The 72,089-nt window shown below is 46.9% G+C and overlaps 1 protein-coding gene across 1 annotated transcript; it reads right to left on the bottom strand.

The window, feature by feature from the left end:
- Positions 1 to 42,893: 42,893 nt before the first annotated feature.
- LOC123136146 (protein BRANCHLESS TRICHOME) lies at positions 42,894 to 44,517 on the bottom strand. The gene has a single exon (XM_044555483.1). The coding sequence runs from the start codon at positions 44,275 to 44,277 to the stop codon at positions 43,342 to 43,344; it is 936 nt and encodes a 311-aa protein (XP_044411418.1). The 5' UTR covers positions 44,278 to 44,517; the 3' UTR covers positions 42,894 to 43,341.
- Positions 44,518 to 72,089: the final 27,572 nt, after the last annotated feature.

The raw sequence follows: 72,089 nt of genomic DNA, 5'->3' as shown, positions 1-72,089 counted from the left end.
CCTCTCCTCCTTCTCCTCACATCGAGACCTCCTCGATCTTCAAACACTTCATCCACACAAAACTCAACAAAAAGCTCGGTAAGATCCGTTAGTATAATAAAGCGAATCACTACACTAAGTACTGTTGCAAACCAATTCATATTTTGTTTTTGCATTTTAGCTACTGTAATATAACTTTTCCATGGCTTAATCCACTAATAGAAATAGATAGTTTCATCAAAACAAGCAATCGATGCATCAAAAACAGAATATGTCTTAAATAGGACAGTCTGTAGTAATCTGAACATTCACCATAGTTCTGGTACTCCAAAATTTCTGAAAAAATAGGAAAATAAACAATTTGTACAGAAAGACAGTGCAAAAGGTTTCAGAACCATTTGACGTTCCAGTAAAAAATGTAAAATCGGGCACTTCAGCCAAAGTTTCTGTCTTGCACCGCACAAACCAACAAGCAATGTAAACATCCTAAAGACAAATCTTGGCACATTATTCTTGTTTTTAAACTTTATAAAAGCAAACAACAGAAATAAATGACTCTCTAAAACTTCCGGGTTGTCTCCCTGGTAGCGCTTTCTTTAAAGCCATTAAGCTAGGCATATAGTGCTCAAGTAATGGATCCACCTGCATCCCAAGGTATATCAAAGCCAATTTTAATTAACAATGATTTGTGATTTAGTAGTGAGCACAAAGTAACATATATCATGTAATGACAAAGTCTAACTCTCTTCCTAAGCATCGCATGTCATAAAAGAACAATTCATGCACACATAGTAAAGGCCAATGCATATTATAAACAATTTCTTGCAATTTTATCAGATTGGAAACATGGAGAGGCGGAGATGTAGTTCCTCTCTCATGATAATCGCAAGTAGAAGCAGCAAGCACATGCATATTATATCTATCAAAATCATCATGTGTAGTAGTAAAATGCAACCCATCAATATAATCCTTAATAAGGGCAAACTTCTCTGATATAGTGTAGTCGGGAGAATTCAAAAAGATAATAGGACTATCATGCGTGGGTGCAATAGCAACAATTTCATGTTTAACATAAGGAACTATAGCAAGTTCATATCCATAAGCATAATTCATATTGGCATCTTGGCCACAAGCATAGCAAGCATCATCAAAAAGGGATAATTCAAAAGAATCAACGGGATTAACAATCATCATAGCATTCATCCTTCGGTAAATTCAAAGGGAAATTAAACAATGTATGAGTTGAAGAGTTACTCTCATTAGAAGGTGGGCACGGGTAGCTAATCTGCTCTTCCTCCTTTTGTTCTTTGCTCTCCTCGTCATCTTTTTCATCCAATGAGCCGACAGTTTCATCAATTCCTTCTTCCATAGACTCCTGCAAAATATTAATCTCTTCTTGGACAGCGAAGGAGTCCTCAGTATATGGTTTAACATAGGCATTAGAAGCATAATTATCATAACAATATTTAAGTATGGCAAAATTTTCAGATTTGTAAAGAGTAGCATCATACTTTCCAATCAAAGAAGCAATTTCATAAGCACCCTTAAAAGCAACAAATTCTTCAATTTGGTTGAACATCATAGTAATTATAAACACCCTTAGCATATGAAGATACGATTCCATTATCACTAAACTCACATTGGTAGGGAAGGTGTTTCTTAGGGTCTTCAGAACAGCAAGTAAAATAATATATTTCACATAAATTCCAAGCATAGCATTGCAAACGATGAATTTGATCCAGTACAAGTTTTCCTTTTTGAGATAAGCAGTGTCGCACATAACAACCATGCTCATCTAAATATTTGCCCTCAATTAAGCTAGTTGGGGTTTCAGCACGAGCACATAGGGATCAAAGATGATCCAAGTAAAAAGCTTCGGGAGTGTGATAGATTTTGAGTGGTTCTTCAACCATTGGTGTAGTAGGTACAACTATTTTTTTGGTATTTTACATTTCCTACCTATTACTAAAGATAGAAAACAATAGCAAAATATTAAAACTACTTAGTGATCAAGCAAACAAGCAAACACGAGAATATTCACCCCATGTTATAACTCCCTGGCAACGGCGCCAAAAAAAGATCTTGATAACCCACAAGTATAGGGGATCAATTGTAGCCTCTTTCGATAAGTAAGAGTGTCAAAGCCAACGAGGAGCTAAAGTTAGAACAAATATTCCCTCAAGTTCTATCGACCACCGATGCAACTCTACGCACGCTTAACGTTCGCTTTACCTAGAACAAGTATGAAACTAGAAGTACTTTGTAGGTGTAACAGGATAGGTTTGCAAGAATATAAAGAGCACGTAAATAAAAACTAGGGGCTGTTTTTAGGCAAAGAAGCAATAAAGTTAGTATAGCGAGTGTGGAAAAGTGGTGGTAGGAGTTGTGAAATTGTCCCTAAGCAATTGACTACGTTACTGGACTGATAACAAGTTTTATGTGGGAGAGGCCACTGCTAGCATGTCATCCCTGACTTGGAATTCTATGCACTTATGATTGGAACTATTAACAATCATACACAACTACTAACGTTCATTAAGGTAAAACCCAACCATAGCATTAAGATATATTGGTCCCCCTTCAATCCTGCATGCATCAATTTCTATGCTAGGTTGAAGCTTCTGTCACTCTTGCCCTCCAATACATAGTCCTATCAACATACAACTAACCCTATGGTGTGATCCACGCGCACGCTCATATGATGGGCACCAAAGGACAACAACATAACCACAAGCAATTTAAACCAATCATAGCAATTCACCAATTACCGATAGGACAATGAAAATCTACTCAAACATTATAGGATGTCAACACATCATTGGATAATAATATGAAGCATAAAGAACCATGTTCAAGTAGAGGGTACAGCGGGTTGCGGGAGAGTGGACCACTGTAGATAGATGGGGGAAGGTGATGAGGATGTTGGTGAAGATGACAGAGGTGTTGGTGTAGATCATCGTCACACGATGATGGCCCCGGCGGCGTTCCGGCACCACCGGGAGAGAGGGGGAGAGAGCCCCCCTTCTTATTACTCTTCCTTGAACTTATCCCTAGATGGGAGAAGGGTTTACCCCCTGGTCCATGGCTTCCATGGCGGCGGAGGAGCGAGAGCCCCTCCGAGATTGGATCTGTCTCTCTGTCTCTCTCTGTTTCTGCATTTCAGATTCTGGCCTTTCACCGTTTCTTATATTCCCAGAGATCCGTAGCTCCGATTGGGCTGAAATTTTAACACGATTTCTATCCGGATATTAGCTTTCTTGTGGCGAAAGAAGGGCACCAACCGCCTTAAGGGGTGGCCACGAGGGTCAGGGGAGCGCCCATCCACCTGGGGCGCGCCCCTGCCTCGTGGCCCCCTCGGGCATCATCTCGCGTTGATTCTTCTTCCGAAAATTCACATATATTCCAAAAAAATATCCGTAAGTTTTTATCCCATTTGGACTCCGTTTGATATGGATTTTCTGCGAAACAAAAAACATGCAACAAACAGGAACTGGCACTCGGCACTGGATCAATATGTCAGTCCCAAAAATAGTATAAAAAGTTGCCAAAAGTATATAAAAGTTGTAGAATATTGGCATGGAACAACTAAAAATTATAGATACGACGGAGATGTATCAAAGTGCAGATCCGGGCCTTCTCAACCAATCCCTAGAAAATCAACAAGTTTGATTGGCTAGGGAGAGAGATCGGGCGAAAATGAGCTTTGGGGCAACAATGGAGCTTGGGGAAAAGAGATAGTCAACTTGAAGAAGAAGACCCCCTTTGTATAGTGGGGGAAAGAATCCACCCGTTACCCCCCACTCTCAGCCCGTGCACTGCGGTACTACTGCAGCATGTCGTGGTACTACCGCAAGAGGCTGCGGTACTACCGCTGCCTGGTGCGGTACTGCCGCACACACAGTAGTGACCAGATGAAGCACTACTGTACGAGACAACATGCGGTAGAACCGCCGGAGCGGTACTATCACACGCCCTTACGGTACTACCGTAGGGTAGTTCTCAACGGCCACTGGAGGTACACGGAAGTAAAAAAATTTACTTCCGTGCCTACCTCCGCTGAAGTAGAGGCTGTGCACAAATCCGACATGGTAGTAGTGGACGTAGTTTTGCAGTACTACCGCTTGGGAGTGGTAGCAAAAACTACACCCGCACCTACTACCATAGGCACATGCGACAGGTGCTAGCGACAGTGGTACTACCGCTCCCTTGAGCGGTACTACTGCTAGCCACTGAAAACATGCACCTTGTTGCCTTCAATATGCACAGACAAGGAAAATGGACTGGAGCTCCAAAGAAGCGAAAGAAAGGTGGTGCAAAAGAATAGATGTGTACGTGTGATTCCACCCAAACCTTTCCGATGCGGACACCCTCTTAATAGTACGGCTTTCCTATGACTCAAATGCACCGAAAAGAAATGTAGAAAGCAACCGTATTCGATAGACTCCGAGAGGCACCGAATCGTCTTGTGCCTAGACATAAGATATCTGAAATGCTCAATCCACACGATTAGTCCGCAAAAGCATTGTCATCAATCACCAAAACTACTTAGGGAGAAACATGCCCTAACACACAGGCTTCCAGTATACTTGGGATACCGCCTTGGAGCCCACATATTTCCTCCTGAGGAGGGTTTGCCATACCCCATCTTGTTAGGAATATAGCAATAACTCAAAATTTTCCTACGTGTCACCAAGATCAATCCAGGAGATGCTAGCAACGAGAGAGAGGGAGTGCATCTTCATACCGTTGAAGATCGCTAAGCGGAAGCGTTACAAGAATGCGGTTAATGGAGTCGTACTCGCGGCGATTCAAATCGCGGACGATCCAATCTAGCGCCGAACGGACGGTGCCTCTGCGTTCAACACACGTACATCCCGAGGACGTCTCCTCCTTCTTGATCTAGCAAGGGGAGAGGAGAAGTTGAGGGAGAGCTCCGGCAGCACGACGGCGTGGTGGTGGAGCTTGCAGTTCTTCGGCAGGGCTTCGCCAAGCACTATGGAGGAGGAGGTGCTGGAGAGGGGGAGGGTTGCGCCAGGGGATATGTTGGGCTGCCCTGCCACCCTTCTCTATTTATAGGGTGAAGGGAGAGGGGGGCGGCCCCCCTAGATGCATCTAGAGGGGGGCAAGGGGGGGACTTGCCCCCCAAGTTAGGTGGGAGGCGCCCCACCCCCTAGTGTTTTCAACCCTAAGCGCCTTGGGCCCTTCTAGGGGGGGAGGGGGGTGCACCAGCCCACCAGGGGCCCGCTTGGCCCACCGGAGCAGGTGGCCCCACCCGGTGGACCCCCAGACACCTTTCGGTGGTCCCGGTACAATACTGATAACCCCTGAAACCATTCCGGCGACTGAAACTGGACTTCCCATATATAAATCTTCACCTACGGACCATTCCAAAACTCCTCATGATGTCCGGGATATCATCTGGGACTCCGAACAACCTTCGTTAACCACATAATATTTCCCATAACAACTCTACCGTCACCGAACCTTAAGTGTGTAGACCCTACGGGTTCCGGAACCATGCAGACATAACTGAGACATCGCTCCGGCCAATAACCAACATCGGGATCTGGATACCCATGTTGGCTCCCACAAGTTCCACGATGATCTCATCGGATGAACCACAATGTCGAGGATTCAATCAATCCCGTATACAATTCCCTTTCTCTATCAGTATGTTACTTGCCCGAGATTCGATCGTCGGTATCTCTATACCTCGTTCAATCTCACTACCGGCAAGTCTCTTTACTCATTCCATAATGCATGATCTCGTGGCTAACTCCTTAGTCACATTGATCTCGTTATGATGATGCATTACCGAGTGGGCCCAGAGATACCTCTCCATCATACGGAGTGACAAATCCCAGTCTTGATTCGTGACAACCGAACAGATACTTTCGGAGATACCTAGTTACGTTGTGACGTTTGGTACACCCAAAGCATTCCTACGATATCCGGGAGTTGCACAATCTCATGGTCTAAGGAAATGATACTTGACATTAGAAAAACTTTAGCAAACGAACTACACGATCTTGTGCTACGCTTAGGATTGGGTCTTGTCCATCACATCATTCTTGATGTGATCCCGTTATCAACGACATCCAATGTCGATGGTCAGGAAACCATGACCATCTATTGATCAACGAGCTATTCAACTAGAGACTTAGTAGGGACATATTACGATCTATGTATTCACACATGTATTACGGTTTTCGGTTAATACAATTATAGCATGAACAAATAGAAAATTATCATGAACACGGAAATATAATAATAACCACTTTATTATTGCCTCTAGGGCATATTTCCAACAGTCTCCCACTTGCACTAGAGTCAATAATCTAGTTACATTGTGATGAATCTAACACCCATAGAGTTCTGGTGTTGATCATGTTTTGCTCGTGGAAGATGTTTAGTCAACGGATCTGCGACATTCAGATCCGTATACACTTTACAAATATCTATGTCTCCATCTTGAATATATTCACGAATGGAGTTGAAGTGACGCTTGATATGCCTGGTCTTCTTGTGAAACGTGGGCTCCTTGGCAAAGGGCAATAGCTCCAGTGTTGTCACAAAAGAGAGTCATTGGGCCCGACGCATTGGGAATGACTCCTAGGTCGGTGATGAACTCCTTCATCCAGACTGCTTCCTGTGCTGCTTCCGAGGCAGCTATGTACTCCGCTTCACATGTAGATCCCGCCACGACGCTTTGCTTGCAACTGCACCAGCTGACTACCCCACCATTCAAAATATACATGTATTCGGTTTGTGACTTGGAGTCATCCAGATCTGTGTCGAAGCTAGCATCGACGTAACCCTTTACAATGAGCTCTTCGTCACCTCCATAAACGAGAAACATATCCCAAGTCCTTTTCAGGTACTTTAGGATATTCTTGACCGTTGTCCAGTGTTCCATACTGGGATCACTTTGGTGCCTCCCTACCAAACTTATGGCAATGTTCACATCAGGTCTGGTACACAGCATGGCATACATAATAGACCCTATGGCTGAGGCATAGGGGATGACACTCATCTTTTCTCTATCTTCTGCTGAGGTCGGGCGTTGAGCCGTGCTCAATTTCACACCTTGCAATACATGCAAGAACCCCTTCTTGGACTGACCCATATTGAACTTCTTCAATATCTTGTCAAGGTATGTGCTTTGCGAAAGACCAATGAGGCGTCTCGATCTATCTCTATAGATCTTGATGCCTAATATGTAAGTAGCTTCTCCAAAGTCCTTAATTGAAAAACACTTATTAAAGTAGGCCTTTATGCCTTCCAAAATTTCTATATCATTTCCCATCAATAGTATGTCATCCACATATAATATGAGAAATGCTACAGAGCTCCCACTCACTTTCTTGTAAACACAAGCTTCTCCATAAGTCTGCATAAACCCAAGCACTCTGATCATTTCATCAAAGCGAATGTTCCAACTCCGAGATGGTTACACCAGCCCATATATGGAGCCCTGGAGCTTGCATACCGTGTCATCATTCTTAGGATCGACAAAACCTTCCGGCTGCATCATATACACTTCTTCCTTAAGGAAACCATTAAGGAATGTTGTTTTGACGTCCATTTGCCATATCTCATAATCATAGAATGCAGCAATTGCTAACATGATTCGGACAGACTTTAGCTTCGCTACGGGTGAGAAGGTCTCAACGTAGTCAACCCCTTGAACTTGTCGATAACCCTTAGCGACAAGCCAAGCCTTATAGATGGTCACATTACTATCCGCGTCAGTCTTCTTCTTAAAGATCCATTTATTCTCTATGGCTTGCCGATCATCGGGAAAGTCTGTCAAAGTCCATACTTCGTTTTCATACATGGATCCTATCTCGGATTTCATGGCCTCAAGCCATTTGTTGGAATCCGGGCCTGCCATCGCTTCTTCATAGTTCGAAGGTTCACCGTTGTCTAACAACATGATTTCCAGGATAGGGTTGTCGTACCACTCTGGTGCGCAACGTGTCCTCCTGGACCTTTGAAGTTCAGTAGCAACATGATCCAAAGTTTCATGATCATCATTATTAACTTCTTCTCTAGTCGGTGCAGGCACCACAGAAACATCTTCCTGAGCTACACTACTCTCCGGTTCAAGAGGCAGTACTACTTCTTTCGAGAGAAACTCTTTCTCTAGAAAGGATCCATTCCTGGCAACAAAGATCCCTTCGAATCTGAGGTAGAAGGTATACCCAATAGTTTCCTTAGGGTATCCTATGAAGACGCATTTTTCTGACTTGGGTTTGAGCTTTTCAGGTTGAAGTTTCTTGACATAAGCATCGCATCCCCAAACTTTCAGAAATGACAACTTAGGTTTCTTTCCAAACCATAATTCATATGGTGTCGTCTCAACGGATTTAGACGGAGCCCTATTTAAAGTGAATGCGGCAGTCTCTAAAGCATAACCCCAAAATGATAACGATAGATAGGTAAGAGACATTGAGGGAGTCCGGGATTAGGGGGTATCCAGAAAGCCAGATTATATCCTTTGGCCGGACTATTGGACTATGAACATACAAGATTGAAGACTTCGTCCCGTGTCCGGATGGGACTTTCCTTGGCATGGAAGGCAAGCTTGGCAATACGGATATGTAGATCTCCTTCCTTGTAACCGACTCTGTGTAACCCTAGCCCCCTCCAGTGCCTATATAAACCGGAGGGTTTTAGTCCGTAGGACAACATACAATCATACCATAGGCTAGCTTCTAGGGTTTAGCCTCTTCGATCTCATGGTAGATCAACTCTTGTACTACTCATATTATCAAGAACAATCAAGCAGGGCGTAGGGTTTTACCTCCATCAAGAGGGCCCGAACCTGGGTAAACATCGTGTCCCCTCCCTCCTGTTACCATCCGCCTAGACACACAGTTCGGGACCCCCTACCCGAGATCCGCCGATTTTGACATCGACATTGGTGCTTTCATTGAGAGTTCCTCTGTGTCGTCATTGTTAGGCTTGATGGCTCCTTCAATCATTGATAGCGATACAGTCCAGGGTGAGACTTTTCTCCCCGGACGTATCTTTACATTCGGCGGCTTCGCACTGCGGGCCAACTCGCTTGGCCATCTGGAGCAGATCGAGAGCTACGCCCCTGGCCATCAGGTCAGATTTGGAAACTTGAACTACACAGCCAACATCCACGGAGACTTGATCTTCGACAGATTCGAGCCCTTGCTGAGTGTGCCGCATGGTCACGATGAGCATGATTTAGCTCTACCATCGGACAGTGTTCGGGAGATCGCACCGGCGACCGCTCCGACCCTCAATTCGGAGCCAATTGCGCCATCCAGGGATGGGTGGATAGACCCCGCCACGGAGGCCGCATTCTCATCGGCGATCGAGCCGAGTATCGACCTTACCCTTCACGAGAGCCGTGACACCAAACTGCCGGATTCTTCCCCGGCCACGGACTCCGAACCGCCTGCGCCCGTGCCTATCGAATCCGACTGGGCGGCGATCATGGAGTTCACCTCCGCGGATATCTTTCAGCACTCGCCCTTCGACAACATACTGAACTCATTAAGGTCTCTCTCCCTATCAGGAGAGTCCTGGCTAAACTATGTCCGGCAGGATTGGGATGCAGATGACGAAGAAATTCGCCGCCCACCCACCACCCACTTAGTAGCCACTATCGACAATTTAACTGACATGCTCGACTTCAACTCTGAAGACATCGACGGTATGGACGATGATGCTAGAGACGAACAGGAACCACTGCCCACAGGGCACTGGACGCCCACTTCATCATATGATGTATACATGGTGGACACACCCAAAGAAAACGACGACGAGGAACGGAAGGACACAGCGAAGGGTTGTTCCCTCGAGAAGCAGTCAAAGCGGCGGCATAAGCGCCGCTCCAAATCCCGCCTCGGCAGAAACAACGATCATATAGACCCAGCGATAGAGCAGGGTGAGCTAGCGGACGACAAACACGGCATTGAACCATCGTCCGACCACGGCAACACGGAGAATCAAACCAAACAACCCGACTCCGTCGAAGATAATAGTCCGGACAACATCACACCGGACAGGCACCCGTAGCAACAGAATACCCATCAAAGGCTTGTTGCCACTGTGAGGAGTCTAAAAAAGCAGAAGCAAAGGCTCAGGGCTGCACAAGACACACTTAGAATCGGATGGAGTGAAGTACTCAACACTGCAGCAAAGTACGGTGGTAGTTGCCACACAAAGAGCTACCCGAAGCGAAAGCTGCTACCTGAATTCGATGAGGAGGCCTTAGATCCCCCGCAATCAAAAAACAAAACAGCCATCCGGTCGGATAGACGACCTCATGGCCAACATAGAGCGGCAAACGACGCTGCACACAAGCCAGTACGCGATCCACGTGAGGGCTCGCATCAAAAGGACGGTGCAACCAGATCCATCTACGGGCCAAGCAAGCATGCTCCAGCACGCAATGCAACACAACAAAAATCCGAACACCATGGTACACCCAAATACAGGGGTGCCGCACACCCCCTATGTTTTCACCGATGAGGTGCTCGACCATGAATTTCCAGAGGGATTCAAACCCATAAACATAGAGGCACACGACGGAACGACAAACCCCGGGGTCTGGATTGAGGACTACATCCTCCATATCCACATGGCCCGAGGAGATGATCTCCATGCCATCAAGTACTTACCCCTCAAGCTCAAAGGGCCAGCTCGGCACTGGCTTAAAAGCCTCCCCGAAAACTCCATTGGAAGCTGGGAATCGCTCGAAGACGCTTTTCGGGCAAATTTTCAAGGGACCTATGTCCAACCACCGGATGCAGACGATTTAAGTCATATAACTCAACAGCCCAGAGAGTCAGCTCGAAAGCTTTGGAACAGGTTTCTCATTAAAAAGAACCAAATAGTCGACTGTCCGGACACCGAAGCCTTAGCAGCTTTCAAGCACAGCGTTCGAGATGAATGGCTTGCCAGACACCTCGGCCAAGAAAAGCCGAGAACAATGGCAGCATTAACAAGGCTCATGACCCGCTTTTGCGTGGGCGAGGACAGCTGGTTAGCCCGATGCAGCACCAGCGACCCAAGTACATCCAAAGTCAGGGACGGAAATGGGAAGCCACGACACAGAAAAAACAAGCGCCGAAATAAAGAAGACATCCCGAAGAGCACGGCGGTAAACACCGGATTTAGAAGCTCTCGGCCAGGTCAGCAAAATCTGCCCTCCAAAGGCAACAGAGACGAACTGTCCAGCCTAAACAAGATTCTGGACAAAATATGTCAGATCCACAGCACCCCCGATAAACCTGCAAATCATACCCATAGAGAATGTTGGGTCTTCAAGCAGTCCGGCAAGCTCAACGCCGAACACAAGGGGCAGGATACACCAAGTGAAGACGAGGACGAGCCTCGCAAGCAAAGCACTAGGGAACAGAAGAAATTCCCACCAGAAGTCAAAACAGTAAACATGTTACACGTGATGAAGGGGAGAAACAAAGCGACACTCCTAGAGACACATGCCCCAGGGCCTATCACCGCGGAGTTCTGCCACTGGTCGTCCAAACCGATCACCTTTGATCATCGGGATTACTCGGCAAGTATCCGGCATGCAGGATGGGCTGCCTTGGTGTTAGACCCGATAATTGACGGATACCACTTCACACGAGTCCTGATGGACGGTGGCAGTAGTTTAAACCTGATATATTAGGACACAGTCCGCAAAATGGGGATAGACCCAACAAAAACCAGTCATAGAAATACTACCTTTAAAGGAGTAACGCCAGGCCTAGAAGCCCATTGCACGGGTTCCCTGCTACTAGAGGTTATATTCGGCTTTTCCGATAACTTCCGGAGCAAAAAGTTAACCTTCCACATCGCTAGGTTCCAAACTGGCTATCAAGCACTACTCGGACGTGAAGCTTTTGCTCGCTTTAACGCAATACCGCATTACGATTCTCGCATGCTTAAGATGCCCGGACCACGTGGAATCATTATAGTAAATGGAAATATTGAGCGTTCCTTGCGCGCGGAAGACCGTGCGACTGCCTTGGCAGCCGCACACTAGACGGCCTCACCAACTAGAGCATCTGATAGGTCGTCAAGACTACGGACATGGTTAGACGAGTCCGGTGTAGCTATATATAATTGACACATGTTTGATGGCTATACCCCTATAACAATACAAGGGGCTCAACGCGTGTAAACAAGAGACAATTAGGCTCAATTTTACTCATCTTGAACTATACATGGTTTATTTAGTATAACCTACCTTTTGCACGACAACTTTTCAACTAAGTTCCTCTCTTTTACAGATGATCATCGTGCTACACCCGTCCAGGATACGGCACAACGGAGACACAAGCGCAGACGTGCAGCAGGGACCCGTTCAAAGGATTCTTTTTAGATTAAGACCCTGCGTAAACCTTTTTTACTGTCTCTTGTTGATACACATCCCCCGGATTCTTAGTACAACTAAGAAGGATGCTGACGTATTGGCATGTGGCCATGTCAGAATATTGCACGTACCTGGACACCAGGGGCTTATTACAAAGGGCACTATTTAGCCCGGTTTACATCATAAAGACCGAATACCTTAGGGAGTGTTCGGCGTCGCGAGTTTGGCCTTATATGCATCAGCTCCGAATCATGTCTTTGGTCAAATGTTGGGTTTGCCCGGCTCCTGTGTTTTGCTGCCTTACGTTCCGCTCTATCAGCTAGGGCGGCACCAGGAGAACTACTGCGATTGTGCCCTGGTTCATCCGGACGAGCACCTCAGCAGAGAAAGCCAAAAACTGACTGTCATGATATAGCGTGAGACTGGTCAACCACTCGATGACCTAGCGGAATCTTTGGGATTCCTCTGCCTTAACGACGGGCCGTTTCCCGACCAGGCATGTACGCGCCCCAAATTCGGATGAGCACGGAGCCACCAGGGGCTATATAGTAGCCCCACTGTCAAACTCCTCTGGCTAAGTGAAAGTGTTAAAGCATTATAGTCCGATTGCCTAGTTCGCTGCGCTATCACCTCCTTAATGGACCAAGACGTTGGATCAAGTGTGAACATGCGTCTTCTACGAGCACCCCCGTATTATATGCATGGGGGCTGAAGCCGACGACTGCCATCTTTCAAGTTATATACATATATACATAAACGGTCGCACATGAGGCATCATAGTACTTTCGAGCAAAAGTATAAATACAGCCTTGATAAACTCAATAGAACGTTGTTTTACAATGGGAATACATGTCACTTAAACATAATATTCTTCGAGCACTGAGCCTCTATCAAACGAGCGCCTTCAAGAACTTCTTCAAAGTAGTGCTCGGCAGCCACTCGGCGTATGGCTGAACCCTGTGCCACAACAGTGGTGGCATCCATCTCCACCCAGTATGTTTTGACACGGGCAAGGGCCATCCGCGAGCCTTCTATGCACGCCGACCTCTTTACAGCATCGATGCATGGCACAACACCAAGGAACTGTTGCACTAAGCTAAAGTAGCTATTCTGCCTTGCCCCCCGGCCACAGATGATCCACGGCAAGTCCTGATAATCTATGGAGCTCGGCCCACTCGGCCATTTTCTCATTCAACAACAGCGGACAGGCTGGAGCATGAAACTGTGACCAAAATAGTTTTTCCACTTCGTGATCTCCCGATCCTTGAAGTACTCAGCTGCATCTGCAGCACTTGCAGCCAGATCCATGTAGGCGTCCACAGAACTTCATAGCCAGTCCAGAGGCGCATACTTCGGATCCCCGAACTTAGTCCGCAACAAGAAGGGCTTCCCAGATACAATATTCGTAGCTTGATGCAGCTCCTCCTTCGTCGCTCTAATTTTGGAGCGGGCTTACTTGGCAGCCACCCGGGCCTTCTCCAGGTCTGTCGCCTTCGCCAGGTTTTCTTCTTCAAGAAGCTGGTAATGGTCAGCAACATCTTTTAACTCTATAGCCATCTTGGCTATTTTTTCTTTGCTCTCACAATACGTGGCCTGTTCGGCCCTTAACTCTTTGGCCGCCTTTAAAGCGGCCGCATTGCTACTCCTGGCTTGCTCCTTGGCTCGGGCAAGCTCCGCCTGAAGGGTCTCCATGGTGGCAGCTCCATCTGCAGTCACAACATATTAAAGATATTGGCATCATGCTGCTCTTATTATGTGACAATCACCAGAAAAATCACTTACCCTGTGCCTCGTCAAGCCGCTTGTTAACAAGCATGATGTCTGCCGCATCCAGTTGCCGCCTTAGTTCGGCAAACCCATCAGTCCGGCTAGCCATCGGAGCTTCAACCACCTGCACATAAAGGTGGTCTGGTTATTACCTGGGACTATGATCCTTTGTTTACCGCCGTTGTCGACGACAACCAGAGTCTCAGGGGCTACTATCTACACAGGGCACATCTAATGTACATCATTTCACGTACCTCAAAACCCGTCAGTAGACTCATAAAGGCTTCATGCAACCCGCTTTCGGCGAACGAAATCCTTTCAATCACCTACCCATCAACGTGCGGTGCTCTTCTGAGATAGCCACTTGCTCTAGCAGATCCCTCAGTATGTCCGACCGCACACCAGACGATGTCGGACTCTTTCGATTGCTCTCTTCAAGAGCCGGATACTGAGGACTTCGGGTGGCCATAGGATTGCCTTCAGGCCTTGCCGGATTAGGAGAAACCCTCCGCGACGACACCTCGGGGTCACCCGCCTCATGAGGCGGTATGGCAGGGGGAGGCGTTTTGCTCTCCATCATCTCTGGAAGAAGATCCCCTAAAGACGAGCTCTGCTGAGAAGGGCTAAGATCTGAACGGCAAGATAAATGCTTCGGTTATTTTCCTCAGAGGTAAAGCGAGGTATTTTTATTATTAAGTGCCCTTTTACTTATAGCTTGGTGGAGGGCTGATCCCCTTGAGGGCATAGTGCGGCCGGGGTTGCCCCCGGGGCAGGACCCTCCGGCGAAGATTTCTTCCCCCGTTTGGAGACCATTGTCTCCGGGTCCTCGGAGGCGGTCCTCTTCCTTCTCTGGGGAGAGGAAGTTTCAGTCCCTCCTCCCTGGCTAACCTCCTTCATGGAGGCGTTAGCCTCCTTGTTCCCCCCTTTATCTTCTCTTGAGGGCGCTTGATAAGGCGCGATCTCCAGCATCCTAGTTAGCACGGGATTTGGTGAGGTCTCAGGGAGGGGGGCCGGACACCTAATCAACTTTTCCTTCGCTATCCAATCCTGGTAAAAAGCGGCTTTTTAGGGCGACGTTGCGATAAATAAACAGATAGTGTGTTTGGATGCGGGGCTACTTACTTGGCTATCCGGGTGATTGCAGCTCAGACCTGCATCCCGAGGGATGTCCGGACACATTATTTGTGGTCCGAAGAACATTTTGTACATCTCTTCGTGTGTCATGCCGAGGAAATGTTGAATAGCTCGCGGTCCTTCCGGTTTGAATTCCCACATGCGAAGGGGCCGACGTTTGCAAGGCTGGACTTGACGAACTAGCATAACTTGCACTACCATAACCAGACTGAAATCTCTCTCAAAGAGATCTCGGATACGGCTTTGTAGTATTGGCACATCCTTGGCTGGACCCCAGCTCAGCCCCCTGCTGATCCATGACATCAGTTGCGATGGGGGCCAGAGCAAAAGGTGGGGGCAGCTACCCACTTGGCACTTCGGGGAGCTGTTATGTAGAACCACTCCTGCTGCCACAATCCGGACACCTCTAGGAAGCAACCCTCAGGCCATGGAGCGTCAGCGATTTTGCATATTGAAGCGCCTCTGCACGCTGCGTGCTGCCCCTGAATCATCTTCGGCTTCACATCGAAGGTCTTGAGCCACATGCCTAAGTGAGGGGTAATGCGGAGGAAGGCCTCACATACGACAATAAATGTCGAGATGTGAAGAAGGGAATCGGGGGCCAGATCGTGAAAATCTAGCCCGTAATAGAACATAAGACCCTTAACAAAGGGATCCAGAGTGAGGCCTAGTCCTCGGAGGAAGTGGGATACGAACACGACGCTCTCGTTGGGTTCGGGAGTAGGGACGGCCTGCCATCGGGCAGGCAGCCGATGCGAAATTCCGGCGGTCAGATATCTGGCCTCTCTCAACTTCTCGATGTCCTCCTCCGTGACGGAGGAAGGAATCCACCGACCTTGAAGGTTGGATCCGGACATAGTTGAAGGTCCGAAGCACCTGACCTATGTTTTGGGTGTTAGAACTCGATGCGGTGGAAGGATTTGGTTGAGCACGAGAGGGAAAAAAGAAAAAGCCTTGTCCCCTTTATAAAGAGGGTGAATATCAAGCGTCCTCCTCGTAGCCGTTTGGGACTTGCCTAAGATCTAGGAGTCCTACCACTAGGCATGGTTGGGTTACCCACATCCGTATTGATGAGAATCCCGTAATAAAGAGGACATGATCTCTGCTTTGACAAGACGTGCCAAGGAAACCGCCTCGCGAAACACGCTGAGATTGGTTATGAAAAACGATTCGAATAAAGACCTGGCTGTGGTGTGATGTCACGCTACGGGGTACGTTAGCAGATTAGATTTGTGGAAATATTATTCTCTCTATGATGGTATGTGGAACTTGTTTTGCAGAGCCGGACACGATCCTCATGTTCAAAATCTTCTATGAAGTATTTGGAGGAGGAACCTGCCTTGCAATGCCAAAGACAATCTGCACGCCAGACTCATCGTCATTGAAGCCTGGTTCAGGGGCTACTAAGGGAGTCTGGGATTAGGGGGTATCTAGACAGCCAGATTATATCCTTTGGCCGGACTGTTGGACTATGAAGATACAAGATTGAAGACTTCGTCCCGTGTCCGGATGGGACTTTCCTTGGCATGGAAGGCAAGCTTGGCAATACGGATATGTAGATCTCCTTCCTTGTAACCGACTCTGTGTAACCCTAGCCCCCTCCGGTGCCTATATAAACCAGAGGGTTTTAGTCCGTAGGACAACATACAATCATACCATAGGCTAGCTTCTAGGGTTTAGCCTCTTCGATCTCGTGGTAGATCAACTCTTGTACTACTCATATTATCAAGAACAATCAAGCTGGACATAGGGTTTTACCTCCATCAAGAGGGCCCGAACCTGGGTAAACATCGTGTCCCCTGCCTCCTGTTACCATCCACCTAGACGCACAGTTCGGGACCCCCTACCCGAGATCCGCTGGTTTTGACATCGACAGGCATCATAGATGGCACCATATCCAATAGAGTGCGATTACGATGTTCGGACACACCATTATGCTAAGGTGTTCCAGGCGCCTCATTTCCTTAAGTGTGTGCCAAACTCGTGACTCAAATAGTCCCCTCCACAATCTGATCGTAAGAACTTTATTTTTCTGTCATGTTGATTCTCTACCTCACTCTAAAATTCCTTGAACTTTTCAAAGGTCTCAGACTTGTGTTTCATTAAGTAGACATACCCATATCTACTTAAGTCATCAGTGAGGGTGAGAACATAACGATAGCCACCACGAGCCTCAACGCTCAATGGACCGCACACGTCAGTATGTATGATTTCCAATAAGTTGGTTGCTCGCTCCATTGTTCAGGAGAACGGAGTCTTGGTCATTTTTCCCATGAGGCATGGTTCACATGTGTCAAATGATTCATAATCAAGAGACTCCAAAAGTCCATCTGCATGGAGTTTGTTCATGCGTTCGACACCAATGTGACCAAGGCGACAGTGCCACAAATATGTGAGACTATCATTATCAACCTTACATTTTTTGCCATTCACACTATAAAATATGTGTAACATCATGTTCAACATTAAACAAAAATAAACCATTGACCAGCGGGGCATGACCATAAAACATATCTCTCATATAAATGGAACAACCATTATTCTCGGATTTAATTGAGTAGCCATCTCGCATTAAACAAGATCCAGATACAATGTTCATGCTCAAAGCTGGCACTAAATAAAAATAATTGAGGTTCAAAACTAATCCCGTAGGTAGATGTAGAGGTAGCGTGTCGATGGCGATCACATCGACCTTGGAACCATTCCTGACGTGCATCGTCACCTCGTCCTTCGCCAGTCTCCGCTTATTCCGCAGCTCTTGTTTTGAGTTCCAAATATGAGCAACCGCACCGGTATAAAATACCCAGGAGCTACTACGAGCGCTGGTAAGGTACACATCAATAACATGTATATCACATATACCTTTGGCGTTGCCGGCCTTTTATCCACTAAGTACTTGGGGCAGTTCTGCTTCCAGTGACCATTTCCCTTGCAATAAAAGCAATGAGTCTCGGGCTTGGGTCCATTCTTTGGCTTCTTCCCAGCAACTGATTTACCGGGAGCGGCAACTCCCTTGCCGTCCTTCTTGAAGTTCTTCTTACCCTTGCCGTTCTTGATACTAGTGGTTTTATTCACCATCAACACTTGATGTTCCTTTTTGATTTCCACCTCCGCTGATTTCAGCATTGAATATAACTCAGGAATGGACTTCTCCATCCCTTGCATATTGTATTTCATCACAAAGCTCTTGTAGCTAGGTGGAAGCGACTGGAGGATCCTGTCAATGACTGAGTCATCTGGAAGATTAACTCCCAGCTGACTAGGTTGTCAGAATCGCGATTCTGTTGTATGATTCTACGAGTTTACGATCCACACTAACTCCTTTGATTCTACGATTTTGGTTCATAGAATCTATGTTTCTACAATCCCAATAGTGAAGATTCTATGATTTGCGATTCTACCATCGGAGCTCCGATCCGATTCAAGATCACGATTCTGACAACCCTGACAAGCGGTTGTGCAACCCAAACATTTTGAGTATATGCTCGCTGTCGGTGTTAAAATCGGCGGATCTCGGGTAGGGGGTCCCGAACTGTGCATCTAAGGCTGATGGTAACAGGAGGTGGGGGACACAATGTTTACCCAGGTTCAGGCCCTCTCGATGGAGGTAATACCCTACTTCCTGCTTGATTGATCTTGATGATATGAGTATTACAAGAGTTGATCTACCACGAGATCGTAAAGGCTAAAGCCTAGAAGCTAGCCTATGATTATGATTGTTGTTGTCCTATGGACTAAACCCTCTGATTTATATAGACACCGGAGGGGGCTAGGGTTACACAGAGTCGGTTATAGAGAAGGAGATCTACATATCCGAATCGCCAAGCTTGCCTTCCACGCAAAGGAGAGTCCCACCCAGACACGAGGCGAAGCCTTCAATCTTGTATCTTCATAGTCCAATAGTCCGGCCAAACTATATAGTCCGGCTGTACGAGGACCCCCTAATCCAGGACTCCCTCAGTAACCCCTGAACCAGGCTTCAATGACGATGAGTCCGGCGCGTAGATTGTCTTCTGCGTTGCAAGGCATGTTCCTTCTCCAAATACTCCATAGAAGATTTTGAACACCAGGATTGTGTCCGGCTCTGTAAAACGAATTCCACATACCACCGTAGAGAGTATATTATTCGACAAATCTAATCTGCTGACAACTTTTCATAACGTGACGTCCTGCCGTGGTCTGGTCATTACGAACCGTTTTTCCCTGCCTGCCACTGCACGTGTTGCGAGGTGGTTTTATTGGCACGTCTTGTGAAAGCAGAGATTGTGTTCCCCTTATCACGGGATTCTCATCAATACAGGTATGGGTAACCCAACCGTGCCATCAACCGTGGCGCTTAGGGAATAAGCAATTTTATGCGGCAAGTGGGCAGGCGCACAGTTTCTACTACCTTTATAAAGGGACAAGGATTCCTCTTTTTCACCCACACCTTCTTCTTCCCCTGCCCATCCATTCTCATGCACTCGAGCTCCAGCACCCGAGTTCTCATCTTCTCCGCAAAGCCATTCCAAACATGTCCGGAGCGGGAGGCAAGTGGATGGTCTCCTCTGTTACGGAGGAGGACATTACGAAGCTCCAGGAAGCCGGATACCTGGCCGCAGACATCGCGCGCCGGCTCCCAGACGCGGGCAGAACGTCCCTACTCCAGAACCCCATGAGAGGGTTGTATTCCTCACCCACTTTGTCCGCGGACTGGGATTTCCCCTCCACCCATTTTTCCACGGGCTCATGTTCTACTACGGGCTGGACTTCCATGATCTGGCCCCCAATTTCATCCTCAACATCTTGGCATTTATCGTTGTGTGCGAGGCCTTCCTCCGCATCAAGCCCCACTTCGGCCTGTGGCTGAAGACCTTCAACGTGAAACCGAAGGTGGTGGTCGGCCAGCAAGCGGAGTGCGGAGGCGCCATGGTAGGCAAAATACCCAACGTCACCTGGCTCGAAGGCTCCTATGTGGAGACCGTAAAGTGGTGGCAATTGGGGTGGTTCTACATCACCAAGCCGCACGACACCAACTGGGTGGCGGCCCCCGAATTTCGACCCGGCATCCCCACATGGCTCACCTCCTGGAAAGAGAAGGGCCTATCCTGGGGTTCATCGGTGGAGCTGACCGGACTCTAGAGCTATGTTAGAAATATGATAAGCAAGAAAATCAAGCTTGTCAACGTGGTCCAAGTCATGCTCTTCCGCCGGATCCTTCCGTGTGAAAGACGGGCATTCAGTATGTGGGAGTTCGACCCGGCCGAGCACCAGACGCTGCGAGAACTTTTCGACACGACGCACAAAGATGTCTGGAAGGTGTTGTTCAAGGCCGCAGAGGTTCCTCCTCCCCTTACCAAGGATCACGGACTCAGCGCAAAGCGCCCTGCCAATCCGGTAAGCTCTTTATATCTCAGAAGATGTTCCTTTCCCCAGTATAATCATGTGATGGATCTGAGCCTCCATGCCATTTTAACAGGACTAGGTAGCGATAGCGGAGCGGATCAATTGTCCGTCCCCACTGCCCGAAGATCCAGCAAAGGCTCTCTTAACAAAGATGCTGGTTCCGGCGCCCTATGAGGCGCCGGAGAAGAAGGCCAAGAAGAAGGCCGCGAGGACTAGGAAAGGTCTCCGGCGCAAGGTTGTATCAGACTCATCGTCCGAAAACACCGAGGTGCACTCCTCCCACGAAAACGAGGAGGCGGAAGAGGAAACTTCTCCCCCCAACCGGGGGGACAAGAAAAGTAAGGCCGCCCCATCTGGGGAGGCCGAAGGGTCCAAGAAGGGAAGGACCCTCCTTCCGGACCACTCCGCAACAGCCACTTACAGCGATGAGGAGTGGTTGCCCAGGGACAAGCCCCTGGTGAAGTCGTAAGTATCCAGATACTATAATAGTTCTGGTATGTTTTGTTTTATTGCTTCTTATCATGTCAAACATGATCGTGTAGTCCATCCAAAGCCCACATCGACGTATCCTCTTCGGATGGGTCTTTGGGCCAGTCGGCGATGAACAACGATTCACTCCCGACAGCCACCTCCCCCCGGCCCACGGACGACATCGAGGTGTTGTCTCAGAGGGCACCGGACAAAGGGGAGAAAATTCTGGAGGCGCCCCAAGGCGACATCCCATATGCCGGGAGTATGGGGGGTAAGACTCCCATGGGCTCTAATGACGGGGCCCGCAACAAGTTTGGCCCCCAGCCGGATACTGCGCCGGAACCTCCAGTGGTTTCGGATTCTGTCAGGCGACCCCTCGCAAAAGGGGGTGAGCCATCTGTGCCGATGGCCTTTGTCCATCCAGAGGCATCGGACAACTTGCTGGAAGCGCTTTGTGACGCTTCCATTGACGAAGAGCACCGCACCATCATGAGTGCGGTGGTCGAGAAGGTCCGGTCCGCCAAAAGCGGATTGACCAAAGCCTGTGCCAGCCTCCTAACAGGCTTTGAGGTAAGTAATCAAATTATGAGAAAATATCACATCATAGATAGTAGCCCCTGATGCTCTGTTTGGTGTTCGCAAAGAAAGGCCGAACAGAGGATCAAATAACAATCACATGTGTCTAATCAGAATATGTCTATGTGAATAAGCAGGCTTCGCTGCTGGCCGCTACCGTTCGTACTGCGGAGGTCTCCGGACTGAAGCGGGACCTTGAGCGGTCCGAGGAAGAGCTCGGCCTTACCAAGAGGCAGCTCGAAGAGAACAAAGGTAAGTGATACCCCGTCTGTATATTGGTAAAGAAAAAAGTGGTCATTAGATCATAGGATCATCATGAATTTTACTAGGGGCCACAACCGAAGTGGCGGCCCTAAAGAAGGCGCTGTCCGAGGCCGAGGATAGAGCGGCCAAGGAGCGCATCAAGCGCGAGAAGCAAGAGGCCCGAGTCGGCGAGGTTCAGCAAGAGCTCCAGGATTTCGTGAAGAAATACGAGTCCTTGGCGTGACTCTAAGACACAGGGGCCCGAGCTTGCGAAGGCCCTTGAGAACGCACAAAATGCCAAGGCCGAAGCCCAAAAGGCCCTCCAAGAGATTCAGGCGGTCAAGAAGATAGCGGCGGGTAAGGCATTCATTATGCAAAGCAAGCATGTGGAGGAGACTTCCCTTTTACTTACCCGAATTCGGAGCTCTCCAGGAGATTTCGCAGATCTACCACGCAGCGTATCGGATGCCGCGGAGTTCTACCAGAGTGAGGAAGGGAACTCGACAGAAAAGTTGTTCTAGTCTCAATATGCTGGGACCGAACATCCGATGCCCTTGAGCGACCAGCTGAAGCAACTGGTCGAGCTTCACATGGCGGCTGAACTGGCCATGAAGGGTCTCATAGTCCGGATGTGGCCTGGCGAGCCCCTGCCTGACAGCTACTTCGGCCTGGTAAAGCGGCTTGTGAATGCCTGCCCACAGTTTGAAGTCATAAAGCAGTCCGTCTGCATTGAAGGTGCGCGTAGGGCCTTTGCCCATGCGAAAGTGCACTGGGCGAAGATGGATGCCGAAAAGTTGGTGAAGGAGGGGCCACCGGAGGGCAAGGAGCATCGCCGCCCCAAAAAGTATTATGACAATGTCCCGAAGGGTGCCCGCCTTGTGGCAGAGGAATGTGCTAAGGATGTAATATTTGAATGAATGTACTCATGTGATCCTGTAATATGAAAACGAGTTCATGTGCACTATATAATGCTTGTCGTTTTAAAATATTACCTTCTGCATGGCTGTTTATAAAATCTGAGAGTTGGCCAGTCGTTGGCTTCTGCCCCCATGTAACTAGTACTGAGGTGTTCGGGATAAATCTTAGACACTCTTTATCCAAAAAAATTCGTCCTTTAAGGAGGTGTTTAGCGCAGTGAACAAGGCAATCGGACTATATGGCTTTATCACTCTCACTTAGCCATAGAAGTCTACAATTTTAAATTTTGGCGAAGCCCCTGGTATTCGGAAGACCGAACTTGGGGCGCTATATACGCGTAAATCGGACAAGGCCGATTCCTCGCCCGAAGCGGAAAAAATCTTTAAGGATTTGAGACCTCTCGAACAGCGGCCAGCTCTCGCCGCATCATGAAAGTCAGTTTTTGGCTTTCTCTACTGAGGTGCTCGTCCGGAAGAACCAGGACACAATCGCAGTAGTTCTCCCAGTGCTACCTTAGCCGATATAGCAGAATGTAAGGTACCAAAACATGGGAGCCGAGCAAACCCAACTATTGACCCAAGACATGATTCGGAGCTGATGCATATAATGCTATAAGTTCGGGGTGCCGCACTGTCGAAAGTGTTCGGACTTTTCTTGTCGTGTTATGGGGTACACCGAAGCCCCTGGCGCACTAGACGTACCAGAATGTACGGGTGCAATTTGTCGTAAATAAGCAGACAGGGAAAAAAAGATGAAGAAATGCAATAATAAGCTAATGTTGTACATTGTTATTTAAATGATACGTCAAAGCACATGTATACAAGTAGTGCAATAAGCAAAATTAGGACTATTTGACATGTCCTACCCAAGGGCGAGCTGCGTGTGGGTATGTAAAACAGGTATAGGGATCGTTATCAGAGACCACCTGGGGATTCCCTTGTACGTCAAGGCTTCTTGCTTCCTTGGTGTTTCCTTCCCGTGATGGGTCCGATAATCAGGCTATCGGAGAGGGCCTTCAGAGAATAGGGTCCTGAAAGGAAGAAAATGGTAAAGATATATGGGTCCCGAGGCGGTTGAGCTGCATTGTGGGCCGTGCCATAGTCATGCCTCCGCCTATGCCCATGGTATTTTGAGTGCGTAATTATGTACGCGCAGCGCAAATTTTGCCGCTTGACTGGGACTAGGACGAAGGCCGAATTGCTAGGCAAGCTCTAAACATGCCGAGCGATCCTGTTGCAGGGTACTTCGGACTCGCTTGAAGGTGTCCGGGGCTTTATCGCCGAATTGCCGGTTTGCCTCAGAAGGCTGCTTGGTACTTCTGCTGCGAGGGCCGCAGTGTGCTCCTCCGTGTGGAACGAGCGTTCTGTGTTTCCATTAAATGTTATAACCCCGCAAGGTCCTGGCATTTTGAGCTTGAGGTATGCATAATGTGGTACCGCATTGAATCTGGCGAATGTGGTTCGTCCGAGCAGTGTGTGATAGCCACTGCGGAAGGGGATGATATCGAAGATCAACTCCTCGCTTCGGAAGTTGTCTAGAGATCCGAAGACCACTTCCTGTGTGATTGAGCCCGTGCAACAGGCCTCTACACATGGTATGACACCTTTAAAGGTGGTTTTTGTGGGTTTGATCCTCGAGGGGTCGATGCCCATTTTGCGCATTGTATCCTGATAGAGCAGGTTCAGGCTGCTGCCACCGTCCATAAGGACTTGAGTGAGGTGAAACCCGTCAATAATGGGGTCAAGGACCAATGCGGCAGAACCTCCATGACGGATACTGGTAGGGTGGTCCCTGCGATCAAAAGTGATCGGACAAGAAGACCATGGGTTGAACTTTGGGGCGACTGGCTCCATCGCATAGACGTCCCTTAGTGCACGCTTCCTTTCCCGCCTGGGAATATGGGTTGTGTATATCATGTTCACGGTTTTCACTTGGGGAGGAAATTTCTTCTGTCCTCCTGTGTTCGGTGGCCAGGGCTCCTCCTCTTCATTGCTATGCAACCCCTTTTCCTTGTTCTCGGCATTCAACTTGCCGGCCAGTTTGAACACCCAGCATTCTCTGTTGGTGTGGTTGGCTGGTTTATCGGGGGTGCCATGAATTTGACATGAGCGATCGAGTATGCGGTCCAAACTAGACGGGCCTGGATTGCTTCTTTTGAATGGCTTTTTCCGCTGACCGGATTTAGACCCACTGAATCCGGCATTGACTGCTGTGTCTTCGGCATTGTCACTGTTGTTGCGGCGCTTGTGTCTGTTGCGACGTGGCTTGCCGTTGCTATCTTTGGTATCTGAATTACCAGGATTTCTTAATGTTTTGTTGCTGCAAGCCAGCCAGCTGTCCTCGCCCGCACAAAAGCGGGTCATGAGTGTCATAGGGCTGCCATGGACTTCGGCTTCTCTTGGCCGAGGTGTCGGGCGAGCCACTCGTCGCGGATGTTATGCTTAAATGCCGCTAAGGCCTCGGCATCCGGATAGTCGACAATTTGGTTCTTTTTAGTTAGGAACCGAGTCCAGAATTTCCTGGCTGACTCCCCGGGCTGTTGGGTTATGTGACTCAAGTCATCAGCATCCGATGGTCGCACATAACTGCCCTGGAAGTTGTCAAGGAATGCGTCTTCCAAGTTCTCCCAACTGCCAATGGAGTTTGCCGACAGGCTATTCAGCCAATGCCGAGCCGGCCCTTTGAGTTTTAGTGGGAGGTACTTGATGGCATGTAGATCGTAACCGCGGGCCATGTGGATGTGGAGGAGGAAATCTTCAATCCATACCACGGGGTCTGTTGTACCATCATATGAATCAATGTTCACGGGTTTAAACCCTTCTGGGAATTCGTGATCCATTACTTCGTCGGTGAAGCATAGGGGGTGTGCGGCGCCTCTGTGTCGGGCTATATCACGACGCAGTTCATACGAGTCTTATATGTTGTATTCGGCCCGGCGGGATTTGCTTTTAGTATATCCGGCATGACGGTCATCGTCACGCGTTGGGGCGCTTCCCCGTGATCCGTAGATCGATCTTGTATATCCTGCTTTGTTTTCCAATACGTCTCGCAGGTCCTGCGTGTAGCCCCGGGCCTTGGTGTTTTTGTTTGACTGGCGATGGGGTGCGGGCTGGACTTCGGGCTTATATGTCGCTTTGTCTCGGCCACGAGGTGGACGGACAGCCGCATCATACGCTGGCAGTGTAGGCTTTAATGCTTCCTCCTCGAGTTGGGGTAGCAACCTGCGCTTTGGGTAACTTTTTGTTGGGCGCTCGAGTTCGTATTCCTCGGCTGCCAGGACCTCGGTCCGTCTATCCGCTAGCATATCTTGATCAACTTGAAGCTGCTACTGCTTTTTCTTCAGGCTTTTTGTTGTGGCTATAAGCCGGCGCTTGAAGTGCTCCTGCTCAACGGGATCCTCAGGCATGATAAATTCTTTGTCGCCGAGGCTCACCTCGTCTTTGGAGGGGGGCATGTAATTGTCATCCTCTGATTCTCCGTCTGTCGCCTGTTCCTTAGGGCTAGCTTGCCCATCCTCCCACTCGAAGCCTGGCTGGAGGGGATTGTCTTCGTCTTCGGCACTATCCGCAGCGTTATTGTCTCTTGTGCCGGTATCGCTGCTTTTGCTATGGCGGGGCTTAGAGCGGCACCAATGACGCCGGTGCTTAGATTGCTTCTCGAGGGGATTATCCTCCGTTGCCTTATTGCCATTGCTTTCTTTGGGGGTGTCCACCATATATATATCATATGATGAGGTGGCTGTCCAGCGCCCTATGGGCGGTGGTTCAAATTCTTCTCCTCCATCGTCGTCCATACTGTCGATGTCTTCGGAGCTGAAATCAAGCATGTCAGTTAAGTCGTCGACATTGGCTATTAAGTGGGTGGTGGATGGGGAATGAATTTCTTCGTCGTCCGCTTCCCGCTCAAGCCAGACATAGTTCGACCAAGGGTCTCCTGACAAGGAGAGAGACCTTAATGAATTTAGCACGTCGCCCAAGGGCGAGTCCTGAAAGATATCCACGGAGGTAAACTCCATGATCGGTGCCCAATCAGATTCGATAGGCACGGACGCAAGCGGTTTGGAGCCTGTGGCCGGGGACGAATCCAAGGGTTCAATGACACAGGTCTCATAGGAGGTGAAGTCAATATTCGGCTCTATCGCCGCTGAGTGTGCAGCCTCCATGGCGGGGTCCATCCACCCATCCTCGGACGGCACGATCTGCTCCGGATTGAGGGCTGGAGTAGCCATAGGTGTGATCTCCCGAACACCGTCCGACAGCAGGGCTAAGTCATGCTCGTCATGACTGTGCGGCGCACCTGACATGGGATTGAATCCGTCGAAGATCAAGTCTCTGCAGATGTCGGCAGCATAGTTCAAGCTTCCAAACATGACCTGATGGCCAGGGGCGTAGCTCTCGATCTGCTCCAGATGGCCAAGCAAGTTGGCCCGCAGTACGAAGACGCCGAATATGAAGATCTGTCTGGGGAGAAAAACCTCACCCTGGATCGCATCGTTGGCGATGATCGAAGGAGCCATCAGGCCTTTATCATGATGGCATAGTGGAACTCTCAATGAAAGCACCAATGTCGGTGTCAAAACTGGCGGATCTCGGGTAGGGGGTCCCGAACTGTGCGTCTAAGGCTGATGGTAACAGGAGGCGGGGGACACAATGTTTACCCAAGTTCGGGCCCTCTCGATGGAGGTAATACCCTACTTCCTGCTTGATTGATCTTGATGATATGAGTATTACAAGAGTTGATCTACCACGAGATCGTAAAGGCTAAACCCTAGAAGCTAGCCTATGATTATGATTGTTGTTGTCCTACAGACTAAATCCTCCGATTTATATAGACACCGGAGGGGGTTAGGGTTACACAGAGTGGGTTACAGAGAAGGAGATCTACATATCCGAATCGCCAAGCTTGCCTTCCACGCAAAGGAGAGTCCCACCCGAACACGGGGCGAAGTCTTCAATCTTGTATCTTCATAGTCCAACAGTCCAGCCAAAGTATATAGTCCGGCTGTCCGAGCACCCCCTAATCCAGGACTCCCTCACTCGCTGACAGAACTATTTTCCTCCATCTTACAACTGTAGAACTTGTCGGAGACTTCATATCTCTCGACCCGTGCATGAGCTTGGAAAACCATTTTCCTTGCTGCTCAAAACGCTTTTGGAGCCCCGGTTCTAAGCTATAAAGCATGCCGCACTGAACCAGGGAGTAATCGTCACTACGCGACTATTAGGCATTCATAACGTCTTGAGTTGCTAGGAAAATGGGTGCGTCACCTAGCGGTGCTTCAAGAACATATTGAAAGTGCAACTATCCCTGGGTGGTTTTGGTAATTCCTAACAACATATAGCTCATTGAGCTAACATTATTCCAAGATTAATATTTCAGGAAAACCTCAATGAATAGCATGGCATGGATGAGGAAAGTGGATCCCTCGAAATTCTAAGGACAAAAAGTTTGGCTCAAGCTTCAAGATCAAGACTCTACATTTTATATTTTAGTGATCCAAGATCACATTGAGTCTATAGGAAAAGCCAATACTATCAAGGAGGGATGAGGTGTTGCTTAATGGCTTGCTTGCTCAAAGTGCTTAGTGATATGCTCCAAAATCCTCAACTACCTTCCCACATCCACATATGACCTAAACCAAAAGTCAAACTCGGCCCCACCGATTCTTTCTATCCGGCGCCACCGAGTTTCAAATGTCATAGCCACCGCCACAAACCCTAGGCAAATCGGTCTCGCCGATAGGGATCTCGGTCTCACCGATATGGGATTATAATCTCTCCGTTTCCCTTCGTAACGTTTCGGTCTTACCGATATGAGCGATCGGTCCCACCAAGATTGCAATGTAAACTCTCTGTTTCCCTTTTGTAACATTTTGGTCTCACCGAGATGAGCGAATCGGTCCCACCGAGTTTACCTGACCAACTCTCTGGTTAGCTTATTACCAAAATCGGCCCCACCGAGTTTGTGTAATCGGTCACACCGAGATTACGTTATGCCCCAACCCTAACCATATCGGTCCTACCGAGTTGCATCTCAGTCCCACCGAAAATCCTAACGGTCACTAGGTTTGCTGAATCGGTCCGACCAAGTTTAACCATTCGGTCCCACCGAGTTTGGCAAAATTGTGTGTAACGGTTAGATTTTGTGTGGAGCCTATATATACCCATCCACCCACTCTTCATTCATGGAGAGAGCCATCAGAACATACCTACACTTCCAATACACATTTTCTGAGAGAGAACCACCTACACTTGTGTTGAGGTCAAGATATTCCATTCCAACCATATGAATCTTGATCTCTAGCCTTCCCCAAGTTGCTTTCCACTCAAATCTTCTTTCCACCAAATCCAAATCCTGTGAGAGAGAGTTGAGTGTTGGGGAGACTATCATTTGAAGCACAAGAGCAAGGAGTTCATCATCAACACACCATTTGTTACTTCTTGGAGAGTGGTGTCTCCTAGATTGGCTAGGTGCCACTTGGGAGCCTCCGACAAGATTGTGGAGTTGAACCAAGGAGTTTGTAAGGGCAAGGAGATCGCCTACTTCATGAAGATCTACCGCTAGTGAGGCAAGTCCTTCGTGGGCGACAGCCATGATGGAATAGACAAGGTTGCTTCTTCGTGGACCCTTCGTGGGTGGAGCCCTCCGTGGACTCGCGCAACCATTACCCTCCATGGGTTGAAGTCTCCATCAACATGGATGTACGATAGCACCACCTATCGGAACCACGACAAAAACATCCGTGTCTCCAATTGCGTTTGAATCCTCCAAACCCTTCCCTTTACATTCTTGCAAGTTGCATGCTTTACTTTCCGCTACTCATATACTCTTTTGCATGCTTGCTTGAATTGTGTGGAGATTGCTTGACTTGTGCTAAGATAGCTAAAATCTGCTAAGAACTAAAATTGGGAAAAGGCTAGATTTTTATTTGGTCAAGTAGTCTAATCACACCCCCTCTAGACATACTTTCGATCCTACACATATGCTTTCTTGGCAGCTATGAGGATGATCCTCAAGTTACGGACCCAATCCGTATAGTTGCTAGAATCGTCTTTCAGCTTGGTTTTCTCTAGGATCGCGTTGAAGTTGAGGGCAACATTAGCGTGGGCCATTTGATATACAAGACATATTGTAAAGACATTTTAGACTAAGTTCGTGATAATTAAGTTCATCTAATCAAATTATTTAATGAACTTCCACTCAGATAGACATCCCTCTAGTCATCTAAGTGATACATGATCTGAATCGACTAGCCCATGTCTGATCATCATGTGAGACGGACTAGTCATCAACGGTGAACATCTCCATGTTAATCGTATCTACTATACGACTCATGTTAGACCTTTCGGTCTCTCGTGTTCCGAGGCCATGTATGTACATGCTAGGCTCATCAAGTCAACCTAAGTGTTTCGCATGTGTAAATCTGGCTTACACCCGTTGTATGCGAACGTTAGAATCTATCACACCCGATCATCACGTGGTGCTTCGAAACAACGAACCTTCACAACGGTGCACAGTTAGGGGGAACACTTTTCTTGAAATTTTAGAGAGGGATCATATTATTTATGGTACTGCCGTTCTAAGAAAATAAGATGTAAACATGACAAACATCACATGCAAATTATAAAGTGACATGATATGGCCAATATCATCTTGCGCCTTTGATCTCCATCTTCGAGGCATGGCATAATCACCATCATCACCGGCATGACACCATGATCTCCATCATCATGTCTTCATGAAGTTGTCTCGCCAACTATTACTTCTACTACTATGGCTAATGTTTAGCAATAAAGTAAAGTAATTACATGGTGTTTTTATTGACACACGGGTCATACAATAAATTAAGACAACTCCTATGGCTCCTGTCGGTTGTCATACTCATCGACATGCAAGTCGTGATTCCTATTACAAGAACATGATCAGTATCATACATCACATCCTTTTGGCCATATCACATCACATAGCATACCCTGCAAAAACAAGTTAGACATCCTCTAATTGTTGTTGCATGTTTTATGTGGCTGCTATGGGTTTCTAGCAAGAACGTTTCTTACCTACGCAAAATCCACAACGGTGATATGCCAATTGCCATTTACCCTTCATAAGAACCCTTTTCATCGAATCCTATCCGACTAAAGTGGGAGAGACAAACACCCGCTAGCCACCTTATGCATCAAGTGCTTTCAGTCGGTGGAACCAGTCTCACGTAAGTGTACGTGTAAGGTCGATCCGGGCCGGTTCATCCCACAATGCTGCCGAATCAAGATAAGGCTAGTAACGGTAAGCAAATTGAACAAATCATCGCCCACAACTACTTTGTGTTCTACTCGTGCATAGAATCTACGCATAGACCTGGCTCATGATGCCACTGTTGGGGAACGTAGCAATAATTCAACATTTTCCTACGTGTCACCAAGATCAATCTAGGAGATGCTAGCAACGAGAGAGAGAGAGAGAGAGAGGGAGTGCATCTTCATACCCTTGAAGATCGCTAAGCGGAAGCGTTACAAGAACACGGTTGATGGAGTCATTCTCGCGGCGATTCAAATCGCAGATGATCCGATCTAGCTCCGAACGGACGGCGCCTCCGCGTTCAACACACGTATAGCCCGGGGACGTCTCCTCCTTCTTGATCCAGCAAGGGGAGAGGAGAAGTTGAGGGAGAGCTCCGGCAGCATGATGACGTGGTGGTGGAGCTTGTAGTTCTTCGGCAGGGCTTTGCCAAGCAGTACGGAGGAGGAGGATGTGTTGGAGAGGGGGAGGGCTGCGCCAAGGGAAGGGCTGGGCTGTGCTCCCACCCCCTCTCTATTTATAGGGTGAAGGGAGAGGGGCGGCCCCCTAGATGCATCTACACGGGGGGCGGCCAAGGGGGGGACTTGCCCCCTAGGTTAGGTGGAAGGCGCCCCCACCCCCTAGGGTTTTCAACCCTAGGCGCGTTGGGCCCTTGGGGGGGCACCAGCCCACCAGGGGCTGGTTCCCTCCTTTGGTCAGCCCACTTGGCCCACCGGGGCAGGTGGCCCCACCCGGTAGACCCCCGGACACCTTTCGGTGGTCCCGGTACAATACTGATAACCCCTGAAACCATTCCGGCGACTGAAACTGGACTTCTCATATATATATCTTCACCTCCGGACCATTCCGGAACTCCTTGTGCCATCCGGGATCTCATCCGGGACTCCGAACAACCTTCGGTAACCACATACTATTTCCCATAACAACTCTAGCGTCACCGAACCTTAAGTGTGTAGACCCTACGGGTTCGGGAACCATGCATACATGACCGAGACATCTCTCCGGCCAATAACCAACAGCGGGATCTAGATACCCATGTTGGCTCCCACAAGTACCATGATGATCTCATTGGATGAACCACGATGTCGAGGATTCAATCAATCCCGTATACAATTCTCTTTGTCTATCGGCATGTTACTTGCCTGAGATTCGATCGTCGGTATCTCTATACGTCGTTCAATATCGTTACCGGCAAGTCTCTTTACTCGTTCCGTAACGCATGATCCCATGGCTAACTCCTTAGTCACATCGATCTCGTTATGAGGATGCATTACCGAGTGGGCCCAGAGATACCTCTCCATCATACGGAGTGACAAATCCCAGTCTCGATTCATGCTAACCCAACAGATACTTTCGGAGATACCTATAGTGCACCTTTATAGCCACCCAGTTACGTTGTGACGTTTGGTACACCCAAAGCATTCCTACGGTATCCGGGAGTTGCACAATCTCATGGTCTAAGGAAATGATACTTGACATTAGAAAAGCTTTAGCAAACGAACTACACAATCTTGTGTTACGTTTAGGATTGGGTCTTTTCCATCACATCATTCTCCTAATGATGTGATCCCGTTATCAATGATATCCAATGTCCATGGTCAGGAAACCATGACCATCTATTGATCAACGAGCTAGTCAACTAGAGGCTTACTAGGGACATATTACGATCTACGTATTCACACATGTATTACGGTTTCTGGTTAATACAATTATAGCATGAACAATAGACAATTATCATGAACTCAGAAATATAATAATAACCACTTTATTATTGCCTCTAGGGAATATTTCCAACACATCTTTCGTCAGTAATTTAAACAACCATTTACCGAGTAGGGTCCTATTCTTAACCTCAAGGTCATGAATGCCTAACCCGCCTTGGTCTTTGGGGGCGGAAAACCACACTTCATTTAGCCAGTCGATATTTCTTTCTCTCGCTCTCTCCTTGCCAAAAGAATCTTGATCGAAAATAATCCGTAAAACTCCTTTTGGCAACTGGAAGAAGGAAATCATATATAGTACCATATTACTTAGTACTAAATTTATGAGGACCAATATTCCGCCTAGAGATAGCAGTTTACCTTTCCAACTGCTAAGTCTTTTTTGCAGTCCCTCCTCGACATGTTTCCATTCAGCATTTGTGAGCCTCCGATAATGTATTAGTATCCCCATAATGGAAAAATATGTGATCAGAAACTGGCCCAACCCGCATCCAAGCAAGTCAGCGTACAAGTGATCCTCGTCTTGAGCCTCGCCAAAGCAAAACAATTCACTTTTATAAAAATTGATCTTAAGACCTGAGAGTTGCTCGAATGTTGACAAAATTAATTTCAGATTTCTTGCTTTCTCGAGGTCATGATCCTTCAAGAGAATCGTATCGTCGGCGTACTGAAGTATACAGAGGCCACCATTAACTACATGATTTACTATCCATCAATTTGTCCACCAGTCTTGGCACACTCAATCATGACTGCAAGCATATCCGTCACTATATTGAATAGCATGCGCTATATTGAGTCACCTTGTCGTAATGCCTTCTTCGTTTGAAAATAGTGGCCAACATCATCATTGATCTTAATGGCAACACTACCTCCGGAAACGAAGCTATGGATCATAGGGCCTCACTCTGCAGAAAATCCTTTTATTCTGAGAGTCTGTTGAAATAATGGCCATTTGACTTTGTCATAAGCTTTTTCAAAGTCTATTTTGAGTACCACCCCATTCAACTTTTTCCGATTTAATTCATGGACTGTTTCATCAAGGATAACAATTTCATCTAAAATGTGCCTACCTTGCATAAAAGCTGATGAGGACATCAATACCATTGTTACACCCACAGCCCCTACTGCTATACATATTGGACCAATTACTAGAGCTCGCGCACGCCAATTAAATTATCAGGTACTTTCATTTCTTGGTAATTATTCTAATGTTCATGAGAATATGATGTTGCCTAAATTGGATACATTTGTTTTGCTTACAAATGAAGGGCCTGGCATGGATAAGAGGGATGAACACTGGAGCAAGACCAAGCATGAAGATGATGGCATGCGCAAGGGGATCAAGAATGGAGTTACAAGTGATGATTTCAGGACTTTGAAGCCACCATAAGGAGTGCCTGAAGTCTTGGACGAAATATAGAAGATGCCACTTCATAAATTTCGTCTAGAGGCTATTCTAGGTGCTGCATCACCTTATTATTGGGCCAGGCCCATGTATTTTCGAAATACTTAAGTATAGGCTGTTTTTAGAGTCTGTATGTGTGGGGAAACAAGAGTTAGGGTTTGTTTCGGACCCCTCCTCCAAGGGCCATGAAATTCCCCCCTCTTCCTCCATATACACAGCCCTTAGGGCGTCGTTTAGACGGTGGGTTTTGTTTAGATTAAAGTTCGCCATAGCTGCAACTTCGCATACTTCGTTTGTGTTCAACGACCAGACGAAGGCGTCACAGAACCCCACCTTGATCAATAAAGCTTTCCTCTTATATTCGCAATATCCAGATTGAAATCTTAGTTTCATGCTTGTTCGTCGTTTGCCTGCAGGAAACAGACCTTCATGGTCAGGTTGATCATGCTCCGGCATGGTCAATAACCTCTCGGAGTTGGTTTAGCGACTGCTAAGGCGCGACCTCTTCGCACGTTCATAGTCGGATCGTCAAAGTCGACTTCCTCCAAAATGATAGCCACCATCTCATCGAAACATCAGGACACCTTCGCCTCTATCAAGTGGTATCAGATTTCCAGGTTGCTCGGTGAGATTTTATAGTTTTTCGTAGTTTAGATCGAGTCTGTTCTTCATACCTACGTTCCATGAAAAAGCCAAAAAAAATTAGGGTTAGTTCATCATATCCGAACCAATCTAAGCCTTTGCATAATCTTTTTAGAGTTTTGCTTTGTTGAATTTGTGGTTGCATCGTCGTGTCGAGTTGTTGGTCTTAGCGTCTAGTCCCTTAGAGTTTCGAGTTCTGTTCACAGGTTGTCACGCCGCCGCCGCACCATCGTCATCATCCTTGCCATATACCACCACCCCCACCATATACATCACCGCTGCCATATACAACCACCAATCCGAGTCCACATATACCATTGCCATATACAACCACCAATCCGAGTCCGCATATACCATCGCCATATACCACCACCAATCCCAGTCTAGATATACCATCGCCATATACAACCACCAGTCCGAGTTCCACCAGATTTATCTCCGGCACCAGTCCTAGTCCGAGTCTAGTATTTGTTGCTTTTTTTCGAGTTCCAGATCACGCGATACTTCGAGTCATGACAGAGTAGGACTCTCGAGATTCCGTGCTACCCACAGTAGAAAAATAGTTCTAAACTCCAAAAAAACTAAGTCTGGAAAATTCTGGCTGGCAGTTTTTAGACCATTTGTAGACTTTTTCAAAAAAATTGTTGCGGAGCAAAAAAAAGAGGAAAAAGGTGCAAAAAGGAAAAAAGAGAGGAAAAAATTCAAAGTGTGCTCCTCCCTTGTTTATGTGCAGCGCCGTGATTTTGTTAGTGTTCTAGGCTCGCGTCTCTAGCACGGTCTAGCCTAGGACCAGCACAATACTGTCGTTGAGCGTTTTTTCAACTTTGCATCTCTGAATTGATTATTGCTGACCCTTTTTGCTATCATATTATAAGCCTTCCCAGCTCCACATACTTCTACATCGTGCATTTGACTCTCCTTGGTAATCGCTCTATCTAAGCTTTGAGAGTTTTGACTACGACGGTTGCCGATCACCACCTGCTGCTGGGTAAGAACTGGTAAGAATTTGAGATTTGCTTGACGGATTTGTGACACCCACCACCACCTCTTGTTAGTAGTCTGTAGGATAATATTCTTGTGTGTTTCTATTGTTGCTAACCATGGCAGGATCACAAGCCAACGAGATTGATTGGGAGAACATGACGAATAAGGAGTTGCATGATAAATTTCAACAAATGATGAGTGGACAGGTGCAAGATGTGCTAAACAGATTTGAAGAGGCCATGGAGAAGATAGATGGCATGGAGATGACATTCGAAACAAAGCTTGATAACAAGTTTAATGAATTGCTCGTGCATCTTCCACCACCACCACCGGCTGCACCTAACGCACCTCTACAACAACAACAACGACGACTACCTCCACGTCGCGAAACATCCCTCCACCGAGCGAGCCATCTCCCTCTTGCGCCTCGCCAAACTATTGGTGCTGCTGTTGATACTTCTGTGGCTCCTACTGCTGATGCGGAGGAGGAGGAGGATTATGCGGGAGATTACGAGGATGAGGTTGATCAAAATCAGAACTACGTGCAACCACCAGCACCACAACCACCAGGTCATTCACATGCAAATAATGGCAATGGTAGGGCTCCCCCTCAGGTACGAGATCATGACCATCTCCCTAAACTGAAATTGAATATTCCACCATTTGAGGGTCGATATGTTCCTGATATATATCTTACTTGGGAGTTAGAAACTGAACAACAATTTACATGTTTACAATATCCTAAGGAGAGACGTGTTCCTGCTGCTGTTTGTGCTTTCACTAGCTTTGCATGTGTTTGGTGGTCTGAACATTGTAGATTATATCCTATTCCAGCTACTTGGGCTGCTTTGAAAACTGCTATGCATACTCGTTGGGTTCCACCATATTATCAATGTGAATTAATTCAAAAATTGCAGCATTTAAGACAAGGGAAAAATTCTGTAGAAGAATATTATCAGGAATTACAAACCGGCATGATTAGATGTGGTATTGTTGAGGAGAATGAAGCTATGCTTGCACATTTTATGGGTGGATTAAATAGAGAGATTCAGACAATTCTAGAGTATAAGGAGTATAATAATATCACTTGTTTATTCCATCTTGCTTATAAAGCTAAACGTGAAGTGCAGGATCGACAGGCATTGGTGCGAACTAACTTTTCTGCAGGTCGATCTTCATCATGGACACCACGTGCATCCTCTACTTCCACTACACCAGCACCTCCATCAGGTGCCACCTCCAGCCGTGATAGAAGAAAGCAGGCACAACCACCACTATCTACCAAGAGCACACCTCCCGGGCCTGCGCAGAGCTCTTCTTCTTCCGTGGCATCAACAGGGCACACAAGTGATATTATTTGTCGTCGTTGTAAGGGAAGAGGACATTTTGCGAGAGAATGCAAATCTCAGCGTGTGATGATTGCTACTGAGGATGGTGGGTATGAGTCTGCTAGTGACTATGATGAGGAGACTTTTGCTCTTATTACACGTGACGAACACGATGTTGATGATTCTGATCATGAGACGCAATACATGGCTCCTGAAGACGCTGACATGTATGAATGTCTAGTTGCTCAACGTGTTTTGAGTGTGAAGGTTACACAAGCTGAGCAAAATCAGAGGCATAATTTGTTCCATACAAAGGTAGTTGTGAAGTAACGTTCTGTTCGCGTCATCATAGATGGAGGGAGCTGCAACAACTTGGCTAGCATGGAGATGGTGGAGAAGATATATCTCACCACAAGACCACATCCACATCCTTACTACATCCAATGGTTCAACAACAGCGGCAAGGTTAAGATAACACATATTGTTCGTGTGCATTTTAGTATCTCTACATATGTTGATTATGTTGATTGTGATGTGGTACCCATGCAAGCATGTTCCTTATTACTTGGTAGACCATGGCAATTTGATAAAAAATTATGTACACCATGGTAGAAACAATTAGTATACGCTTGTTCAAAAGGATACAAATTATTACTTTGCTTCCAATGACTCCTGATTCCATTTTGAAAGATGATATTAATAGATCTAATAAAGCAAAACAGGAGCAAAATAAGAGTGAAAATCAGATTGTGGCAAAAGAATTTGAGCAACAAATGAAGCCTAATAATAAACCATCTAGTGTTGTTTCTGAAATTAAATTGAAAAGTGCATGTTTACTTGCCACCAAATATGATATTGATGATTTAGATTTTAGCAAATATGTTTGCTATGCTTTTGTGTGCAAAGAGGTATTATTTTCATCCAAGGACATGCCTTCCTCTTTGCCTCCTACTGTCAATAACATTTTGCAGGAGTTCGTTGACGTCTTTCCACAAGACGTGCCACCAGGATTACCACCTATTCGAGGGATTGAGCATCAAATTGACTTAATTCTCGGTGCATCATTACCCAACCATGCACCATACCGTACCAATCCAGAGGAGACGAAGGAGATTATGCGTCAAGTACAGGAGCTGCTCGACAAAGGTTATATACGCGAATCCCTTAGTCCTTGTGTTGTTCCTATCATTTTAGTGCCGAAAAATGATGGTACATCGCGTATGTGTGTTGATTGTAGAGGCATTAATAATATTACTATTCGTTATCGTCATCCTATTCCTAGGCTAGACGACATGCTTGATGAATTGAGTGGCTCTACAATATTCTCCAAAGTTGATTTGCGTAGTGGATACCATCAAATTCGTATGGAATTGGGAGATGAATGGAAAACGACATTTAAAACTAAGTTTGGATTATATGAGTGGTTAGTCATGTCTTTTGGGTTAACTAATGCACCTAGTACTTTCATGAGGTTAATGAACGAAGTTTTACGTGCTTTCATTGGACAATTTGTGGTAGTCTATTTTGATGATATACTAATTTATAGTAAATCTTTGGAGGAACATTTGGAACATTTACATGTTGTTTTTATTGCTCTACGTGATGCACGTTTGTTTGGTAACCTTGCAAAGTGCACCTTTTGCACCGACCGAGTATCTTTTCTTGGCTATGTTGTTACTCCACAGGGAATTGAAGTTGATAAAGCCAAGATTCAAGCTATTGAGAGTTGGCCGCAGCCCAAAACGGTCATGTAAGTGAGGAGTTTCCTTGGCCTCGCTGGTTTCTATAGGCGTTTTGTGAGAGATTTTAGCACCATTGTTGCACCTCTCAACGAGCTTACAAAGAAGGATGTGCCTTTTGTTTGGGGTACCACACAGGAAGAAGCCTTCATGGTATTGCAAGATAAGTTGACACATGCTCCTTTACTCCAACTTCCTGATTTTAATAAGACTTTTGAGCTTGAATGTGATGCTAGTGGAATTGGATTAGGAGGTGTGTTATTACAAGATGGCAAACATGTTGCATACTTTTCTAAAAAATTGAGTGGGCCTAGTTTGAACTATTCTACTTATGATAAAGAATTATATGCTCTTGTTCGGACCTTAGAAACATGGCAACATTATTTATGGACCAAGGAATTTTTTATACATTCTGATCATGAATCTTTGAAACACATTAAAAGTCAAGCAAAACTGAACCGTAGACATGCTAAATGGGTTGAATTCATTGAGACATTCCCTTATGTCATTAAACACAAGAAGGGTAAAGAAAATGTTATTGTTGATGCATTGTCTCATCGTTATACTATGCTTTCACAACTTGACCTTAAAATATTTGGTTTGGAGACCATCAAAGATCAATATGTGCATGATGCTGAATTTAAAGATGTATTGCAGAATTGTAAGGAAGGGAGAACTTGGAACAAGTTCGTTCTTAACGATGGATTTGTGTTTCGTGCTAACAAGCTATGCATTCCAGCTAGTTCCCTTCATCTTTTGTTGTTGCAGGAGGCGCATGGAGGAGGATTAATGGGACACTTTGGCGTCAAGAAGACGGAGGATATCCTTGCTACACATTTCTTTTGGCCAAAGATGAGACGGGATGTTGAGCGTTTTGTTGCTCATTGCACTACATGTCGAAAAGCTAAGTCACGACTCAATCCTCATGGTTTATATATGCCTTTGAGTGTACCTAGTGTTCCTTGGGAGGATATATCTATGGACTTTGTTTTAGGTTTACCTCGAACAAAGAAGGGGAGGGATAGCATATTTGTTGTCGTGGATATGTTCTCGAAAATGGCACACTTTATACCATGTCATAAAAATGATGATGCTATTAATGTTGCTGATTTGTTCTTTCGTGAAATTATTCGCTTGCATGATGTGCCAAATACTATTGTTTCAGATTGTGATACTAAATTTCTTAGCCACTTTTGGAGATGTTTACGGACTAAGTTGGGGACTAAACTGCTTTTTAGTACTACTTGTCACCCCCAAACTAATGGACAAAGTGAAGTAGTCGTCTACTATGCTTAGGGTTGTTTTGAAGAATAATAAGAAAATGTGGGAAGAATGCTTGCCTCATATTGAATTTGCTTATAATCGTTCATTGCATTTAGGTCCGAAAAAAAGCTCGAAACTCGTGAGCTAAACGAGTAGCTCATGACTCGGCTCGAATCGACTCGAACTCGAAGAATAACGAGTCGAGCCGAGCTTTAATTTAAGATCGTTTATAGACCAAGTTAAACGAGCCAATCTAACGTGTACTCGTGTAACTCGTTAGGCTCGGTACAAAAGATCAGCCACTTCCAATATAAAAAAAGATCAACCACTCAGCACTCTATGTCCCAAGCGCACAACACAAGGCCTAGCCATTGAAGGCCCAACCGCTTAGGAGACTCATGCGTTACAAAGAAATTACTATTGTTTAGTGATATATATGTAATATATATATACTATTTTTTATAATATTTGAGGGTTTTATATTCATATCTTTAACGAGCTTAACAAGCTAAACGAGCCAGCTCGCAAGTTATACGAGTCGAGCCAATCTTGGATTTGAGCTCGTTAATAATAACGAGTCGAGTCGAGCTAGCTCGTTAACGAAACGAGCTCTAGCGAGTCGAGCCGAGCTGGCTCGACTCGGCTCGAATTCCAGCCCTAATTGCATTTTACTACTAAGATGTGCCCTTTTGAATTTGTGTGTGGTTTCCGACCTCGTGCACCTATTGATTTGTTGCCTCTTCCATCTTCGGGGAAGGTTAATTTTGATGCTAAAGACCGTGCTGAATTGATTTTAAAAATGCATGAGTTAACTAAGGAAAACATTGAGCGTATGAATGCTAAATATAAACTTGCTGGAGATAAGGATAGAAAACATGTTGTGTTTGTACCTGGAGATCTTGTTTGGTTACATTTGCGTAAGGATATATTTCCTAATTTGCGCAAATCAAAGTTAATGCCACGTGCTGATGGTCCTTTTAAGATGTTAGAGAAAATAAATGATAATGCATATAAACTTGAACTGCCTGCAGATTTTAGGATTAGTCCCACTTTTAATATTGCAGATTTGAAGCCTTATTTGGGTGAGGAAGATGAGCTTCCGTCGAGGACGACTTCATTTCAAGAAGGGGATGATGATGAGGACATCAATACCATTGTTACACCCATAGCCCCTGCTGCTATACATATTGGACCAATTACTAGAGCTCGTGCACGCCAATTAAATTATCAGGTACTTTCATTTCTTGATAATGATTCTAATGTTCATGAGAATATGATGTTGCCTAAATTGGATACATTTGTTTTGCTTACAAATAAAGGGCCTGTCATGGATAAGAGGGATGAACACTGGAGCAAGACCAAGCATGGAGATGATGGCATGCGCAAGGGGATCAAGAACGGAGTTACAAGTGATGATTTCAGGACTTTGAAGCCACCATAAGGAGTGCATGAAGCTTTGGACGAAATATATAAGATGCCACTTCATAAATTTCGTCTAGAGACTATTCTAGGTGCTGCTTCACCTTATTATTGGGCCAGGCCCATGTATTTTCGAAATACTTAAGTATAGGCTGTTTTTAGAGTCCGTATGTGTGGGGAAATAAGAGTTAGGGTTGGTTTCGGACCCCTCCTCCAAGGGAAATAAGAGTTAGGGCGTCGTTTAGACGGTGGGTTTTGTTTAGATTAAAGTTCGCCATAGCTGCAACTTCGCGTACTTCGTTTGTGTTCAACGACCAGACAAAGGCGTCACAGAACCCCACCTTGATCAATAAAGCTTTCCTCTTATATTCGCAATATCCAGATTGCAATCTTAGTTTCTTGCTTGTTCTTCGTTTGCCTACAGGAAACAGACCTTCGTGGTCAGGTTGATCGTGCTCCGGCGTGGTCAATAACCTCTCGGAGTTGGTTTAGCGATTGCTAAGGCGCGACGTCTTCACATATTCGTAGTCGGATTGTCAAAGTCGACTTCCTCCAAAATGATAGCCACCATCTCATCGAAACATCGGGACACCTTCGCCTCTATCAAAAGCAGTATGTGAAACCAACGCAGATCCTAGCAGCAGAGTTTGAACGGGAGTCAACGAGGGAAGTACAAGGGCAAGCAAAAAAGTAGGGGCCGGTGTTAGCGCACCGACCCTAGTGGAGCAGCGGTGTCATGGGACTGTGACAACGATCAGGGCTTGAGGATGGAGCTTGGCAGGTCTCCAATGGCCAATTTGCGAGATGTGTGTGAGAGAGAAGAAGGTCACGGACGAGTAGATATCCAATTAAGTCAGCTATACACTTTGCTTGCCTCTGTACTGTGTTCAAAAAGGCCAAACATATATTTCTATAAACCGGTTGTTCACCAATTACTTACTAAAACGGATTTTGCTAAAACGCAGCTAAAAACTGGTTTTCCCTATCTTCGTGGATTATATTTGGTAGGGAGTACCTAGAACTCATCTAGATGAGACGTAATTTGGTCTCATTCATCTGGAAAACAAGAACGGATACAACCCACGTCAGCACATACGCATCTTATAGCATCACATCCAATGGCTATAAAAGATGAATGAGACCAAATTAAATCTCATCTAGATGAGTTCTAGCAAAACTGTATTTGGTATCCAAACAACCACTTAGTGCTGCAACGCGGAAGGGCTGGGCCATTGCAAGAAGAGGTCAAATCGTTTTATTTAAAAAAAAGGTTTTTTTGTGTGCTAAAGTTACCCTAAAGGGTTAAATCAGTGATTTGTCCCTCTACTAAGCAAGGCACCCTCACACTGATCCCTAGTCCACTCGAGCACTGGACTCCAGGAAAGATGGCAGGAACTGGGAGTCCTGCGGGTGACATCAGACGGACGGACGCCAACCAAACAAGTGTGTCCCAAAATCTCAACGCGTCATGCCGCTGAATCAAAATGGCCACTCCGAGCTCCATTCCACCACTGAGACCAGCTTCAGCGGCACAAACACTCGAAGGAAAACCAAGCCCCCGCCAATTGGAGAAACGTTAAGCAAGATGAGACTAGAGCACCTCAAAGCTTCTGAAGCAAACGACTGCAGCGCACAAGTTGCTTGTTTTTTCATTATCCTGGTGAAAGTTACATATGATTAGAGTAACTAAGCAGTGAGTAGGAGTACATTGTTACACGACGAGGTTGTCCGGCGCCGCGCCGACGAGGCCCGGCATGCCGGCGGTGGCGGGACTCCGGTGCCGCATGAGGACGCGCAGCTGCGCCCGTTGGCACTCGATGTTGGACACCAGATCCACGCGCTCCTCGCCGCGCGGCCGCACACGGACGGCCCTCGGGAACTCCACGGACCCCTTGATCCCCCTCCTGATGTGAGGGTTCTCGCCGCCAGTGACTTCTCGCCGGTGCGATTGGGAGTGCTGACCGCTCGCCGGGCTTTGTTGGCCGTGCCGACTGCTCGCTGGGCTTTGCTGCCCAACACTGGCCGGGCTTGCCTTGCCGCCGATCGGGCTGCCGCTCCTGCAGCTGCAGCCTTCGGCAGCGGCGGTGGCATCGGCAGCACGCTGCCCGGCGTCGGCGACCTCCCGCAGCTTCTCCTCGACGGCGGCCCGGGCGTCGGCGAGCTTCATCCGCACCCTCTCCTCCCGCCACAGCTCCGCGACGCGCAGCATCCGCCGCTCCTCGTCGAGCTCCTCCCGCATCCTCGCGCGCTCCGCCTCGACCCGGCGCCGCTCCTCGGCGAGCTCGGCGGCGAGCGCCTCGTTGAGCGCCTCAACCTTGCGTCGCATGCGCCTCTCGAACTCGAGCTCCGCCGCGAGCTCCTCGACCCGCGCCAGGAGCTCCGGCACCGACGTCGCGCCCCCGTCGCCGTACCCCAGCTGCCGCTCCATGCCGCCGCCGCCGTCGTCTTCGTCGAAATTCGCCACGATCATAGGTCTGCGGTGCTCTGGGCAAGAAGGGGATCTGCGAGAGGGGCCGGAGGAGTCGCCGCGAGGTGAGAAGTAGTGAGGGTTGTGGTAAAGCTTCCAAGAAGGTGAGGCCACTACAGCGCCATGATTGAGGCGGAGGCCCAGATTCGCGCGGCTTGTTTGCGCTAGCGCTATCGCCATGGCCTCCGCTTTCGCGCGCCGGGTCACCTACGCCATCTTTCCGAGCACGAGATCGAATATTTTACTACTTCTTGTCGACGCTGCCTTTGTGAGCTGTAAAAGGGGAGGGAGGCGATGAGGAGAAGGAAGGTCACACGTCTCACATGCACGATCTCAATTCTCTGAGCTGCCATCATGGCGATCATGCTCCATCGTCTTCTCTTCAGCAGACACTGCAGTAAGATTTTAACTTCTTTCCGTCGTCTGGCATGCTGCTGCCTTATGGCAGACCGGGAGGGAGCATGTGTGTGCATGAGCTGGCCACTTCACTTCATGCTCAACCTTTTTTTTTTCTCATTTCTTAAGTGGAACGTGAAGTTTGCTAAAACAAATTGGGATATCACTCCCATCTTCATGGGCAACGATGCCTCGACCGCTCTCGCTTTCGCTCTCGCTCCCTCCCCTCCCTTCTCCACCACCTCCGACTGCTCCGGCGGCCACCACGGTGGCCGAGCACCTCCTCCCCCCTTCACCTTCACCTCCACCACCCGCCACCCTCACCATCCACCCCAACGACGTGCTCACGCCCACGGTTGCGCCACCTCCATCCATCTTCCTCGACTTGCCCTATGCCAGGGCCGGTCAAGTCGCTCTCCGATACTTCCTTGGCTGCGGAAACGCCATGGGGCTCGAGTTCAAGGACGACTGCAGCCGCTACTTTCGCCTCGACATCACCACCCCTGAGCTCCACCTCGCGTCGTCTCTCTACGTCGTCTTCGACTTCTCCAACCGCCAGCTCGACACCATTGTCGTCGCTGCTCTACTCCAGGCTGCTCTTGGTGGCTGTGCCGCCGACTTCTTCGTTGCTATGCGCTCACCACTCATTTTCCGCTTTCACGTTGCATCTCCACGCATCGCTGAGATCATCCTCGAGCAGTTCAAGGTTTGCCACCGCAACTATGTTTTCGTCTTCACCAGAGCTCTGCCGCCTCTCCCTCCACCACTACCACGGGCCGCGGCCTCCTGCATGTCGCTTGCCCGCCTGCTCCAAATTCCTGAAGATCTGGGGCTCCAGTTTGAAGCTGTGGCCTGGTCACAGCTCCGATCCTACATCACCATCGACCCCGGCCGCCATCCTCACGGCTGTCGCATGTATGCGCGAGTCGTCCAATTCCCATTCACCCTCAACGCCACGTCCATGGCGCTCCTCTTCGCTCGCCTGTTCGGAGGTTGCTACCTCCACTTCAACGTCACCGATGACGGCAATTCATGCTTCTCCTTCACCGTCGCATCACCAGGCGTTGCCAACCTGATAGCCTCCATGGGAGACTTCCGAAAGCGGGGCATGCTGCTCCGCTTTCCCTGGCCCATGCGCATGTGTGCTGCCCGTCGCCTGCTTCCTGGCGACGTCATGCCTCCACCATTCGGATCCGCGTCTCCCTCGTCGGCGCCGGTCGTCTCTGCTTCACTGCCATCAGCGTCCTCGCCCCTCGATCTGCCTCAGGTGAGGGGAAAACAGCCTGGTTCTAGCTTTTTTTACCGAATGCTTAATGCTACTTGCTTTAACCAGACACCACCCCATGTGCATTACACTCATCATTCACACCCCTTTTGGATTACTTTCCTCCCTATTAGTGTTCGGCCAGATGAAATGTTAATTGAATCAGCCCTAAACCACTGTTTGTCGGCTAACCAAGACTTCCACGCAATCAAGGTTACTGATCTCATTTTCAAATCCGGCATCTCCACATGCACAACAAAATTTCAAATCCTCAAATTTGGGCCCTTTGACTTTGTAGGGTTTCGTCTTTTTCTTTTTGACCAGCTTGAAATGGTCGTATCGCACTGTGCCCGATTCCTCCATTGTTATAATGCCCTTGCCTTCTCCCCGCTGCCTCCTAGACCTGAATCCGTCCTTGGCCTTTTTAACTATCCATCATACACGGCCTCGCCGCTTGATCGGTCAGCCATGCAAACCCCCATGGCCCACCGCATGCACAATGATGATCGTGCGGCCGCTCCTGACACACCGTATCTCCCCAAAATCCGTACACGCAGGACGACGTGCCAAAATCCGGAATGAGGCCAGTGCTAGAACAAAAAAAACCTCTAACCTCTCTGTCTGTGCCAAATATGGATGCCCCACCTGACCCACCCACGTCTAATTCGGGCACCCCCCCCGCCGCCGTCCCCTGTCTCCCCACGCGCCGCCCCTGAGACCGCAACTGTGGCCAATCTTGCATTGGGAACCGCTGACCCTGCGCGGCCACGTGCGCTGCCAGGCGCTCGCTCGACGCTGCCGCACCCCCTCCTACCCCTGACCCGCCTCTAGACCTCATCATCGCCCCTAAAACCACTCTGCAGCCTAATCCGACCGCTCAGTCACCACGCCCCGCCCCCCCTCGCCTCAAGCACTGCTACACGCAACGGATCATGCCGCCCTGACAGTAGATACGATGCCCTCTCTGTCCAACCGCATCGCGACACGCACATATCGAGACACACTCCTCTCTCCCACCCGCAGCCTCAGCGACCCGTTCCCCCGCCCTCCATATATACCCCGACGCCTTCTCTCCCCCCTCACCTTCATCCTCATCCACCTCCAGCCACCAAAAAGAGACGTCGTTGCTTCCGCTGTCTAGCCCTAGATCACTACGTGGAGGCTTGCCGTGACCCCGTCCGCTGCGCCCGTTGTTGGTGTTGCGGCCACCGCAGCCGGGACTGCAGGTGCCGCCGTCTATGGCCTTTCTTCACCCCTCTTCCTGACTCTTTCTCTAAAGTTCCTAAACCCGCTTTCTGCCATCGCAAAATGGACTCCGCCAGCTCATCCTCGGCACCTGCGGCAGACCCGCGCATGCTCATGATCGGCCAGATACCTATCATCCTCTCGGAGCCCTTCCCCGATCACATTATCTACGTATGCCTCTACTGTTTTGTCGATCTGTTTCTTCAGACATGTCTAAATCATGCGCTGATATGTTGCGCCGGCGTTTTTGAGCCCAAAAGGCATTGTGTTGAAACAGAAGGGGCCGTATGGTGTGATAAATGCCGTTGCGGCTTGGTTGGACTCCGCCATCTTGATTTGGTGGTAGCCGGAGTATGCGTCGAGGAAACACAATGAATCGTGTCCTGCGGTAGCATCGATAATTTGATCGGTGCAGGGGAGGGGGAAGGGATTCTTTGGGCAAGCCTTGTTGAGGTCCTTGAAATCGACACATAGGCGCCAGGATTTGTCCTTCTTTGGTACCATCACCAGGTTTGCTAGCCAGTCCGGGTGTTTTATTTCTCTAATGAATCCAGCCTCCAATAACCTAGCTAGTTCCTCTCCCATAGCTTGTCTCTTAGGTTCAGAGAAACGCCGAAGAGTCTGCTTGACCGGCTTGAATCCCTTTAAAATATTAAGGCTGTGCTCGGCCAGTCTGTGTGGGATTCCTGGCATGTCTGAGGGGTGCCGGGCAAATATGTCCCAATTCTCGCGCAGGAACTCTCGTAGTGCGGCGTCCACGGCGGGGTTTAACTGTGCCCCAATGGAGGCTATTTTTGTAGGGTCCATTGGGTGGACTTGGAATTTGACTATTTCATCCGCTGGTTTAAAAGAGGTGGACTTGGATCTCTTGTCAAGTATCATGTCGTCCCTGTCCACTGTGGAGCGTAGCGCAGTTAATTCCTCGGCCGAAAGGGCTTCGGATAATGCCTCGAGGGCCAATGCAGCTGTTTTGTTTTCGACGCGGAGTGCTGTGTCCGGATCACTAGCTAGAGTGATGATTCCGTTGGGCCTGGGCATTTTGAGCTTCATGTACCCGTAATGGAGTATGGCTCGGAAGATCGTGAAAGCCTCCCACCCTAAAAGGGCGTGGTATCCGCTACTGAACGGGGCCACTTGGAATGTAATTTCTTCGGACCTATAGTTCTCCGGCGTGCCGAATACCACATCTAGTGTGATTTTCCCAGCATAGTGTGCTTCCCGACTGGGGATGATTCCTCTGAAGGTTGTGCTGCTTTGCTCAATGCGTTTCCAGTCTATTTTCATTTTTTGAAGAGTTTCCTCATAGATGAAGTTTAATCCACTACCGCCGTCCGTGAGTACTTTGGTGAGTCGAAAGCCGTCCACAATTGGACTAAGGACCAGTCCAGCTGGTGCTCGGGCTGTTCGGACTTTAGGTTCGTCACTGGCCTTGAAGGTAATAGCCGTGTCACTCCATGGATTTATTGCTGCCACGTGGCAGATTTTGGCAAGGCTGCGGAGTGTTCATTTGTCCCTATTATTTGATGTGAATGTTTCAAAGACTGTTAATACCGTATTGTTATCCCCAGGATGGTGCTCTGTGCCATCTGGGATGAGAAGATCCTCACCACTTTTGGCCACCTGCCGGAGTACCCAACATGCTCTAAGGCTGTGTGTTGGTATGGTATCCGCTGTACTATGAATTTTGCAGGGTCCGTTGAGCCATCCCTCCAATACCGTTCCACGCCCTGTAGAGGGTTTTTGCTTCTTTGTAATTAACTCGGGTGTCTTATGATAGTGCACCCTTTTACTTCGGACTGGGTGTATATTTGGAGCCGAATTATCCCAAAATTTCGTTTCAGTTTTCCAGGCGCTTTCCATCGCACAGTACTTTCGTACTATGGACGCCAAGTCAGCGAAGCGTGATATGTCATGGCAACTTATGGCGTTAAGGATTCCCTTGTCTGTGCAATTATTGCGGAAAAATGAGACTGCATCTTCCTCGCGATAGTCCTTAACCTTGTTCATCACAAGGAGGAATCTGGCCCAATAATGATGTACTGTTTCCAGGGGCGCTTGCCTGATGTGGGAAAGATCATTTATGTTTGGGTGGGTGGATGGATTTGAGTCCGAACCCTTACTCGATCTGAGACCCAGGGCCGAGGAGTTTCCAATCTTGGAAGTTCGAGTTCCGGGATGTTGCCCGATAATTCTGGCCCGCCGCCTGACTCTAGGTTCAGGGCTTGGGTGATGTCCTCCCGTAAACGGGTATCCGGCTCGGAGAGCTCAGGAATCCGGACATAGTTAGTCCTCAAGATAGAGGAAGAATCGCCGCATTGTTCCTCCACCACCACAATATGATGGGTGACCGGTGGAGAGTTAATCTCCCTTTGATCGGGTTTAAGCCCAATCCGATCATAGTCCGTAGCGACTGCCAAGGCGGCGATGCGATCCAAGAGCTCGTTTAGGGATGAGAGCTCCATTGGATCCATCTGCTCGGCAAATTCCGAGCCGAGGTGGAGGCTGTTTTCGATGACTCAAGAAGTCATCGTCGGTGCAACAGCCGAACGGGCGGTCATGATGAAACTGCCTAGCCGGAGAGTTTGGCTGACAGCCAGGGCTCCCCCGGTGGTAATGTTGTTTTTAACAAAGAGATGAGGCATCCTTCCTTATGGTGACGGCACAGTGGAACTCTCAATGAAAGCACCAATGTCGGTGTCAAAATCGGCGGATCTCGGGTAGGGGGTCCCGAACTGTGCGTCTAAGGCGGATGGTAACAGGAGGCAGGGGACATGATGTTTACCCAGGTTCGGGCCCTCTTGATGGAGGTAATACCCTACGTCCTGCTTGATTGTTCTTGATAATATGAGTAATACAAGAGTTGATCTACCACGAGATCAGAGAGGCTAAACCCTAGAAGCTAGCCTATGGTATGATTGTGTGTTGTTGGTCCTACGGACTAAACCCTCCGGTTTATATAGACACCGGAGGGGGGCTAGGGTTACATAGAGTTGGTTACAAGGAAGGAGATCTACATATCCGTACTGCCAAGCTTGCCTTCCACGCCAAGGAGAGTCCCATCCGGACACGGGACAAAGTCTTCAATCTTGTATCTTCATAGTCCAACAGTCCGGCCAAAGGATATAGTCCGGCTGTCCGGATACCCCCTAATCCAGGACTCCCTCACCCGCCGTCTGCATCCCATCACCATTCATGCTTCAGGGCGTTCCCGTCAGCGCCAATGGCGCCCCCTCTCCCACCATCTCCACCACGCACCTCAGCCCCTCCTCCCACACCCACCTCTCCCCCCACAACACTGTACACCCGCACACTTCCCCCTTCGACACTCATGAGCTGCAAGCACGTCTCTCCGACGTCTTCTTCGCATCTCAATACACAAGAACCACATCACATGTCTCCGAAACCGACGACGATGAGCTGCTGCGCCCAGTTCATGAGGCTGGGCCGCTGCCTCCCTACGGGGACATGCCGCTCGTCGCCGCCCCTCCCTGCCTAGTTCACTGCCCACGCCGCTTTGCCTTCGCTCACATCCGCACTCCCGACCCTAACCCCACCCTCTTATCCATCGCGCCATCCAGCACACGTGCGAAAACCCTGCCTTCATCATGAGCGGCTCCTGGCGCGGGGTGGCCTGCCTCACCTTCCACACTCCATCTGCCCGCAACAACGTTGTTTGTCACAGCCCCAAAGATTTCGAAGGCAACACCATCACCATCAAGCCGATCGAGCACGTCGACCGCTCCATTGCCATCTTCACCGTTCTCACAGAGATCGAGGTCTCAGAATTTCCACACGAGCTATGGCACAACGACGGCACCCGCTTCTCCCTTGCCTTCCTTGGGGATGTATGTGCCGTCAATGACTTCTGCCTACACGACATAGACTACACCTCCATTCGCGCCCTCGTTCTGCTACAATCTGGCAAACCAGCGCCCCCTGGCATCGTCATCCAGCTCCCTCCTATCAATGAGATCAAGATAGCAAAGGTGGTTGAGGTCTCTCGCTGGCACCACGGCGACGGGGCCAACCCCTTCGGCGGGGACTCCTTAGACGGAGATCCTGCTCCCCCTCCCAACGTGGCTCACCACCACCCACCTTCCATGCACACATTGCACCGGTCGTCTCTGCAGTCCGTGTTGGCTGGCGCGCCGACGCCACGTACGGCAGTACACGCCCAGTTGCCCCCCTGCCAGCCCTGTCACACGTGCGTCCCCTCCTGCTCCTGGCCACGACAACAGTGGCTCTGCACTATCATCCCCTTTCCCACCACCTGGATCCGTTCGCCAGCCTCTCATCATATATGATGATGACTCTGTGGGCTCCGATGACATGCACACGCCGCTCCTGCATGGCGTCCCGACGGGGTCGCTGGATGTGGTGCATGCACCCATGCATGGCTCGCTGGGCCCACCGGTCATCCGCCCGACTTCTCTTGTCGGAGCTGTGCTCCCTCCTGCCCCGCCCGCACGACTGGCGGACGCCGCACCGACTGCCAGCTCGCTGGTCCCCTCCGACACCTCGGCCTTCTCTGCATTCGTGCCCCCGGCTGCGGACACTGCAGCCCACCCCGCCTTCACTTTCACGGCGGGCGAATCTTCACGTGCATCTGGTAAAACCCCAATCTCCCCGCCCCCCTAATCATTCCACTCCATTAGCTTCTGCCACCTTGGTACTGACCCCTGCCACTACGGACGCAGACCTGCCTCTCCACGACCTCGACACCCACGAATGCACCATACACAAGGAGCGCCGCAAGTCAGCCCGCGACCAGTCTTGCTCCAAGGACAAGCTGCGTCGCAGCGCGCGCCATGCTGGAAAGAGGCCAAGTACTCACCCATGCTTGCCAAGGTGGTCAAGGCCAAGGCCGCCCGTCTCTCCACCGTGGACGTGGGTTCGGCCATTGATCGCGCCATCCACGACGCACGCCTCGATGTCTCCGATGCCCCTCCCGCCTCCACTGATCTGGCTGCTATTGCTCTGCTCTGCGGTGCGGATGATGACCACATCGACGCGATCCTCGCGGCGGAGGGCCCCGACTCCGGTGCTGACGCCGCACCATGATCAGCTCGCCTTCTCTGCCAAGCATGGCGGGGTGGACCGCAATGCCGCCGCCAGTTCTCGATAGCATGCTCGTTCTAAATGTATCGCTATACTTTTGGTTCTCGTTCTACTGTACGCTAGCCCAGCTCTGCAGTAATGCGTCTTTGTACCTTTTGCTACTATCAGGCATCTGTACCTCTATCTTAAACCTCTGGCGTACGCCTAGTTTACATGAGTAATTCCACTTTCTCTATCTGTTCGTGGAACGTCCGTGGACTGGGAGACGATGCCAAATGCGCTGACATTCTCTCCAAAGTGATCTCGATCAAACCTCACATTGCATTATTGCAAGAGTCAAAACTCGATGCGTTCTCAGACCCAAAGTTACGATCCTTATTTCCCACACAGTTAGACCAAGTCTTCTCCCTACCTGTCGTCGGAACGGCGGGTGGCACCATGTCCACCGCCAATTCCGCCTCGTTCCAAGTGCTCTCTTACAGCCACCTCACCTTGTCGTCAACTTTGATTATGCGGTCCACGACAACCGACCATAACATAGCGATCACCAATATCTATGCACCATCTTCCCGCGCCCTCAAATAATCTTTCCTCGATGAGTTACTTGCTATCTCACAACCATACGACTCACCTTGGTTGCTTGTGGGCGATTTCAACCTCCTCCGTTACCCCTCCGACAAGAATAATGACGCTTTCAGACAATCCGAAGCCAATGCATTTAACCAAACCCTTGATGATCTCGCCCTCATCGAACTACCACTTCTAGACCGCCAATATACTTGGTCCAGCAATAGAGCAACACCCACCCTAGAACGTATTGATCGTGCCTTCTTCAACTTAGCTTGGGCAGATGCCTTCCCAAACTCCTCCCTCTCCTCCCTCACGCGCTTCACATCTGCCATGTACCCCTCCTCATACACGTCACCACAACGATCCCGCGGTCTAATTTTTTCAAATTCGAACCTGGTTGGGCCCAACTGCAGCCCTGCGCTGACATTATCAGCAACGTTTGGGCCTCCTCACGGCCCGCAACAACCGCTAACTCTACCGCCACCCTTGTTGCCTTGCTCAAAAAGACTTGGGCCAAGCTCAAAAGATGGGCCCGCTCTCGTATTCCCGCCCCCTCCACGAATCTCGATGCAAAACCGCCATCGCCGCCCTTGACCGCGCAGAGGAATCCATGCCTCTATCTCCGCCCGAACTCCTCACTCTCAAAATCATCGTATCTCTCCTAAAAAGCCATATACAAGAAAAAATGGCTTACTGGAAATGGCGTGCCAAAGTCTCTAGAGAAATCCACGGCGGTGAAAACTCCAAATTTTTCCACATGCTAGCCTCTCAACGTCTGAGGAAAAACAAAATCTTCTCCCTAACACGTGACGGCACGGTTTTCACCTCCCATCCCCACAAAGCTGAGATCCTACGGGATTTTTTCATCTCGCTCATAGGCTCTCCCGCCACGACATCTTGGGCTTTTGACCTCAACTCCTTCTATCCTCAACACGTGCCTGGGCTACATGCCCTCAACGTACCCTTCTCCAAAGACGAAATTAAGTTAGCCTTCTTCCAAATGAACCCCCGAGCAAGCCCTGGGCCCGATGGCTTCGGCCCCTCCTTCTACAGATCCTTTTGGGCCACTATCAAACATGCCATTTTGCCCTTTTTCCAACAATTACACCAAGGTGTAGCAGATACAAAACGACTGAATCATGCACACATTGTCCTCCTCCCAAAAAACGCAGCCACCTCCTCACCCGATGCCTTCAGACCAATCTCCCTACAAAACTGTCTCGTCAAAGCATTTGCCAAAGCCATCACTTCGCATCTAAAACCTTTCATTCCTAGCCTAGTCCATGGGAACCATACTGGCTCCATCATCGGCAGGAATATAGCCGAAAACTACGTCTTTGCGGCCGACCTAATTAGCTCTTGCCACTCTCGCAAAAAATCGACCATGGTTTTCAAACTCGACTTCAGAAAGGCTTTCGATTCTGTTGCCTGGCCTGCCCTCGATAGGATCTTAGATGCCCGCGGCTTCTCTCAAACCTTTTGAACCTGGATTCAAAACATATTACACACGGGCAGAACTGATGTCCTCCTAAATGGCATTCCCGGCAACTGGATTCAATGCAAGAAAGGCCTGCGGCACGGTGACCCAGCCTCGCCCTACCTGTTCCTCATTGTCGCAGATCTACTTCAGCAACTCATCATACAAAACCCCGAGCCAGATCTCCTCCACCGTCCCATCTTCACCCACCTGCGTCCCACCATACTCCAATACGCCAATGATACACTTATTATCGCAGCCGCCTCCCCACTTGCTACCGCAACCCTCAAATTTTTTTGAATAACTTTGCACAAGCCACTGCTACCTCTTGAGTACTGCGTTGGTTTTCCCTTGAAGAGGAAAGGGTGATGCAGCAGAGCAGCGTAAGTATTTCCCTTAGTTTTTGAGAACCAAGGTATCAATCCAGTAGGAGGCCATGCACGAGTCCCTCGCACCTACACAAACAAATAAACTCCTCGCAAACAAATTAGTCTTGATGACCCACAAGTATAGGGGATTGCAACAGCTTTCAATGGTAGAGTATTCAACCCAAATTTATTGATTCGACACAAGGGGAGCCAAAGGATATTCTCAAGTATTAGCAGCTGAGTTGTCAATTCAACCACACCTGGAAACTTAGTATCTGCAACAAAGTGTTTAGTAGCAAAGTTATATGATAGTGATGGTAATGGTAACAAAAGAGTAACGAAAGCAGAGTAATGTTTTTGGTATTTTGTAGTGATTGTAACAATAGCAACGGGAAAGTAAATAAGCGTAAACCAATATATGGAAAGCTCGTAGGCATCGGATCAGTGATGGATAATTATGCCGGATGTGGTTTCATCATGTAACAGTCATAACATAGGGTGACACAGAACTAGCTCCAATTCATCAATGTAATGTAGGCATGTATTCCGAATATAGTCATACGTGCTTATGGAAAAGAACTTGCATGACATCTTTTGTCCTACCCTCCCGTGGCAGCGGGGTCCTAATGGAAACTAAGGGATATTAAGGCCTCCTTTTAATAGAGAACCGGAACAAAGCATTAGCACATAGTGAATACATGAACTCCTCAAACTACGGTCATCACCGGGAAGTATCCCGATTATTGTCACTTCGGGGTTAACGGATCATAACACATAATAGGTGACTATAGACTTGCAAGATAGGATCAAGAACTCTCATATATTGATGAAAACATAATAGGTTCAGATATGAAATCATGGCACTCGAGCCCTAGTGACAAGCATTAAGCATAGCAAAGTCATAGCAACATCAATCTCAGAACATAGTGGATACTAGGGATCAAACCCTAACAAAACTAACTCGATTACATGATAAATCTCATCCAACCCATCACCGTCCAGCAATCCTACGATGGAATTACTCACGCACGGCGGTGAGCATCATGAAATTGGCGATGGAGGATGGTAAATGATGACAAAGGCGACGAATCCCCCTCTCCGGAGCCCCGAACGTACTCCAGATCAGCCCTTCCAAGAGGTTTTAGGGCTTGGCGGCGGCTCCGTATCATAAGACGTGATGAATTCTTCTCTCCTATTTTTTTCTCCCCGAAAGCAAATATATAGAGTTGGAGTTGGAGTCGGGAGGTCTCCAGGGGGCCCACGAGGTAGGGGGCGCGCCCTAGGGGGGGCGCCCCCACCCTCGTGGACAGGGTGTGGGCCCCCTGGTCTTCATCTTTGGCGAGGATTTTTTGTTATTTACTGTAAGATATTCCATGGAGTTTCAGGTCATTCCGAGAACTTTTGTTTTCTGCACATAAAACAACATCATGGCAGTTCTGCTGAAAACAGCGTCAGTCTAGGTTAGTTCCATTCAAATCATACAAGTTAGAGTCCAAAACAAGGGCAAAAGTGTTTGTAAAAGTAGATACGATGGAGACGTATCAACTCCCCCAAGCTTAAACCTTTGCTTGTCCTCAAGCAATTCAGTTGACAAACTGAAAGAAATAAAGAAAAACTTTTACAAACTCTGTTTGCTCTTGTTGTTGTAAATATGTAGAGCTAGCATTCAAGTTTTTAGCAAAGATTATAACTAACCATATTTGCAATAATTCTCAGGTCTCATGATTACCCATATCAATAGCATAATCAACTAGCAAGCTGATAACCCACAAGTATAGGGGATCGCAACAGTTTTCGATAAGTAAGAGTGTCGAACCCAATGAGGAGCTAAAGGTAGAACAAATATTCCCTCAAGTTCTATCGACCACCGATACAACTCTACGCACGCTTGACGTTCACTTTACCTAGAACAAGTATGAAACTAGAAGTACTTTGTAGATGTTGTTGGATAGGTTTGCAAGATAATAAAGAGCAAGTAAATAAAAGGTAGGGGCTGTTTAGGTTAAGAAACAATAAAGTAAATATAGCGAGTGTGGAAAAGTGGTGGTAGGAGTTGCGAAATTGCCCCTAAGCAATTGACTACTTTACTAGACCGATAGCAAGTATTATGTGGGAGAGGCCACTGCTAGCACGTTATCCCTGACTTGGAATTCTATGCACTTATGATTAGAACTATTAGCAAGCATCTGCAACTACTAATGTTCATTAAGGTTAAACCCAACCATAGCATTAAGATATATTGGTCCCCCTTCAATCCCGTATGCATCAATTTCTATGCTAGGTTGAAGCTTCTGTCACTCTTGCCCTCTAATACATAGTCCTATCAACATACAACTAACCCTAGGGTGTGATCCACGCGCGCAATCATATGATGGGCACCAAAGGACAGCAACATAACCACAAGAAAATTAAATCAATCATAGCAATTCATCACCACCGATAGAACAACGAAAATCTACTCAGACATCATAGGATGGCAACACATCATTGGATAATAATATGAAGCATAAAGCACCATGTTCAAGTAGAGGGTACATCGGGTTGCGGGAGAGTGGACCGCTGTAGATAGAGGGGGGAGGTGATGGATATGTTGGTGAAGATGGCGGAGGTGTTGGTGTAGATCGCGGTGATGATGATGGCCCCCGGTGGCACTCCGGTGCCACCAGAAGCGAGGGGGAGAGAGCCCCCCTCCTTCTTCTTCTTCTTCCTTGACCTCCTCCCTAGATGGGAGAAGGGTTTCCCCTCTGGTCCATGGCCTCCATGGCACAGGAGGGGTGAGAGCCCCTCCGAGATTGGATCTGTCTCTCTGTCTCTCTCTGTTTCTGCGTTCTCAGATTCTTCCCTTTCACCATTTCTTATATTCCCGGAGATCCGTAACTCCGATTGGGCTGAAATTTTAACACGATCTCTATCCGAATATTAGCTTTCTTGCGGCGAAAAAAGGGCTCCAACCGCCTTACGGGTTGGCCACGAGGGTTAGGGGCGCGCCTGACACCCTGGGGGGCGCCCCCCAACCTCGTGGGCCCCTCGAGCATCGTCTCGCGTGGATTCTTCTTCCCAAAAATCATATATATTCCAAAAAAAATCTCCATCAGTTTTTATTCTGTTTGGACTCCGTTTGATATGGATATTCTGCGAAACAAAAAACATGTAACAAACATGAACTGGCACTGGGCACTGGATCAATATGTTAGTCCCAAAAATAGTATAAAAAGTTGCCAAAAGTATATGAAAGTTGTAGAATATTGGCATGGAACAATCAAAAATTATAGATACAACGGAGACGTATTAGCATCCCCAAGCTTAATTCCTGCTCGTCCTCGAGTAGGTAAATGATAAAAAAGATAATTTTTGATATGGAATCCTACCTAGCATAATCTTGATCATATGTCTAATCATGGCATGAATATTAAGACACGAGTGATTCAAAGAAATAGTCTATCATTTGACATAAAAACAATAATACTTCAAGCCTACTAATAAAGCAATCATGTCTTTTCAAAATAACATGGCCAAAGAAAGTTATCCCTACAAAATCATATAGTCTGGCTATGCTCCATCTTCACCACACAAAATATTCACATCATGCACAACCCCGATGACAAGCCAAGAAATTGTTTCATACTTTTGACGTTCTCAAACCTTTTCAACTTTCACGCAATACATGAGCGTGAGCCATGGACATAGCACTATAGGTGAAATAGAATATGATGGTGGAGAAGACAAAAAGGAGAAGATAGTCTCACATCAACTAGGCGTATCAACTGGCTATGGAGATGCCCATCAATAGATATCAATGTGAGTGAGTAGGGATTGCCATGCAACGGATGCACTAGAGCTATAAGTATATGAAAGCTCAAACTGAAACTAAGTGGGTGTGCATCCAACTTATTTGCTCATGAAGACCTAGGGCATTTGAGGAAGCCCATCGTTGGAATATACAAGCCAAGTTCTATAATGAAAATTCCCACTAGTATATGAAAGTAATAACTCAAGAGAGTCTCTATATGAAGAACATGGTGCTACTTTGAAGCACAAGTGTGGTAAAAGAATAGTAACATTGCCCTTTTTTCTCTTTTTTTTGTGGGCTTCTTTGGCCCCCTTTTTTATTTAGGCTTCTTTGGCCTCTCTTTTTTTTGGGCAATGCTCTAATAATGATGATCATCACACTTTTATTTACTTACAACTCAATATTACAACTGGATATCTAGAACAAAGATATGACTCTATATGAATGCCTCCGGCGGTGTACCAGGATGTGCAATGATCTAGCGTAGCAATAACATCAAAAAACGGACAAGCCATGAAAACATCATGCTATCTATCTTACGATCATGCAAAGCAATATGACAATAAGTGCTCAAGTCATGAATATGATGATGATGGAAGTTACATGGCAATATATCTCGGAATGGCTATGGAAATGCCATGATAGGTAGGTATGGTGGCTGTTTTGAGGAAGGTATATGGTGGGTTTATGGTACCGGCGAAAGTTGCGCAGTACTAGAGAGGCTAGCAATGGTGGAAGGGTGAGAGTGCGTATAATCCATGGACTCAACATTAGTCATAAAGAACTCACATACTTATTGCAAAAATCTATTAGTCATCGAAACAAAGTACTACGCGCATGCTCCTAGGGGGATAGATTGGTAGGAAAAGACCATCGCTCGTCCCCGACCGCCACTCATAAGGAAGACAATCAATAAATAAATCATGCTCCGACTTCGTTACATAACGGTTCACCATACGTGCATGCTACGGGAATCACAAACCTCAACACAAGTATTTCTACAATCCACAATTACCCACTAGCTTGACTCTAATATTACCATCTCTATATCGCAAAACTATTGCAAGGAATCAAACATATCATATTCAGTGATCTACAAGTTTTATGTAGGATTTTATGACTAACCATGTGAATGACCAATTCCTGTCATCTCTCTAAATAGATATAAGTGAAGAAAGAGAATTTAATTATTTCTACAAAAGATATGCCCGTGTTCTAACAAATATAAGTGAAGCAAAAGAGCATTCTACAAATGGCGGTTGTCTAAGTGAAGAGAAACAGGCAATCCAAACTTCAAATGATATAAGTGAAGCACATGAAGCATTCTATAAAGCCATACTCAAAAGATATAAGTGAAGTGCAAAGAGCATTCTATAAATCAACCAAGGACCATCTCATACCAGCATGGTGCATAAAAAGAAAAAGTGAAAACTAAATGCAAAAGATGCTCCAAGATTGCACATATCGCATGAACGAAACGAATCCGAAAACATACCGATACTTGTTGAAGAAAGAGGGGATGCCTCCCCAGCATCCCCAAGCTTAGACGCTTGAGTCTCCTTGAATATTTACTTGGAGTGACTCGGGCATCCCCAAGCTTGAGCTCTTGCCTCTCTTCCTTCTTCTCACATCGAGACCTTCTCGATCATCGAACACTTCATCCACACAAAACTTCAACAGAAAACTCGGTAAGATCTGTTAGTATAATAAAGCAAATCAGCACTATAACTACTGTTGAAAACCAATTCATATTTTGTTTTTGCATTGTTTCTACTGTAGTATAACTTTTTCATGGCTTAATCCACTGATATAAATTGATAGTTTCATCAAAACAAGCAAACTATACATCAAAAACAGAATCTGTCTAAAACAGAACAGTCTGTAATAATCTGAACATTCACCATACTTCTGATACTTGAAAAATTCTACCAAAATTAGGAAAAATAAATGATTTGCATGGAAATACAGTGCAAAAATAATCAGAACAATTTGACATTCCAGCTAAAAATGTAAAATCGGTCACTACAGACAAAGTTTCTGTCTTGCACCGTACAAACCATCAAGCAAATGTAAACATGCTAAAGGCAAACCTTGGCACATTATTTTTATAATACAATGGAATTGTACAAGGGGATAATTATTTTTGTTGAAAAATTTCTGTAATCAAGATTCACAAAGTTGCCGTGAGCATGAACAAAGTTCAAGGAGCTCTCCCACTTCAACAGTGCTTGTCTTTCTCACTTTCACTTTCCTTTTTGAAAAGTTTTGGGTTCCCCTCTTTATTTTGTTGTTTTTAAACTATATGAAAGCACTCAACAGAAATAAATTACTCTCTAAAACTTCCGGGTTGTCTCCCTGGCAGCGCTTTCTTTAAAGCCGTTAAGCTGGGCATATAGTGCTCAAGTAGTGAATCCACCCGGATCCCAAGGTATATCAAAGCCAATTTTAATTAACAATGATTTGTAATTTAGTAGTGAGCACAAAGCAACATATATCAAGCAATGACGAAGTCTAACTCTCTTCCTATGCATCGGCATGTCATAAAAGAACAATTCATGCACACCTAGTAAAGGCCAATGCATAGTATAAACAGTTTCTTGCAATTTTATCATGTGGGAAGCATAGAGAGGTGGAGATATAGTTCCTCTCTCATAATAATTGCAAGTAGGAGCAGCAAGCACATGCATATTATATTCATTAAAATCATCATGTGTAACAGCAAAAGGCAACCCATCAATATAATCCTTAATAAGTGCAAACTTCTCTGATATAGTGTAGTCGGGAGAATTCAAAAAGATAATAGGACTATCATGCGTGGGTGCAATAGCAACAATTTCATGTTTAACATAAGGAACTATAGCAAGTTCATCTCCATAAGCATAATTCATATTGGCATCTTGGCCACAAGTATAGCAAGCATAATCAAAAAGGGATATTTCAAAAGAATCATAGGGATCATAACAGTCATCATAGCAATCATCCTTCGGTAAGCACGAAGGGGAATTAAACAATGTATGAGTTGAAGAGTTACTCTCATTAGAAGGTGGGCACGGGTGATCAATCCGTTCTTCCTCCGTTTGTTCTTCGCTCTCCTCATCATCTTTTTCATCCAATGAGCTCACAGTTTCATCAATTTCTTCTTCCATAGACTCCTGCAAAATATTAGTCTCTTCTTGGACAGCGGAGACTTTCTTAATAAGCGCATTAATTTTGTAATTGTATTCATAATTCTCATAACAATATTTCAGGATAGCTAAATTTTTAGGTCATAAACAGCATCATCAAAATCTTCAAACTCTTTAAACATAGATTAAATTTCATAAGAACCCTTAAAAGCAACAAATTCTTCTATTTGTTCCACATCATAGTAATCATATATACCATTAGCATAAGAAGCCAAGGTTTCATTATCATTGAATTCACATGAAAAGGGAAGGTGTGGAGCCTTCACCTTAGAGCAACAAGTATAATCATATCTCAAGCATAGTTGTCTAGCATACCACTTCAATATATGAATTTGATCCCATAATAGTTTCCCTTTTTGTGTCAAGAGGTAATCCTAAAGTATTCACGTTGATCCAACCTTACTCCCATTACATAATTGAATGGGGTTTTCTTAGGATTATTAAAGTAGTACATAATATCTTTCACATAACCAACATCGACCGTTTTAGGAGGTTCCCCATCTCCATGAGCAGAAAGTACACCTAATTTTTTTGGTATTTCGTGTTCCATATCCATAACTAAAGATAAAGAACAACTAAGAACAGCAAATAAAAATTACCTAGTGATAAAGCAAACAAGCACACACGAGAATATTCACCCCACGCTATTGCTACCCGACAACGGCGCCAGAAAAAGGTCTTGATAACCCACAAGTATAGGGGATCGCAACAGTTTTTGATAAGTAAGAGTGTCGAACCCAACGAGGAGCTAAAGGTAGAATAAATATTCCCTCAAGTTCTATCGACCACCGATACAACTCTACGCACGCTTGACGTTCGCTTTACCTAGAACAAGTATGAAACTAGAAGTACTTTGTAGGTGTTGTTGGATAGGTTTGCAAGATAATAAAGAGCAAGTAAATAAAAGGTAGGGTGTGTTTAGGTTAAGAAACAATAAAGTAAATATAGCGAGTGTGGAAAAGTGGTGGTAGGAGTTGCGAAATTGCCGCTAAGCAATTGACTACTTTACTAGACCGATAGCAAGTATTATGTGGGAGAGGCCACTGCTAGCATGTTATCCCTGACTTGGAATTCTGTGCACTTATGATTGGAACTATTAGCAAGCATCTGCAACTACTAATGTTCATTAAGGTAAAACCCAACCATAGCATTAAGATATATTGGTCCCCCTTCAATCCCGTATGCATCAATTTCTATGCTAGGTTGAAGCTTCTGTCACTCTTGCCCTCCAATACATAGTCCTATCAACATACAACTAACCCTAGGGTGTGATCCACGCGCACAATCATATGATGGGCACCAAAGGACAGCAACATAACCACAAGCAAATTAAATCAATCATAGCAATTCATCAACCACCGATAGGACAACGAAAATCTACTCAGACATCATAGGATGGCAACACATCATTGGATAATAATATGAAGCATAAAGCACCATGTTCAAGTAGAGGGTACAGCGGGTTGCGGGAGAGTGGACCGCTGTAGATAGAGGGGGGGGGAGGTGATGGAGATGTTGGTGAAGATGGCGGAGGTGTTGGTGTAGACTGCGGTGATGATGATGGCCCCCGGTGGCACTCCGATGCCACCGGAAGCAAGGGGGAGAGAGCCCCCCTCCTTCTTCTTCTTCTTCTTCCTTTACCTCCTCCCTAGATGGGAGAAGTGTTTCCCCTCTAGTCCATGGCCTCCATGGCACGGGAGGGGCGAGAGCCCCTCCGAGATTGGATCTGTCTCTCTGTGTCTCTCTGTTTCTGCGTTCTCAGATTCTTCCCTTTCACTGTTTCTTATATTCCCGGAGATCCTTAACTCCGATTGGGCTGAAATTTTAACACGATCTCTATCTGGATATTAGCTTTTTTGCGGCGAAAGAAGGGCTACAACCGCCTTACGGGGTGGCCACGAGGGTCAGGGGTGCGCCCCCCTACCTCGTGGGCCCCTCGAGCATCGTCGCGTGTGGATTCTTCTTCCCAAAAATCATATATATTCCAAAAAAAATCTCCGTCAGTTTTTATTCCGTTTGGACTCCGTTTGATATGGATATTCTGCGAAACAAAAAACATGCAACAAACAGGAACTGGCAGTGGGCACTGGATCAATATGTTAGTCCCAAAAATAGTATAAAAAGTTGCCAAAAGTATATAAAAGTTGTAGAATATTGGCACGGAACAATAAAAAATTATAGATATGAAGGAGACGTATCACAAGCCATAATAATAAATCTCGGATGACAACACTTTCTCAAAACAATCATAATATGATATAACAAGATGGTATCTCGCTAGCCCTTTCTGAGACCGCAAAACATAAATGCAGAGCACCTTTAAAGATCAAGGACTGACTAGACATTGTAATTCATGGTAAAAGAGATCCAATCATAGTCGCACCCAATAAAAATTAACAGTGATGAATGCAAATGATAGCTGCGCTCTCCATCTAGTGCTTTTAATAAGAGGGTGATGACTCAACATAAAAGTAAATAGCTAGGCCCTTCGCAGAGGGAAGCAGGGATTTGTAGAGGTGCGAGAGCTCGGTTTTGAAATAGAGATAATTAACATTTTGAGCGGTATACTTTAATTATCAACATAACAACCAAGAGATGGCGATATCTTCCATGCTACACACATTATAGGCGGTTCCCAAACAGAATGGTAAAGTTTATACTCCCCCTCCACCAACAAACATCCATCCATGGCTTGCTCGAAACAAAGAGTGCCTCCAACTAACAACAGTCCCATGGGGAGTTTTGTTTTGCAATTATTTTGATTTAGTTTGCATAAAGCATGGGACTGGGCATCCCGGTGACCAGCCATTTTCTCGTGAGTGAGGAGCGGAGTCCACTCCTCTTGAGAATAACCCGCCTAGCGTGGAAGATACAGACAACCCTAGTTGATACATGAGCTATTCGAGCATACAAAACATGATGATTATTTGAGTTTGGCACATACAAATTTACTTGGAACGGCAGGTAGATACCGCATATAGAAAGTATAGTGGACTCATCTGGAATAACTTTGGGGTTTAAGGGATTGGATGCACAAGCAGTATTCCTGCTTAGTACAGGTGAAGGCTAGCAAAATACTGGGAAGCGACCAACTAGAGAGCGACAATAGCCATGTACATGCATTAAAATTAATCGACATCGAATGCAAGCATGAGTAGGATATAATCCACCATGAACATAAATATCGTGAAGGCTATGTTGATTTTGTTTCGAGTACATGCGTGAACATGTGCCAAGTCAAGTCACTTAAATCATTCAGAGGAGGATACCACCCTATCATACCACATCATAACCATCTCAATAGCATGTTGGCACGCAAGGTAAACCATTATAACTCATAGCTAATCAAGTATGGCACAAGAAACTATGATCTCTAGTTGTCATTGCAAACATGTTTATTCATAATAGGCCGAATCAGGAACGATGAACTAATTATATTTACAAAAACAAAAGAGGTCGAGTTCATACCAGCTTTTCTCAACTCAGCCAGTCCATCATATATCATCATAATTGCCTTTCACTTGCACGACCAAACGATGTGAATAATAATAATAATATTGCACGTGCATTGGACTAAGCTGGAATCTGCAAGCATTCAATAAACAGGAGAAGACAAGGCAATATGGGCTCTTTTGTCAGATCAACAATAATGCATATAAGAGCCTCTTCAACAATTTAATCATGGTCTTCTCCTATCGACCCCCAAAGAAAAGAAAAGAAATAAAACTATTTATACGGGAAAGCTCCCAACAAGCAAAAGAAGAACAGGAAATATTTTTGGGTTTTCTTTTTAATTACTACTAAAAGCCTGGAAAGTAAACTAATTAAAAGCTACAACTATTTTTTTTGGGTTTTCTTAAGATTTCTTAAACACATAAGAAGAAAGCATAAAAAAGAAAATAAACTAGCATGGATGATACAATGAAAAAGTATGAGCACCGACATCTAGCAATGAGTGTGTGTGAACATAAATGTAATGTCGGTGAGAAATACGTACTCCCCCAAGCTTAGGATTTTGGCGTAAGTTGGTCTATGGCCATGGATGGCCTGACTGATATCCATAATAATAGTTTTTGGGGCCGTACTGTGATGAAGAAGACTCTGACTGCCATTGGCTGACAGCCATCTCCGGATCCCAAGAATAAATAGACTGTCGTGGAGGCTCCTCTTGTGGTTCCGGTTCCGGGGCTGGTGCAGGGTTCCGGTAGGCGTGAATAGCCGCCAACGGAATAAGGTACGTGCCTACAGTCAAATCAAACAAAGAAGGAGCAGGCAAGGTAATAGTCTCAGGATGATGTTTATTAAAGAACAATTGATATTTAAGCTCTCCTTCCCTATTCTTAACAATAAAATCATGTGCTACCATACTTTTATAATCTAAATAAACACGAGGCAGCACCTTTTCTTCCTTCTCATAATGCCTAATAGGTATGTTAAAATGTGCAACGAGGCGTGAAGCATAAATGCCTCCAAAGATGGGACCCTTAGTACGGTTCATACTTAACCGTCTAGAAATAATGCCGCCCATCCTAAAAGAGTCATCACCGTATAAGCCGTGGTGCAAAATAATAATACCAGGGATACTCAGGTTTCCATAGTTTCCGCGACCAATTAAGCAACGACTAGCAAATAATGCAAAGTAGCGTAAAACAGGAAAATGTATGCTAGTGATTCGTGCATCGGAAACCTTCCTTATTTCCCCTATAGTGATAGTGTCAATAAATCCCTCCACATCATCACGATGTGGTTCTTCTGTCATGCCCCCAAAAGGGACTAAACAAATCCGACAGAAATCATAGTGACATCTCCTTATGCTCATCATATAAATGAAATTCCACCGTAGGTGGTGAGTTCTTAGAATGAAAATGAAAGTTTTGCACAAAGGTATTTGTGAGCAAGAGATTGTTGGGGATCGTAGCAGAAATTTAAAATTTTCTATGAATCACCAAGATCAATCTATGGAGTCATCTAGCAATGAGAGGGAGAGGAGTGCATCTACATACCCTTGTAGATCGCGAGCGGAAGCGTTCAAGAGAATGGGGTTGATGGAGTCATACTCGTCGTGATCCAAATCATCGATGATCCTAGCACCGAATGGACGGAACCTCCACGTTCAACACAAGTACAGAGCGAGGACGTCTCCTGCGCCTTGATCCAGTAAGGAGGAGGGAGAGGTTGAGGAAGAGGGCTCCAACAGCAGCACGACAGCGTGGTGGTGGTGGGGCAGCAGTACTCCGGCAGGGCTTCGCCAAGCTCTTGCGGAGGAGGAGAGGTGTTGGGGAGGGGAGGGGCTGCGCCTTGGATGTGGTGTGCAGCCCTCCCCTTGCCCCTCTATTTATAGGGGAAGGAGGAAGGGGGCCGGCCCCCTCTAGATGAGATCTAGAGGGGGGCGGCGGCCAAGGGGAGGGGGCTTGCCCCCCAAGCAAGGGGGGCGCCCCCCTTAGGGTTCCCCCCAACCCTAGGCGCATGGGCCCAAGGGGGGATGCGCCCAGCCCATGTAGGGCCGGTTCCCTTTCCTCTACGGCCCATTAGGCCCTCCGAGAGAGGTGGCCCCTCCCGGTGGACCCCTGGAACTCCTCCGGTGGCCCCGGTACAATACCGATATGCCCCCAAACCTTTCCGGTGACCGTATGACAACTTCCTACATATAAATCTTCACCTCCGGACCATTCCGGAACTCCTCGTGACGTCCGGGATCTCATCCGGGACTCCGAACACATTCCGTAATCACATACAAGTCTTCCTAATAACCCTAGCGTCATCGAACCTTAAGTGTGTAGACCCTACGGGTTCGGGAACCATGCAGACATGACCGAGACAACTCTCCGGCCAATAACCAACAGTGGGATCTGGATACCCATGTTGGCTCCCACATGTTCCACGATGATCTCATCGGATGAACCACGATGTCGAGGATTCAAGCAATCCCGTATACAATTCCCTTTGTCAATCGGTACGTTACTTGCCCGAGATTCGATCGTCGGTATCCCAATACCTCGTTCAATCTCATTACCGGCAAGTCACTTTACTCGTTTCGTAATGCATGATCCCATGACCAACTACTTAGTCACACTGAGCTCATTATGATGATGCATTACCGAGTGGGCCCAGAGATACCTCTCCGTCATACGGAGTGACAAATCTCGGTCTCAATTCATGCCAACCCAACAGACACTTTCGAAGATACATGTAGTGCACCTTTATAGCCACCCAGTTACGTTGTGACGTTTGGTACACCCAAAGCACTCCTACAGTATCCGGGAGTTGCACAATCTCATGGTCTAAGGAAATGATACTTGACATTCAGAAAATCTCTAGCAGATGAACTACACGATCTTGTGCTATGCTTAGGATTGGGTCTTGTCCATCACATCATTCTCCTAATGATGTGATCCCGTTATCAATGACATCCAATGTCCATGGTCAGGAAACCATAACCATCTATTGATCAACGAGCTAGTCAACTAGAGGCTCACTAGGGACATGTTGTGGTCTATGTATTCACACATGTATTACGATTTCCGGATAACACAATTATAGCATGAATAATAGAAAATTATCATGAACAAGGAAATATAATAATAACCATTTTATTATTGCCTCTAGGGCATATTTCCAACAGTATCCCACTTGCACTAGAGTCAATAATCTAGTTACATTGTGATGAATAGAACACCCATAGAGTTCTGGTGTTGATCATGTTTTGCTCGAGGAAGAGGTTTAGTCAACGGATCTGCGACATTCAGGTCCGTATGCACTTTACAAATATCTATGTCTCCATTTTGAACATTTTCACATATGGAGTTGAAGTGACGCTTGATATGCCTGGTCTTCCTGTGAAACCTGGGCTCCTTGGCAAGGGCAATAGCTCCAGTGTTGTCACAGAAGAGAGTCATCGGGCCCGACGCATTGGGAATAACTCCTAGGTCGGTAATGAACTCCTTCACCCAGATTGCTTCTTGTGCTGCCTCCGAGGCTGCCATGTACTCCGCTTCACATGTAGATCCCGCCACGACGCTTTGCTTGCATCTGCACCAGCTGACTGCCCCACCATTCAAAATATACACATATCCATTTTGTGACTTAGAGTCATCCAGATCTGTGTCGAAGCTAGCATCGACGTAGCCCTTTACGACGAGCTCTTCGTCACCTCCATAAACGAGAAACATGTCCTTAGTCCTTTTCAGGTACTTCAGGATATTCTTGACCGCTGTCCAGTGTTCCATGCCGGGATTACTTTGGTACCTTCCTACCAAACTTACGGCAAGGTTTACATCAGGTCTGGTACATAGCATGGCATACATAATAGACCCTATGGCTGAGGCATAGGGGACGACACTCATCTTTTCTCTATCTTCTGCCGTGGTCGGGCATTGAGCCGTGCTCAATCTCGTACCTTGCAACACAGGCAAGAACCCCTTCTTGGATTGATCCATATTGAACTTCTTCAATATCTTGTCAAGGTACGTACTCTGTGAAAGACCAATGAGGCGTCTCGATCTATCTCTATAGATCTTGATGCCTAATATATAAGCAGCTTATCCAAGATCCTTCATTGAAAAACACTTGTTCAAGTAGGCCTTTATGCTTTCCAAGAATTCTATATCATTTCCCATCAATAGTATGTCATCCACATATAATATGAGAAATGCTACAGAGCTCCCACTCACTTTCTTGTAAACACAGGCTTCTCCATAAGTCTGCGTAAACCCAAACGCTTTGATCATCTCATCAAATCGAATGTTCCAACTCCGAGATGCTTGCACCAGCCCATAGATTGAGCGTTGGAGCTTGCACACCTTGTCAGCATTCTTAGGATCGACAAAACCTTCCGGCTGCATCATATACAATTCTTCCTTAAGGAAACCATTAAGGAATGCCGTTTTGACGTCCATTTGCCATATCTCATAATCATAGAATGCGGCAATTGCTAACATGATTCGGACGGACTTCAGCTTCGCTACGGGTGAGAAAGTCTCATCGTAGTCAACCCCTTGAACTTGTCGATAACCCTTAGCGACAAGCCGAGCCTTATAGATGGTCACATTACCATCCGCGTCTGTCTTCTTCTTAAAGATCCATTTATTTTCTATGGCTCGCCGATCAACGGGCAAGTCAGTCAAAGTCCATACTTCGTTTTCATACATGGATCCTATCTCGGATTTCATGGCTTCCAGCCATTTGTCGGAATCTGGGCCCGCCATCGCTTCTTCATAGTTCGAAGGTTCACCATTGTCCAACAACATGATTTCCAGGACAGGGTTGCCGTACCACTCTGGTGCGGAACGTGTCCTTGTGGACCTACGAAGTTCAGTAGCAACTTGATCTGAAGTTTCATGATCATCATCATTAACTTCCTCTCTGGTCGGTGCAGGCACCTCAGGAACATTTTCCTGAGCTGCGCCACTCTCCGGTTCAAGAGGCAATACTTCATCAAGTTCTACTTTCCTCCCACTTACTTCTTTCGAGAGAAACTCTTTCTCTAGAAAGGATCCATTCTTGGCAACAAAGATCTTGCCTTCGGATCTGAGGTAGAAGGTATACCCAATAGTTTCTTTAGGGTATCCTATGAAGACGCATTTTTCTGATTTGGGTTCGAGCTTTTCAGGTTGAAGTTTCTTCACATAAGCATCGCATCCCCAAACTTTTAGAAATGACAGCTTAGGTTTCTTCCCAAACCATAATTCATACGGTGTCGTCTCAACGGATTTCGACGGAGCCCTATTTAAAGTGAATGCGGCAGTCTCTAAAGCATAGCCCCAAAATGACAGCGGTAGATCGGTAAGAGACATCATAGATCGCACCATATCCAATAGAGTGCGATTACGACGTTCGGACACACCATTACGCTGAGGTGTTCCAGGCGGCGTGAGTTGTGAAACTATTCCACATTTCCTTAAGTGCGTGCCAAATTCGTGACTCAAATATTCTCCCCCACGATCTGATCGTAAGAACTTGATTTTCCTGTCACGTTGATTCTCAACCTCACTCTGAAATTCCTTGAACTTTTCAAAGGTCTCAGACTTGTGTTTCATTAAGTAGACATACCCATATCTACTCAAGTCATCAGTGAGGGTGAGAACATAACGATAGCCACCACAAGCCTCAACACTCATTGGACCGCACACATCAGTATGTATGATTTCCAATAAGTTGGTTGCTCGCTCCATTGTTCCGGAGAACGGAGTCTTGGTCATTTTGCCCATGAGGCATGGTTCGCACGTGTCAAATGATTCATAATCAAGAGACTCCAAAAGTCCATCTGCATGGAGTTTCTTCATGCGTTTGGCACCAATGTGACCAAGGCGGCAGTGCCACAAGTATGTGGGACTATCATTATCAACCTTACATCTTTTGGTATTCACACTATGAATATGTGTAACATCACGTTCGAGATTAAATAAGAATAAACCATTGACCAGCGGGGCATGACCATAAAACATATCTCTCATATAAATAGAACAACCATTATCCTCAGATTTAAATGAGTAGCCATCTCGTATTAAACGAGATCCTGATACAATGTTCATGCTCAAAGCTAGCACTAAATAACAATTATTGAGGTTTAAAACTAATCCCGTAGGTAAATGTAGAGGTAGCGTGCCGACGGTGATCACATCGACCTTGGAACCATTCCCGACGCGCATCATCACCTCGTCCTTCGCCAGTCTCCGCTTATTCCGCTGCTCCTGTTTTGAGTTACAAATATGAGCAACCGCACCGGTATCAAATATCCAGGAGCTACTACGAGTACTGGTAAGGTACACATCAATAACATGTATAGCACATATACCTTTGGTGTTGCCGGCCTTCTTATCCGCTAAGTACTTGGGGCAGTTCCGCTTCCAGTGACCACTTCCCTTGCAATAAAAACACTCAGTCTCGGGATTGGGTCCATTCTTTGGCTTCTTCCCGGCAACTCCCTTGCCGTCCTTCTTGAAGTTCTTTTTACCCTTGCCTTTCTTGAATTTAGTGGTTTTATTCACCATCAACACTTGATGTTCCTTTTTGATTTCCACCTTCGCTGATTTCAGCATTGAATATACCTCAGGAATGGTCTTTTCCATCCCTTGCATATTGAAGTTCATCACAAAGCTCTTGTAGCTAGGTGGGAGCGACTGAAGGATTCTGTCAACGACCGCATCATCCGGGAGATTAACTCCCAGCTGAGACAAGCGGTTGTGCAACCCAGACATTTTGAGTATGTGCTCGCTGACGGAACTATTCTCCTCCATCTTACAACTGTAGAACTTGTCGGAGACTTCATATCTCTCGACCTGGACATGAGCTTGGAAAACCATTTTCAGCTCTTGGAACATCTCATATGCTCCGTGTTGCTCAAAATGCTTCTGGAGCCCCGGTTCTAAGCTGTAAAGCATGCCACACTGAACCAGGGAGTAATCATCAACACGGGACTGCCAAGCGTTCATAACGTCTTGGTTTGCTGGGGGTGGTGCTTCACCTAGCGGTGCTTCAAGGACATATGCTTTCTTGGCAGCTATGAGGATGATCCTCAAGTTCCGGACCCAGTCCGTATAGTTGCTACCATCGTCTTTTATCTTGGTTTTCTCTAGGAACGCGTTGAAGTTGAGGACAACATTAGAGTGGGCCATTTGATCTACAAGACATATTATAAAGA

The sequence above is a fragment of the Triticum aestivum genome, chromosome 1A, assembly GCF_018294505.1.
Source record: "Triticum aestivum cultivar Chinese Spring chromosome 1A, IWGSC CS RefSeq v2.1, whole genome shotgun sequence".
Classification (NCBI taxonomy): domain Eukaryota; kingdom Viridiplantae; phylum Streptophyta; class Magnoliopsida; order Poales; family Poaceae; genus Triticum; species Triticum aestivum.
This window is presented reverse-complemented; position numbering and strand designations above follow the sequence as displayed.

Excerpts from the sequence above, each read along its gene's own strand:
- LOC123136146 (XM_044555483.1), bottom strand. The coding sequence starts at position 44,277 with ATGGCGATAGCGCTAGCGCAAACAAGCCGCGCGAATCTGGGCCTCCGC.